Source organism: Marmota flaviventris, chromosome 18 (assembly GCF_047511675.1).
Source record: "Marmota flaviventris isolate mMarFla1 chromosome 18, mMarFla1.hap1, whole genome shotgun sequence".
NCBI classification, from domain to species: domain Eukaryota; kingdom Metazoa; phylum Chordata; class Mammalia; order Rodentia; family Sciuridae; genus Marmota; species Marmota flaviventris.
Window position 1 is genome coordinate 2,580,426 of NC_092515.1, and position 59,893 is coordinate 2,640,318.

The window sequence follows — 59,893 nt, forward strand, 5'->3', positions numbered from 1 at the left end:
TCTCCTGCTGGTCTTAGTGACTCTCTCTCCGTCTCTCTCCCTCTCCCAATCTGCACACAGGCACTCCCCCACCAGCTGCAATCTGGAAGAAATTACTCTAAATTACTGCTAAACAGCCAGACTTCCCCAGTGTCAGGAAATTCCAAGCTGGGCAGGGGGAGGGCCCAGCGCATCCACCCCCAGCCCTCTGCGTGTAGAGCACACCCAGGCCTGGCCTCCTGCCCCAGAGCCAGCGGAGGGGCCTCAGCTCTTGCACCACTGCTTCCTCGTCCTTTAAATCCTGGAGGCAAACTTTTTGGGGATAAGGAACGCTGGGAGGGGCTTGTGGCTTAACCCTCTCTGCCCAGGAACGAGGAACAGAGCCAGACGGAGAACTAGGTGTGACTTGGCTCCTGCTTGGACTCCTTCCATGGCCCCCGAGAGGGGCTGACGGTTCTCCTGCAGGTAAAGAAGAAAGCCTATGCCAGGGCTTGCTAGGGTGGGCTAGGACTGGGCCTGGACCCTGGGTCTGAGGGAGGAGGCTGGGCCTGGACCCTGGGTCTGAGGGGAGGAGGCTGGGCCTGGACCCTGGGTCTGAGGGGAGGAGGCTGGGCCTGGACCCTGGGACTGAGGGAGGAGGCTGGGGCTGGACCCTGGGTCTGAGAGAGGAGGTTGGGCCTGGACCCCTGGGTCTGGGGGAGGAGGCTGGGCCTGGACCCTGGGTCTGGGGGAGGAGGCTGGGCCTGGACCCTGGGTCTGGGGGAGGAGGCTGGGCCTGGACCCTGGGTCTGGGGGAGGAGGCTGGGCCTGGACCCTGGGTCCGAGGGAGGAGTGCCCCCTCCCCTACAGGAGAAATAAGAAAGCCAGGGGCTGGGTCTCCTGGACCTGGGACTGCGGGGGCGGGGGCGGGGGGCTTAGGAGGTGGGAGCCGACACCGAGGTCCTGAGTCCTCTCCAGGTTCAGTGTGACACTTCCTCCACCAGGTGAAATCCCGCCCCGAGGAAGAAGGAAGAAAGCGCGGGCGGGGGACTAGGAGGCGAGGCGGAGGCGGACTCTGATACAGGGAGGGTCCCAGCCCGAGCCCCGCTGTCGCCTGCCCCGCTCAGAAAGAACCACGAGGTAAGGGGCGATGGTGGGCAGGGGTCCCGGGTCCCGACTAGAGGGAAGAGGGTCAGCCCGCCAGAGGCTGCTGTGGCTGAAGTCCCGGCAGCAGCCACGTGGCCTCGGAGGCCCGGGAGGCCCGCAGAAATCCCGGAGTGCGGGGTCTCGGCTCCGTCCCCCACCGGCCGCACCCCTGTTCCCGCCTCTCCCTCGGGTCTGAGAACCAGTCCGGCGGGATCCGGAGCCGGTGGTTTCCGCCCTGTTGGGCAGAGGTGAGCCGGCGGTGCCCTCCACCCCTGCAGCTGGGTCGGGCCCTGCGGGGGGCAGGAAAGAGGGGGCGGCCGGTGGAGGGCCTGCAGCCTGGGAAGCCTGCTCTGGGCCTGTTTGGTGTGTCCCAAACAACAGCCCCTCTGTACGAGATGTGGCCAGTGACGAACTTTTTCCAAGCATGACCTCATCGCCCGAAGCCCTACAACCCTGCTAGGGGGCGATTAGAGCCCTTGATCTAGAGGACACCCAGGCTGGGAGGAGGGAGTGACTTGCCCAGGGTCTCCGGGGCTAGCTAGGAGAATAGGTGGCATTGGAAAACTCTTTCCTCATCTAAAATGAAAAAGAGAAAAGAAAACCACATACATCTAACGGTGCAAGGGCATGCTTGGCGTTTGTATCAGACTGAACCCGGGCAATTGCACAACCCCGTGGCTATAAGCATATGATATCATCCTTAGACTCGGGAGTTCATCTGCCTGGGCGCCAAATCTGCCCTGCAACATTTAGTCCTGTGTGACCTAGGGCAAGATACCCAGCCTCTCTGTATTGCAGCCATCACACTTCTGTAAAATGGACGTTAGAATCTCAGTCTCCCCCTAGTTGGTTGTTTTGAGGATTAAATGAATTAGTTCATCCTGTGAAACACTTAGACCAGTGCTTGATCTAGAATAAGTGCCTTGGAAATAAAAGGCAAGTGTGGCCAGTGTGCTTCATGATGTGCCTGGTTTTCAGAGGGTAAACCCAGGGCTAGGCTGAGGAACTTGTTCAGGATGCCACCAAAAGGAAATGACAATCTGAGCCAAGCATGCATGATGTCAGAAACCACCATCTTAAAGCGCTACCCGGTGCTGGAAGGCAGCTACCTTGCCCCCGTGTGGCACTAGGACAACGGGCGCCCTGAAAAGGGGGCAGAGGGAGCTGCAGGGGAGTGGTGAGTTCAAGAGGAGCAGGCAGTGGAAGGAGCCCTAGCAGGACTCTGGAGTCCCACAGAGCTGGCTTTGTGAGCTTAGGCAAGTCAGGGGTCCTCTTCTGGCTGGCTTCCTTCTCTGGGACCTGGGGGAATGACCCGAGGTGGACTCCCTTCAGCCTTTCTTAAACATTTCACTGAGTGCTGCTACTACGCTCAGATTGGGATTGGCAGCATCTCACCAATCCTTGCCAAAAGACTCTGAAGTATTATATTCGTATCATTCCATTTCCCAGATGAGGAAACGATGTGGGAAAGGCTAAGCAGTTTACCCAGGGCTTCACAGCCCTGGGCACAGCCACAGCCTACCCCGGGTGGCTGGCTTCCTGATCCACCTTTCACCCCCAACTCATGCAGAGCCAAGTGCTGAGATAAAGGGCACTGCTTGGCACCTAGAGAGGACCTTTAAATTATGGACGGAGATCCTTTAATGAGTTGATCATTTAAAAATAAAATGTTAAAAGAGAATGGATCAGAGTAGTTACCATGATGTAAGGACTGCCTTATTTCATAAAGATTTTGTTTCTTTTCTAGGGGAGGAGGGAAGAGTGGTTGCGTGCTGGGTTACAATAAAGGTGTATTTATTCATGTAGGTTAAGGTTGGAGAAATGTGATAAATACTGGGGAGATGGCAAATCAAGACCGGTTTCCCCAGAGGGAAAAAAATGCAAAGTGTGTGTGTGTGTGCGTGTGTGTGTGTGTGTGTGTGTAGGGCAGTACTTAGAATACATCCATCTAAACTATTTTAAGTTCTTTCTGCTGTGCTTTTTTCCACACTATTGCTGATATACCCCAGAATCCTGGTCACTAAAAACAATGTTGGCTGCATTGTTTGGTCATTCGGTTTTACCAAGTCTTATCTTTGTTCTACACTCTGTTTCACACTTGTTTGGGGAAACATTTTCCCCCAATACTAGCCTACTAGCTCTGCCAACTGGCTAACATCTCCCCCCGCCCCCCCCCCCCCCCAGTACTGGAGATTGAACCAGTGGATGCACTACTGCTGAGCTCTCATTTTTATTTATTTATTTTGAGGTGAGGGTCTGACTAAGTTGCTAAGGCTGGCCTTAAACTTGGGGTCCTCTGCCTCAGCCTCTGTCATTGCTGCACCCAGTTACAGCTGGCACAATTATAAATATTGTTTTATTTAATGGAGCTTTGCTATGTGCTCTGTAAGGAAAGCAGTATTATTTCATCCACTTTATAGATAGGAAAACAGAAAGATTAATAGATCTCAATTCATATAGTTGGCAAAGGGCAGGGCTTCGATTGAAACAACAACAAAGGCTTTTCATCGTAATAACTGTGACTGTGAAAACAAAGTCCTTCCCAGGAGTTCCATAAAAAACTGCCCAGTTCCAGGACATGGCGGAGGCTGGCTGCACTTCCGTTTGCTGTCCAATCCCAAAGAGCAAGAGTGCACCTAGTCTACAGTTCTCAAGCAGCTGGCTTCAAATATGTGTCGTGCTGCCATTTTTAACCCAAGAGGGGTTCGCATTATTAGTTTCTTACAAAGTATGAGGATTGTATTGTTAGGTTATGGTCTCTCAAACCACATCATTTAAATTACAAAACGCTGTGCGAATATTAGCATCCCCCAACCCCCAAACCTCCCCAGTTAGAACTTGCTATGGCTTTTGTGCCTCTTCGTGTGTCGTGTGTGTGTGTGTGTGTGTGTGTGTGTGTGTGTGTGTACACTAAACCTGCCTTCCCTAGTGGACAAAGTAGGGCCTGTCTGCAAGGATGGGTCCTGGGGAATCTCCAGACTCATCTAGCTGGAGTTTCTACCTGTCAGGTTGGGAAGCGTTGTGCAGGGAATGTGGAGGAGCTTCTTTCTGCCTGACCTACAGGAAAGTTCTAATATCAGTTCTCAGGACAATCAGCAGAGCGCCTTGCGCGTTTTGGAGTAAGGCAGGCCTAAATCTGAATCTGAGATTTGAGTCCAGGTATCTCTGACCTTGGACCTCTCAGAGCCTCAGTTTCCCCACCTGTAAAATCTGAATCATCACCCCCCCACCACCCTGTCCTAGCGAAGAGCATCCTTCGCGAGGACCGCACGGCTGCGGGGCAGGGCTGGGCAGGGCTCCCAGAGATGCGGCGCTGACCGCCTGTGACCCCACAGATGCCGGTGCTGAAGCAGGTGGGCCCCGCACAGCCCAAGAAGAGGACCGAGCGCGGCGCGCTGTCCATCTCGGCGCCGCTCGGCGACTTCCGGCACACACTGCACGTGGGGCGTGGCGGCGACGCTTTCGGGGACACCTCCTTCCTGAGCCGCCACGGCGGCGGACCACCCTCCGAACCCTGCGCTCCGCCCGCGGGGAGCCCACGTAGCGCGACGCCGGCCGCAGTGCCGCAGCCCGCAGCGCCCGCCCCCCGCCCATCGGCTCCCGCCGACCCGCTGCTGTCCTTCCACCTGGACCTGGGCCCCTCCATGCTGGACGCCGTGCTGGGAGTCATGGACGCGGAGCGCGCCGCGGCCGCCAAGCCCGACGTGGACGCGCGTCTCGAGGCGCAGCACCCCAGGGCCCGCTGCCGCCCCAACGCCGACCTCGAGCTGGACGATGTCATTGGTCTGTAGCCGTCAGGTTCCCCGCGCCCTCCCTACCGGCACCCCACTTCTGCGCACATAAAACGGCTAAGGTTTGCGCCCGGGCTCTGTCTGTTCACTTTGGCGGGTAAGGGGAGAGGAGAAGAAAAGACTGTGGGGCCCCAGTACTTGAGAGTTGTGCTTGTCATCCAGACTAGGTCGATGATTGGCAAGTAAGGGTGAGATGCGGCTCCTTTAAGGGCCCCCGAGGCGTGGCCAGGCCGTTCCTGGCCTTAGGGAGCCGGGCGCGAACCGGCCGCTCCTACTGCCTCTTTCATTCATCAAATGTTGACCGAGAAACACTGCCCCCGGGTCTAGGTGCCGGGCCTCAGACGCAGCCCCGGCGAGGCTGCAGAATACCGAGGCCTGGCAGCCACTGCGGCCTTGCCCCGAGCGTCTCAGGTGGCCCCTACAGGGTGGGGCCACCATTTATTCTGGGAGTGGTCGCAGAGGGAAACAACTGGGAACCCCTTTGGAGCCTCAAGGGGCGTGGTTCCGGTGCAGAGGGCCAAGTCCTCAAATGATGGGTCGCCCAAGTCTGGGCACAAAGTTCAGCCTGAGCCTGTAGGCGTCTGGGGACCTTTGAGTTCCCAGAGGCGCAAGACTGCACCTGCGAATGCTGAACTGCGGGTGGGGCCAGGCTCCCTCCGGCCGGCTCTGAGGCACAGGGGGTCGGAGTAGGGGTGTCCACCGCTGGCCTAGGGGCGGGGCCGGGAGGCTTAGGGAACCCCAGACGGGAGGCAAGTGTAAATCACCCTGGGGGCGGGGCCAGTCCCTCCAAAACCTCCCAGGGGGCGGGGACATGCTGATCAACCAACTGGGGGCGGAGCTCTGTAAATCAGAAGGACTAGGTGCCCGGGACAACGGGGGCTAAGGTACCAGGTGTGGTGCGGTCGCCAGCGGCTAGAGCCAAACTCCAGCGCGGCGCCGTGCCAGCAGGGATCCCTTGAGACCTCAGCACCCACAGTGATGGCCGGGCAGCCAGGACTGCTGCCGGAGGGCGCCAGCGAGGACCCCGCATCCCCGCCAGCTTGCCGCTTCTTCCTGGAGGGCCGCTGTCGCTTCGGCGCCCGCTGCCGCCAGCCGCACCCCGGCGCCCAGGCGCCGCCTGGCCGCGGGGCAGAGCCGGAGACGGGGACCAAGAAGCCGCCGCTACGCACTGCCGCGGCCGTCATCCAGCGCATCCGCTGGGACCCGCGCCTCGACCCCGCCGACTTCTCGGTGGGCTACGTCGACCGCTTCCTGGGTGTGCGCGAGGAGCCCTTCAGCGCCTTCTGCTGGGACGAGCCGCTGGCGGCGCTGGGGCCGGGCGTGCTGGCCGTGCCGCAGCACCGCGTGCGCTACTTCCGCTTCCGCGGCCGCCTGGTGTGGGACCGCGCCTCGCGCACCGACCTCGTCTTCGGCTCGGGATCAGCGGCCGGCCGGGGCCCCACCATCCTGGACGCACTTGATGGCGAGGACGCACAGGAGACCCCGGACCACGAGAGAACCTGCGAGGCCCCAGCGGGGCGGGAGAGCCAGGCTGCTCCCGAGGGAGCGAGCAGAAACCCGGACTGGACGGAGCTCCGGGAATCCGACCTGGAGGAACCCGGAAGAGAGTGCGAGACAGCCACGGAGCCGCGGCCGAGCGGGACCACCGACGCGGGACCATCAGTCCCGAGGAGGCATCTCGCAGAAACAGAGAGGGCAATAGGGGCGTTGAAGGCAATAGCGCCCCTCGGAGCCACAATGCTACCAAGCAGGGAGGTGCAGTCGCCGGCAGCCCCAGGAATGTCTGTTGGGGAGATGGATATGGAGTGGGGTGTAGAGGACTGGCCAGAGGACGGTGAAAGGGACTGGCCAGCTAGAGCTGTGGCCCCTCGCCAACCCCGCCCTACACATTTCGTGGCCCTCATGATGAGCGATCTGGGGCTACAGGCAGAAGTAGCCAAAGCCCAGGAGCGCCTGGTCCAAGTCGACCCGTCCTGTGCTGCCTTCCTGGTGCCCACACATGCCCTGCACCTGACACTGGCCCTTCTGCGGCTGGCAGGCCCAGGGGAGGAGGCAGCCGCAGTCGGGGCTCTGAGACGGGCCCTCTTGGCCCCAGGGCTTCAAGCGCCCCGGCAGCTTCAGTTTAAAGACTTACTGCTCCTGAGCCACCATGTACTTTGTGCCCCACCGTCCCCCACACTGGAAGGCATGGCCCACGTGCTCAGCCAGAGGCTGGAGGCAGAGGGGCTGAGAGTGCTGTGGCCCCGAGGGGGATTACATCCCCACCTCACCCTGGCCAAGGTGCCCCATGGCTCCCAAGTCCACCTCCCAGAGCCCAGGTTCAGCCTGGACCAAGAGCTGCAGAGCCAGCCCCTGGGGCGAGTCTGGCTGTGCCGCATGGGGAAGGCAGGTAGCACCTACCAGTCCCTAGCTGACATACCCCTGGGGCCACACAGTGAAGGGGGACACAGGCCAGGCAGAAAGGACAGTGCTTGTGGGGTTGTGCTCTCTCTCTCTGTTTAATTTTGGTATCTCTCAAGCTTCCAAATGGTGCTCAGTGCTCCAAGGAAAGAATGAAGGAGGGGAAGGGAAGGGAAGGAGGGGAGGGAGGCAGAGGAGGGACATCTGGAAAAAAAGCAGCCTGACAGTCCAGCTGTTTGCAAACTCATAGCACATCCTCCAGTTACATGGCAGAAGAGGAAGGGAGGACCGAAAAGAAAAGGGGAGGAAGAAGAAAAAATAACTTAAATAAACACACACACAAAGAAAAGAGAAGGAAACATGACGTGAGCTGGTGATCCATGAAGGCGGGAGGGAGGGAGGGTGACCGGTTTACCTGTGCTGAGCCAGGGAGGACTGGGAGCAGGAGGGGAGGGAAAGGGAAAAAAAAATCAGAAGAAACATTGGGGGCGAGGAAGGAGGGGACACGGAGACAACTTAATACAACTTGAGACGAGGCGGCCCGGCCGGCAGGTCCCGCGATGGCCTCCGGAGTCCTCAGTGCGGTGTGGTGGCGCTGGTCTGGTGGTGGTGGTGGAGGAGATGATGGCGTTGGCATTTCTGGGGTGAGGGGCCAAGGGCGGGGCATAGTCTCTAAGCAGCTCCCCTCACCCCAAAACACTGAGGCCCCAGAGGGCTGGGCAACAAGAGTCTGTGAAGAGGCAGACGAGGCAGCGGGCGTGGGCTGGTATGCTGGTGACCCCACTGCAGGCGGGCGCGGGCTGGACGGCCTGTCTTCTTTCCGCTGGCCCCCCGGCATGGGATGGGCCAGCGCGCCAGGTCGGGTACCGGAGTAGAAGCTCGAAAGAGAGAGAGAAAAAACACTGAGACAGCATTAGTGGAGGTGAAAAGGGGACAGACAAGCCTGCAGACCATGTCCCCAACCTCCATGGCCCCCCCTCCCCAACCCGTCCCTCTGAGGCAAAAAATAAAAATGTAGAAAAATCTCTGTACAGACTCCCCGGTGGGAAACGGGGGCAGGGACGGCGGCTCTTCCTGGAGCCCACTCCCCACAAATTAATTTACAACCCAAGTCCATGGCTCAAAAACAAAATCCGCAAAGGTGGCACTGGGGGCCCCAGCCCCTGCCCCCGCCCCATCCTCGCTGGGTGCTCAGAAGGCTGGCAGCTGCGCCAGGCTGAGGCGACAGTCGATGCTGGAGTTGTCCGGGCCCGTGTAGGCCAGGCCCAGGGGCTCTAGGAAGGCCCGGCAGGCGGCCTCGCCCTCGAAGGCCAGCTCGGCCTGCAGGTAGGAGACTGGCAGCGCAGGGCGGAAGCTACGAGACAAGAGGAGAGAGTGATGAGGCCGCGGGCGAGTGGGCAGGGAGGGCCCCACAGGCAGGGAGCGGGTGCCCCCAGCCGGGCACCCAGAGTGTTGTTCCTCGGCACAATCCCTGCTGGCTCCCCCTGCACCTCCCAGCCTCCCCCCCCCCACTGGGGCTTGGGGGAACCTGGGGTGAGGCTGGTGACCCCAGTCCCCAGTGTGCCCCCCCTTGCCCTCACTTACCTGTCCAGGAAGGAGAGGGGACAGGAGGGGAAGGGCCCAGCTGGCTCCTCCACTGGCTGAGGGGCAAGAGCCAGACAGGGAGTAGTGCGTGGGCATGGGAGGGCCAACAGTGCTACCTGGGGAGCCCTTGCTGCTGCCCTATGGGTCAGAGTGCCCCCGGAAGCTGGGCACAGGTGCTTGGCCAACACTCATCCACAGACCCCTAACATAATGACTTTTGGTTCCAATTATGCTACACTACTCATTGTACATGTGTTACAGTGCCAGGAAACAGCTGTCCAGAGCTGCCTGTGAGCTCTACAGACTGTCACTCTGCCTGACAGGCACAGGAAGCAGCACCAAGTGAGCCAGAGGCACTACATATTGGAAAAGGGTCTGCCTGCAAAGCCCTGCTTCCTGTGGCCCTAGGACAGGACAGCCTGCTCATCTGCCACCTGAGCTGACCTCCCAGTCCCTGCAGGGACATGGCTCTGAGGTCTGCCTGCCAGGAAGAGCTGTGCCAACTTCACAGGGGGAAGGCGCTGAGAGAATAAGGTCAACCATAGGCCAGAGCCCCACCTACAAGGGCCATTCCTGGTTATGCTGCCATGGCCATGGCTGAGTATCTATAAATTAATAAGGAAACAATCACTTGCCAATCACACCCCGTGTGCAGCAGTACAGCTCAAGGGCTGCCCACCAAGGGGCCCATCAGGCCACACGGGGCTGAGCAGCCCACTGCCCCCTGACTCCCTCCCCAGCTAGTGACCACATCCCTGGCATGGTGCCCACAGTCCCTATTGTGGCTCAGCCTCTCCCTTACGCAGGCTTGACTGGAACTAGATCCCAGAATGGGTTTCCTGAACTTCAAGCTGATGGTGCGCCCCTTACTCCGAGCCATCCTAGTTGCCACCCTGTTGCCTTCGTGAGGAAGGCCAGACTACCTTGCCTGGTGTTCAGGCTGCCAGACCAGGACTCCTCAACCTGAGGCAAGACTGACACTGGGCCTGGATGACTGCAGGGTATCCTGTACACCAAAATGCGGAGCATCCTCCCCTGGCCTCTGTTCCCCCAGATGCCAGGTGCATCCTCCTTAGTGTGACAATCAGAAATGTCTCCTGATGGTGCCCAATGTCCCCTGGGGGCATCTCAACTCCAACTGAGAACAGGGAGTCTACACATGAGTCAAACATGGCTTCCCCAGGCCAAAAGAGTAAGGCACACACTCTGTCAGCAAGACCTGCCCAACCGAGGCCTTTCGGCAGCACCCCAGTGTGGCTGGCCCTCACCACACCTATCCTCCAACACGTCTGGCATTCCCAAAGAAGCTGAGTAGAAGCAGGACCTGTCTCAGTGGAAGAGAGGCCCCCAGCACCCCCCCCCCCCCCGCCCCAGTTCATCTCTAGGCCAGGAGCAAGTAAGGAGTACAATGGGTGGGCAGAGGCCCTGGAAGGGGTGCCAAGAACCCGGAGAGAAGTGAGGATGACCAGGTCCATGGTGACATGAACAGGAGAGAAAGAAAGACACAGAGAGTGGGAAAGAGAGCTGGGAGTATTGAGGTAAGAGGTGGAGAAGAGACAGAAGAGGGCCAAGGACTGCGGTGTGAGGAGGAAAGCAATGAGGTGAGTACAGGAGGGTGGGGAGATGAGTAGCAGATGGGAGTGGAAGGCCAGGGGCGAGTGGAGGGCATTGGCCTGGCAAGGCCACAGTACAGAGGGCAGGAGAGCACAGCGCCACGTACGTTTTGATCATTGCCTTGAGGGCAGCCCTGCGCTCCCGGTCTGCAAACTTGTCCACGAGGTAGCCAGACATGCAGGGTGCATGGCAGTAGAGCCGGAAGAAGCGGTGGTAGTTGCCCAGGGCCCATGCTGCCCGCAACGCCAACGCGTGGGCCACACAAGGGTCTGCCTTCAGCTCCCGTGTGAGGTACGCCAGCTCTGTGGTGATGTCTGGGCCGAAGACACACATGTCAGGTGGCAGGGCACCACCTGCGCGCGGTGTCCTCCCACCTGGGGCTGCGCTCCCACCTCCAGAGTTCTTGGTGAAGATGTAGTAGAGGATCCTGTAGGCAGTAAACTCGCCCACGTTGCCTGGCAAGTTCTCAGCATACAACGACTTGAGCTGTGTCTGGCACTGGTTAAACTCTTCGTGGTCACCCTGAGGGCAGGGGCATGGAGGAGCATGGTAAGGCCCAGGCAGGTGCAAACAGCTAGCTGCTAGGGAGGAAGCGGTAGGCCTTCACCAATCACCCACCTTCTCCAAGGCAATGCGGGCATGGGTCTCATATACCTCCACCGTGAACTCTGTGCGGATGCCTTGCACCTGGGCCAGGGGGAGAGCAGGAGTTGCACGGGGCAGGGAGAATCGGCAGGGCAGCCTACACAGGGTCCCTCCCAGTGTCCACCTCACCGTCAAGTCCTGCCGGATGGACTTCATCTGCTCACAGGCAAAGGCGTAATCCTGCTTCTCCTTCCAGTGGGACTTCACCATGCACAGCGACTTTTTCAAAACCTAGCAGGGAATCGAATCCAAACTCAAGAAGGGATGGCGCAGACATGTCCAGGCCATCCCCCTTCCACTTGTGCGACAGAACATCAAACCCATGCTAGTGACTCCACTGCACCGCAAATGAGCAAAGACGTACACACGCCAACACAGACCACCCCTCGGCTCCTGCACACACAGGGCCTAAGTGCCTTCTCCTGTGGCCACCCAGCTCCACTACGTGCATGGGACAGACTGTACTCTCTGACGCACAGGGAGGGGGCCAAGGCGCAGGGAGGCCAAGTAGTCCTCTGGCAAGGCTGTGAGTCCTCAACGGCAGGAGCCCAGGCACAGGTCTGCCGTGAGTTCTCCTGGACAACAATCTGCCAGTGTGGCGACCCGCAGGGCCTGGGCCACACCCACACAGCCCGGCCCACGTCCTCTGCCACCCTCCTGGGGTTGGCCCCCCAGGCCTGGTGCCAGCACTTCATGGGGCAGACCTGCCCTGCTGGGGACTTACTGCCACAGGGCGCACGGTGGAAGGGTCAGGGGCGCAGGTGAGACGCAGGTAGTGCTTGGTGATATCAGGGCAGGTGCCCACGATCTGCAGCTCCTGCCAGTCAGGGTCAGCCCCGCTGCTCTCCAGGCTGCTCATCTGCAGCACCAGGGGCTCAAGGCGCAGGCGGCGGGAGTGGCCGTGCTGAAAGCGGGCTGCCCGCTTCTGCTTCTTCAGCTCGCGCTCTGGGTCCTCGCACTCCGGCGCTGCCATCTTTTTGCGGCTTCGCTTGCTAGGAGCCAGATCATGCCTGGGAAGAGACCAGGCGGGTGAAGGAGCCAGGCACCCCTGGCCACCTGGAAGCCCAGGCCTGGGACATAGCCCCACCACCCAAAGCCTTACCTCTTCCCACGCTGCGCCCTGCCTCGGCCCCGGTCCATGTGGGCCCCCCGACCTCCCCGGCCCTTGGGGGGTGGGTTCCTGCGGCCCACAGGGTGACACTCATTGCCCGAATAGGAGCTGTCAGAGTCCGAGTGGGAGTCACTGCACAAGGAAGCAGGCGGGTCACGCCTCGAACAGTCCTTCCCAGCCACCCTCCAACCCAAGGCTGCGCACCTTCTCCGGAAGTGGCGGGTGGGGGACCTAGAGGAGGAGCGGGAGCGGGAGTCCGTGCTGGAGGAAGAGCTGTTGTCCTTCATGAAGACATTACGGTTGCCGAACTTGGCGAAGCTGCTGCCCCGGGCTCGGCCAGCACCCCCGGCCCCTGGCGTCCCTCGCTGGGACTGGGCACCCCCGCCCCTGGTCACTGATCCTGCCCCCCTGGGAGGGTGAAGGCTGCTAGGGGCCTCCCACCGCTTCTTCTTGGGGCTCTCAGGCACAGGCTCCCTGGTCAGCCTGAGGATACAGCAGGGCAGGGCATCACCAACCTGGCAGCCAACCAGCACATCACAGACCGCTCCCCCAGCCCAGGGCACCACCTCACAGGAAAGGCACTTACCCAGGCCATGTGGATGCCGTGGTGCAGGAAAGGGAGCAAGCCCAAGGTTCTTTGTGTCCAGGCTGTGCTCTTAACCACCAAGCAGTGCATGTCACCCCAGCCCACAGCTCTCCCCACCCTGGGACCCCGACCGTGGCCTCCTGGCCACTACCACACTACACCCTCCAACCCAGGACTTCATGCCCCGGGCTGCAGCTTTCTGGCTCATTTCTCTCTGGAGCTGCTGGCTCCTGGGCCCAGGTCTCCAGCCCAGTACTTGGGAGCTCTGCCCCTGCAGTACCACCCTCCCACCCAGACTGACCCAGGCAGCGGCTCCCGGCTCCAGTCAATGGTGTAGGCTGAGCCATCCTGCAACCGGGCCTGCAGCACCTCCTTGAGCAGCTTTTCTGTCCGGTCTTTGTCCTCCTCGGACTCGCAAGCAGTGAAGCATCGCTCCACATACTCCTTCATGTCCTGGGGCCAATCGTCAGGCTTCCCAGATAGGTTCCCACGGGTGGAAGGCCCGCTATGGGGAAGGCAGACCAGGACCCTCAGCCAGGAGGACCCGAAACCCAAGCAGACCCTCATGTGGCCACTCAGCTGGCAAGTGAGCCAGATACAACCTGAGTATTCCTTCCCTGCCTCACTTAGTGCTTGGGGCAACCCCAGGAATGAAGCTTCCCCCCTCTGGAGGAGCAAACGGCCTCTGGGAGGGAGCTTGCCAGAGCACAGACTGCATACAGCACAGAGGCAGGCATGGGAAAGAGGTGACCGTCACCTGTGGTTCTGGGCCTTCTCCGGATTGGGCTGGGGCCCAAAGCTGCTGTGCTGGCCCTCTGTGCTGGAGCCAAAGCTTTGGCTGGTGACAGCAAAGGGCCGCTTCTGAATGTTGAACTTGAGACCTCCAGTCCCAGGGGCTGCTGTGAAGGTGGCAGACACTAGGGTTAGGCCCTTCCTCCCAGACACTCCTGGGGCTCCCCCGGAATGCAGAAGTGTCAACAGCAAAAGGAACCAGGCATTCGGGAACTGGAGAGGTCACACTCCAGAGAAAGGCCCAGGAAAAGCACACACACCTAGTTGTGGAGCAGCTCCCCCCAGCCTCAGGACCACCCTGACACCCAGACAAGGGGCACCCTATGCATCTCACACCCAGGAGCTCAGAGCTCTAGGAGGGTCCCTACCCGCCACCCTCAGACTTCCCACAGCTTTGCCAACTTACGCTTCATGCGGTTCCATAGCTGCTGGCCCTTCTTGGGCTTAGTAGGCTCACTGTAGGTATGTGGCCCATAGGCCTGGCCTGCAGGGGGCCCCGCCTGGCTGTGCTGTGTGGCTGGAGCTGTTCCAGGCTGAGGCCCACTACTCAGAGAATGGGCCCCATGTGGGGGGTTGGAGGGCTGAGGGGGCTGGGCTGCAGGCAGCTGCTGTGGAGAGGCCTGATAAGCCATGCTTTCGTCCATGCCAGGGACTGGGGGCTGCAGAAGGAAGCAGGAACTGAAGGTGAGGGCACTCTGGGGCCCTCGCTGAACTCAGCGCTCAGTCCGCATCCCCAGTGACTCCTGGGGTGAGTGCTCTGACTAACCACCCTTGGTGCGGCTGGGAGACTGAGAAGAGGGAGAGCCTGAGCAAGTGTCTAGGGCCCCAGCTGTTGGGTGGCAGCTGTCAGCGTTCCTACTCTGAAGAGCGAGTCCCCAGCATTAACAGCCACTGGAAGCCCCCATTCTCCTGGTCTCTGACCTCGCACAACTAAGACCCATTTGACTACCAGTATTCCCAGGAACCCTCCCTACCTCAAACAGCTGACTGAGACATGAGAGTCACAAGGCTTCTAAGAAATCATATGGGGGTGAGAGAGCCAGAGTCAAACCAAGGTTTATCTGGCTCCCATGCACCATCCCTCCAAGCTGCACATTAAATGCAAAGCCAGAATGCAGATCTGTGTGTGCAGGCGTGTGCACGCATGTTGGGAAAAAGGGAAGACAGGCGCCACATGACAAATAGCTCCCACCCTCTTCCAATGCTGCAGCCCCTGGCCTTGCCCAAGCCCTACACCCACCCTAATTTCAAAATTATGCTTTGCTCTCCTCCTTCTTAGATCAGGAGTTGAGTGGCAGCAAAAAAAAAAAAAAAGAGAAATGGTGAACAGCCTAAATAGCAGAAGACTCTTTACTGCTGGCCCCTCAAAACTGACATCCCTCCTCTAGCCGGCCTGGCAGCTGGCCAGGCATGGTGTTACCTGGTTCAGAGTCCCTTGGTGCTGGGGTGCCGATGGCTGCTGGGGCGTGGCTGAGCCATAGGAGCTGGCCATCCCATACTGAGAGGGGGAGCCGTAGCTCTGGTACATGCTCTGCCAAAGGCACAGGAGGAAGGGTTAATGGCAAGCTGTCCTTGTCCGCCTGTCTGCTGGGAACTGTGCACAATCTAAGCCTCTCTACTCATCTCTCACCCTTGTTCTATCCACTATACAAACACACCAAATCCTTCCTCATACGTCAAAGAAACAAAGGAAAAGTTAAACCTCTTTTGATCCCACGTCCCACTTATGACAGTTCTTACAAGCTCCATTCAACAAACACCACTGCCAACTCAATCCTAAATCCCGTGACAAAGAAATAAAAAGCAAAAACCCATGCTTTATAACAAACCCTGTGCTAAACACATGCACAGCGATAGGTGCAGACACGAAGCATGTTCTGTGTAGTATCACGAAGGAAAACAGAGTAAAGAAAAGCAACCCAGGTGCGAACCCTGCTCTAGGTAATGGTCTGGCAGGGAGCAGCTCTCTGAGGACACTTCCCAAGCAGAGACCTCCTCAGGAAAAGCACAGAGGAGAGAGCTACAGCAAAGCAAAGCATGGGTGGACTTGGTGTGTGCTCGTGTCAAGGTCTCACAGCAATAAGCAGAACTCGAAGAGGGGAGAGGTCAGAACCAGGCACGCAGGAGCCTGCAGGCCTTGAGGGCCATACAGGGCTTGCCTCATGGGCTGTGAGCTAGTGGGTTTCGGGCAGCATGCCTGTTCTCTCCACTCTATCAACCCCCCCTTGCCCACAACGAGGTGCCCTGCCCTGCAGAGGGCACTCACCATGGGATAGTAGTAGCTGTAGGGGTAGGCATAGTTGTATTGCTGGTACCACTGGTAGTACTGCTGTTGCTGCAAAGCCGAGGCTTCTGCCTGAGACACGTACTGCAAAACAGGAGCACCATGCCGTGAGCACTGGGCAGCAGGAGCCCATAGGCACCATGGCTCCCAGGAAGCCGGGCCTCTTTACTGATGGGTGTATGCCAAGGAGGGAACTAAGCCCATCTCTGTAAAGAGAACTTATCTCTGCTCTCAGACTTGGCACCTTTGAACCAGGAGCAGGACTTCCCTCTTCAGGGCAACATCAGGCTCTGGCTGCCTCAAGGAAATAGACCTTTCCCCCCTCAGCTGATGTGGATAACAGAAAAACACCTGTTTTGCCCCCTCAGGGTACCCCATCCAAGTGCTACAGGTGGAAACCAGGCAGAGGCCCTCCCACAGCAAACCCCACGGGGTTCCCAGGCATGTGGCTTCTCACTTGTGCACTGGCCACAGGCCCATTGCTGCTGGCCTTGGAGCTGCCGGCAGCTCCTGCTTTGCTGATGCTAGCCAGGGCCTGGCGGGCCTTCTCCCACTCTGGGTTCTCATGCATGGGGGTGTCCATGCCATTCTCTCTGTTGGCGCCAGCCACCATGCTGTATTGAGAGGACCTACAGAGAGAGGACATTGAATCAGTTTGTTTTCCCACTGCACACAACTGGACAAGATGACAGGGGGCAAACAACAGGCCCTGGATCCCATATCTAAGCTCCCTAAATTTTCTAATTACATTATGAGTATAACCAGCTTTTGCTTCAGGGATCTCTGTGAAGGATGAAAGGCAATCATCTGCTTAAGGTGCCTAATCTGGGTCTTGCACACAGCTTTTTAAACAAAAGGGTAGCCAGTATCATAGAATTTAACATAGGCCTTGTACCTAGTAGGCCTCAGTGTTTTATGAATCGATGGATTCTGTCTAACACTACTCATGATCAGCAGGTTATAAGGCTTTTTGGAAAACAAACAACAACAAAAAAAAAAACAAGCAATTAACAGAAGGTCAATGACTGCGTACTAAGTGTCAGAGGCTGCCTCCTCCCTACAGTTACTTGGAAGAATTAACAGTTCTCTGAAATGAAGGCGCAGAGGGGAAGACTTGCCTTGCCACACTACAACCCAGAGTGTAGTGTCCCTTTGTGTTTGGGGCTAGAAGTGCCCTACCCCAACCCCAGGAACTGCTATACCACTTTCCTCAGGCTGTATAAGATCCCACCCAAGGAGACACCCCTGAGCCTTGCTTCCATTGTCCCTCCCCGCTGGCCTCTGTCCCTCTACCCCACTAACCAATCCGTGCTACGTTGATCACCCACGTTGGCCGCCATCTGGACCTTGGGGTATAAGGGGTGGACCTCGGGAGCCAGACTGCTTTTTCACTATCTATGAGAGAAAGAATGAATTGGGAGATTCAAGAAACAGCAAGAAACATGTCATAAAATGAGCAAGAAAAGTAGGTGAACCCCGTGAGAAATCACGCAGAAAAGGGGAATCTGAGAAAGAAGGAACCACTGGGGTAAAGAATGTGAGGGGGACTCTGGGTATGGAATGGAGGAGCTAGAGTATGAGCGGAAGGCTCTGGCCTCTCTGGAGTGCTCCAGGTGGAAAACAAGGAAGTTCCCCCCAAGGAAAAAGGCCTGAAGTCCACATTAGGAAAGGGGGATGTGAGGGAAACCCTGAGACAGGCAGGGGGAAGCCCAAAGGAGGGATGGGGGACCTCAGCCAAGGGTAGGGGATCTGAAAAGAATTCCAGAGAATACATGTTCTGAGAGGAAACAGGAGGAGGAGAATACTCCAACAAGCAAAGCTTGAGAGACCCTAAGGCTCAGAAGGTTGGAAAGAGGGAAGCCTTTCAGGGCACTGCAAAGAGGGAGCACCTGGACCTGGGAGAACACAGGAGAATGGAGGAAATTTCTAAAGGAGAAGATGATTCCTGGAAGTTCCCCTGAAAAGCGTGCAGAGACTAAGGATGCCATAGGGGACCGACCGCAACGTAAGGAAACAGATTGTCAGGAAGCACCTAAAGGCTGATCTCTGAAGGTGCCCTGAGGGCAGAGAAGAGACCAGCACTGGAGGTTTCTAGAAGCAGGAGTAGGCGTGGGCCGGAAGGGGTGATCCCCTTGGTTGGGATCTGGACATGCTTTGAGAACACTAAAGAGGCCCCAAACATATTAAGAAAATCGTTAAGAGTCGGGTGGGAAATACCGGGAGAAAAGTAAAGAAACAAGGACTAAGGGGCCTGAACTCCTGGAGGGGTTAACTGACTACTAAGATGAATCCCATCAGACACCCCGTCTTACAAGAAGTTGAAGGATCGGAAACAGGAGCCTGGAGCTGAGTAAAGTCCTACAAAGGCGAAGCCATTAAAAAAACCCAGAACCTGCGTGGAAGCAGGTGGGACACTGCAGAGGAGGTAGATCGGGGTGAGGGCTGGGGTCTGGAGACGGGCTACAGTGCGGGGCAGACGCGAGGCCGGCGATGACGCTGGTGGCACCTGGCGGTCCCGCAAGCTGCGAGGGCGAAGGACGCCGCCTTTGCCCGGGAAACGTCGCCCGCAGCGCGGCAGCCGTCAAAGGGCCTGGGGCCGCCGCATTCGACGCGCACGCGCCCGGGGCCTCCGCGAGTCCCCACCCCCGCGGCGCGCAAGCGCAGTGCCCGCCGCCGCCACACCCTGCCGACGCTCGCGCGGCGTCCGTTGGCCCGACGGCCAAGAAGGCCGCAGGGGCGCGGGGCGCAGAGCCAAAGGGAAAACGTCCCCGCCCTCCCACCGCTCCCCACACCAACCAGGACCGTTCGCTCCCGGGACTCGTCAGCAGCGGCCCAAGGCGGTAGCACTACGGCCGCGACAACGCTCGGCCACCCGGCTGGCTTCTGTCTTCTTTGGCTTCGACGTCTTGACCGTGGCGTCCTGACGTCATGCGGCGGCTTCGCCCCGCCCCCTTCCCTGAATAGCCAATGGCCACCACCAGTGGGCTTGAGCCCGCCCTCCCGCCTACGCAAGCACGAGGGGGCTGGGACCGGCAGGCCGGAAGTCTGGGCGGGGACGGTGGCCCCGAGGGAACAATCGCGGCCGAGTTTCCCGGCCCGTCACTCTGGCACGCAGCCTTTTTTTTTTTTTGACTCCGCCTGTGGTAGCCATTGTTTTCCCTGAGGAGTAGACCGGAGTGACGAGGTCTGTGAGACTATTCACAGCACAGTGACGTGGGAGCCCGGGAGACGGGGATGGGCTCGGGGGAAGGGTGCGAGGGCAGCCTCCACCCGGAAGGGGGCGCGGGACGGCGCTCCGGGGGAGTCGGCCGCCGGGCGTCGGGGCTGGGTCCCCGGCGGCCGGGCAGCCCCCCGGTCGAGGGCGCCCCGCGGCGGCCCGCCATCCCGTTTCGAGGCTTCGCGTCCTGTCGTTAGCATTAGCACGGCAGATGCCACCCCGACTTTACCGGACTTCTTGCGTCGGAATAATTATTCAGATTTATGGGGAAAGTGGCAGAGCTCCTACTGAGTCGTGCGTCCTCCGCCCGCGTCCCCCCTGCGGTCCCCGCACCGAGAGCCGGACTCCGTGCGTTGAGCGCCTTTCCCGCTCCCTGTGTGCGGGTCTAACCCAGAGCACCTGTCAGACCCGAGGTGAGTGTCTCGGCTTTGTGAGACCCTTTTGCTTGAAGAGGCCACTGAGGTCCCTGCGGGGGGTGAGTAGCAAGACAGGAAGGTCCTGGCCAGCCAGGCCCTTGATCCTGGACCCCCCTTGCCTTTGGGCCCTCTGCTGTGGTTGTCCGACACCAGCTTCCCCTGAAGCGCTTTCTTCAGAGAGCCTTGCTGTGCAGGTCAAAGTAGTGTCGCCGCCAGCAGCTGCTGATGCACATCCTTAGGTGCGCGTGCTGCTTTTTCTGGAAATTGATTCCCCAAAGCAGGATTGCGGGGGGGGGGGGGGTCTACACAGTTTTGATTTTCTCCTGTATCAGTGGGTACGTTTTTTCAAAGGATGTGGTTCTAGCCTCTGGACTGTGTGTTGGATGCTCTTCCTGCAGCTCCTGGGCAGCCCAGGACAGGACCCGTTTCTAATTTCATAGCTAGTAGTGGAGCTGCTGGTTGCTTCACGTGTCTCCTGTTTATGGTGTTGGGAGTTCTGTTTCATGAATGTTCGTCTCAGTTACTAATTTTGTTTTAACTTTTTTATTCTTTTTGGTACCAGGGATTGAACTCAAGGCGCTCAACCGCTGACCCACATCCCCAGCTCTATTTTGTATTTTATTTAGAGACAGGGTCTCACCGAGCTGCTTAGCACTTCACTTTTGCTGAGGCTGGCTTTGAACTTTTGATCCTCCTGCCTCAGCTTCCTGAGCCACTGGGATTATAGGCTCCACCGCGCCCTGCTTCAGTCGCTAATTTTTAAATCGAGCTTTTTGTTGTCTATAGAAGTTTTTGCAGATGATATTCATGTGTTGAGAATAATGTATTTCTTTGCTGTATGTATCACACAGAGTTTCCCAGATTAAAAACTTGGTTTTTGACTGCATTTTGTTTTCATACTATGATTTGTCAAATAGGGTGTCTTTTCCCTTCTGGGCTTCTGTTATCTTGATTAAAGTTTTTCTCCCAACACCACCACCTGGATATACAACATAAAAATAATCGGATTTCTCTCAAAATACTTCTGTCCCTTCACACATGTAGGATCCCCACCCTGGTCTGTCTGGGTAGGAAGTTTTGCCTGGATGCAGAGCAAGCTGGCTGGGCACTGTTAATTGTGCTTGCACATGGACTTGGAGTTGGTCTTCCGTTGTGTGTACACACGTACACTTAATCTACTTCTAGCTGTGTTCTCTTTTCCTGTCAGGATGTGGTTATGGCTTTTAGAGGTGGAACCGCTGCTGAACTTGGACAGGAACACCACCTGGCAGCCACAGGGAAGGGTCCTCCCCGGCCCAATGAGGAGCAGAATCTGGGACCGGGAGACATAAGGACCCTGCTGCTTGTAAAATAAAGTCTTCCTTTTTATTTCAAATCAGTCCTTTCCAAGTTAGTGTCACAAGTTGAGACCAGAGCCCTGGAGCTCCCTGGGGTAGGGAGGGGCAGGAAGACTGTGGTCCCTGCACCCGTTCCAGTCCCTTTGTGAATGGGACTGGCAGCAGAGATGAGGCCTGGGTGTCTGCCTGCCTCCTCCCCTGCCAGCTCTGGCTCCTGCTCTGCCCCCTCAGCTACCACAGAGGTGAGGACAGATGGGGGCACTGGGGCCAGAGCAGGAGACAGTCCTGTGGAGGGTGTCCGTGGCCATCAGTGTTAGTGGTCAGAGCCCAGTCAGGCAGGTTAATGGGGTCTCCTCCTGCGGCCAGGGAAGGAGCTGCAGAGAGGCAGAGACCAGGCGCTGAGGGCCACAGGCCACTCTGGTGCACGCCCACCCAGCATGTGGACACCTTGGGGAGCACCAAGGCCAGGCTGCAGATCCCCTGGCATTGGGAAGCTCACCGTCGAGGGGAGGCAGGCTCCAGGCCAGCGGGGAGGAGGGGTTCAGATAGAGGACTGCCACTGCACAAAGCGCTTGGATTCCTGCCGGGTGGGGAAAGGACAGGAGGTGGGAACCTGGCTTGTACTGTGGGTCCCCAGGGTCGCCTCCCTCAGACCCAGGAGCCCAGGTCCCAGTCCTCCTCCCTCAGACCTTGCAGACCAGACCCAGCCTCCTCCCTCAGGCTAGAGTCTGTACCTGAGGGTTAAAAGGGTCGTCGTCATCAGTGTCCTCATAGTCGTCACTGGGGTATGAGGTGGGGAGTGGCAGAGAAGCAGGATGGGGACCCATCAGGAGGCCACACCCTCCCCAGCAGTGGCCCTGGGTGCTGCCTCCTGTCCCCTCCCCCAGGACCCTGCCCTCTCTCCCCTGCTGACCTGGGTGGGAAGAGGGCCCAGGCTCGGGGTAGGCTGCAGAGAGTGGTGGCCAGGGCCCCAGCAGACAGGAGGGAGAAGAGCAGCAGGAAGAGCAGGCCCTCCAGTGCGTCTTCACACAGGCCGCGCAGCGCCACACCGTAGTCCTGGGACGAGAGCCCAGGTGAGCGTGAGCACACTGGGCACGCATGCACCCTGCATTTCTGGTCAGTCTGCCTGGCCATATACTCTGCGCACATCACCCAGGATCTGTGACTGTTTCCTCCTCTGTTAGAGGGCTGCAGAGGATGGTCTTTCATGCTCACAGGCCTCTTCCCAGCCTGAGCCTTGGCCAAGCACGAGCCCTGCACCCCATCCCATTTCCCCACAGAACCCCTGCACCCAGCCAGCCCAGTATATCCACTGGCACCCCAAGAGCTGCCCTTCCCTCCTGCCTTAGCAGGCAGGCCCTGCGTGGCTACCTCCCTGCCACCCAGAGCTCAGGACATCAGCTGTGCCTAGGATTGCTCAACCTGGGCACTGTTGGCATTTTGGGCCAGATAGTTCTCTAACGTGGGGCTGTCCTGTGCACTGTGGGATGTTGAGTAGTGTCCCCAACTTCTACTCCCTTCCTGCAATTGTACAGGCAGACTCGTCTCCTCACATTGTCAAATGTCCCCTGGGTCTGCAGTCACTACCTTAGAAGAACACCTGGGGAACACCTGGAGTGACACTCTGAATCACACCTGGTGTGACAGCGCCCACTAGCTACCGGGCCCTGAACGTCCAGCAGCACAGCCCAGGTTCCTCCGCAGGGGCAGACTGAGTGCTCTGGGCTACCCCTCCTCCGAGTATTGGGGACCCCCAGGAAACAGGACAAAGAAGGTCACTTAGACGGTGGTGAGCTGTTTAAGCAGTCCTGGGTGGAGGCCACAAGGGAGCGGTCAGGCCTGCAGAGGGGCCAGGAGTGAACCAGGCAGATGATGGGCAGCTGGGCTGATGTGGGCAGAGGCCAGAGAGTTGTGGCCAAGGCTGCCACGAAGGCCCTCATAGGCCAGGGCAAGGAGCCCAGCTTTTAATCCTTGTGCAGAGGGGATCACGGGAGGCTTTAAGCGGAGGAAGGCCTTGATCGGATTGTGTGTTGAAAGCATCGCCAGCTGTTGGCTGCTGTTGGACAGATGGAGTGGGCAAGAGGGGACAGGAAGGAGGTGCCCGTGGTCACTGGGCAGGAGGTGAGGAGACCAGAACCTGGTGGCAGTGGCAGCTGAATGGAATGGTGGCTGGAGTCCAGATGGGTTCAGAAGCAGGGTGGCAGGACTTGGGAGAGGGAGGCAGAGGTGAGGACAGTCAGCAAGAGCGTGTGCCTGAGCTGCCTTGCACACCTGCAGTGGGCGTGCCCGTCAGGGTCAAGGGCAGCACTGCCTGGACCTGTCAGGTGCGAGGACATCCTTTCCCCTTTACATTAAACAGCCCTGCCCAGCAGGGCCCACACTCATTATGCTGCTGCCTTTGGCAGTATAGGAAACAGTGGAAACCCACAGGGGACAAGCCACTTGCCCAGAGCCATACAGCCTGGAAGGGGCAAACATGGGCTCCAGAGCCACCCTCCTTCCTCCTCATCCCTGATGTCCCTTGTCCCTGATTTTAGTGTGTGAGGAACCAGGGCCCCAGGGTCACATGGCACATCAGTGGAGGGCAGTGGCTCTGACCATCCTCCTCCCTCCCTTCACAAAGGAGCAAGCATGTTGCAGCCCTGTTCCCACCTCCCTGAGAGCAGTGCAGGGGCTCAGTGGCCACCCTGCCGCCTGTCTCAGCTCAGCTATTTAGCAATGTTGCACATGGACTCAGCACCCTGGGCCTGTTTTTTGGTGCGAAGGTGTCAGGTGCCTAGCACGTCCTGGTTTCATGTAAGCACCTCCCAGAATTGCATGGCACACTCCTGGGAAGGCCGTGCCTGTTCCCTGAGCTTGGCGTCCCTGCTCAGGGGAAGGTCAGGAGTGGGAGAAGGTGGCCAAGGAGGATGTGTCTTCTGGGGTGGGGGCTAGGTCTACTGCAGTGGAAACTGTGGTGGATGGATGAGGACAGCCCAGCAGCAGAAGGGTAGAGAGCTGCACTCAGGGGCAGTGGGAAGTGTGCAAGGAGAGGAATGAGGGCTGAGAGACCTCCCCTGGGGAGGAGGGCCTGGGAGGGGCGGAGTCACCTTGTGCAGGCCACGGCAGTGTAGCAGTGCCACCAGCTGGTGGAAGTTTCCCTCTGTCACATTCAGGGTCTCCTCCAAGGACAGCAGAGGCTTCTACCATGGGAATGGAGGTAGTTATCCCACCTACTCATCAGGACGTCTGCCCAGCTCCACAGGCTCCGCCCATAGCACATGAACCCGCCCCTAGAGGCCGGTTCAGGCCACACCCTTCACATAGGCTCCTCCCACAACTCATGCTTTCAATCCCCAAAGAGACCTACCCAGCTCTGCATTCTGGGTCCCCCCATGTATCCAACCTGTCCTTTCTGCTGCTCAGGCCCCTCCCACCCTGCCCTCCTTCTCTTTGGTCTGCAGACCTGTGCAGATGGGAACTGGGGAACCGCTTCTCGCTCCAGGCCCTGCAGCTGGGAGTGGATATTGGCCAGAGCTCTCTGGGACAGAGTCAGCCTCTGCAGGAAGACAGGAGGAAGGAGGACCCTGTGGGTGATACCCCTGTCCCTCTCTCTACTCTTGGGACACAGGACCCTGGGCCCCAGCACCCTGCTCCACCCCTTAAACTCAGGAATCCAGTCCCCAGCCCTGCCCTCCTCCCTTGGGGGTCCACGTTCAGGGTTCCTCCATGCCCATTTCCCTTGTCCTCAGCCCTCACCTGTTGGAAGGGGTTGGTGATGGCCTGGTTGCACAGGAAGTAATAGTTCAGGATGTCTAAAGGGAGGGGCAAGGGGAGCAGGCGGTGAGCCTGGCCCCAGAACCCTCCTTGGGGAAGCCGAAGGTCCACCCCCACCTCAGGGACCCTCAGAAGACTAAGCTGACTGGACTGCAGGAGCCAGGTCCTTACCTGAGCCCAGGTCCATGCCCCTGACCCCCTGTCCCCTCCTGATCTCCCTTCTCCTCCTGATCCTAACATCTTTATCCAGCCTTCACAGCATCCTGGACAGATGCTCAGCTTCCCTAGGACAGGCTGACGGCCATCACCCATCCCAGGCAGGCCTGGGCAAAGGGAGGCCTAGTAAAGCAGGGACCATAGGAATCACCTGAGCTGAGCCCAGTCTCCTCCTGGGTCAGGTTCAGAACATAGGTGTCTGGATTGGAGCAGAAGTCACTGAGGCCCTGAGCGAGAGAGCAGGGGGCACTCAGGCCAGAAACAGCCACTTTCACAGTCCACAGAGCTTAGCCCCCAGCCCCCAGCCCCCAGCCCTCCTCCCTCGGACACAGGGGTCCAGGCCCAGCCCATTTCCCTCAGACACGGGGTCCAAATCCTAACCCTTTCATTCTATTCTCTCAGGACCCTGGAAACCACCCCCAAATCTCAGAACTGTGATGGTGTCTTCCACGCCCTTTCTCTCAGGGCCGAATGCATTAAGCTTCCCCTGCCCCAGGACTCGGGGTCCTACCCCACTGAACGTAGAGCCCTCAGAACTCACCACCGCCGTGGCTGCCTCGAGGCCCATGGAGCCCCAGCTCAGGACAAGCACCAGGAGGCTCATAGCAGTCATCCTAGTGGGGAAGGGCGTTGGTTTCAGGGTTCACAACCGCTCCACCCTGCCCTTCCCCTCCACACCAGATCCCACTGCTGCCCACCCCTCCCCCCACCAGGCTCTGGATCCTGGGGTGGAGGAGCAGGGGTGGTGGGGACAGTGTTTGCTGATTTAACAGCTGGCACCTGCCAGTGTGGTAGAGACGGCCAGCAGTCTGGGCTGGCGGGTCAGCAACCTGCCTCCTAGAGTTTCTGCCTACCTTACCTGGGACCCTGGAAGCCACTGCTCACTGTTGAGCTCAACTGCCTGGGCTTTGAATTTTGCAAGGTCCAGTATCCCTGCTGACCAGGCCTGCGCCCAGGTCACCCACAGCCCCGTCAGCTGCCCTTCAGCCCTGTCTCTCCAGAGGAGTGGAGATTGTTCCTGGATTGAAATGTGAACCTGGCTGCTCCCTGAGTGGGCTCAGGCCAGTCAGTGGAGGGTCAGCAGCAAGAAGAGCACTACAGTGTGTGGAACTGAAGGCCTGCCTTGCCTCACCGTGTCTCACCCATCTCCAAGCTCAGTGGGGGCCTGAGTGGTAGCAGGACTCTCCGCCATGGTGGTATGCAGAAGGCAGCTGCAGCCCCGGCCTCTCTCCCACTCCTGCTGGGGCAGGAAGGATGAAGAGCCCTTCTAATGATAGGTGGACTGGGTTTGAAGGCCAGCGGTAGCACACCCTGGCTGTGTGGCTCTGAGCAAGCTGCCCAGCCTCTCTGAGCTTCACTCTCCCTGGTTAAACAAGGAGCGCAGCCTGCCTCAGTGACGAGGGTGAGGGTTCCATGAAGTGCCAAGAAGAGCTAGGTGTTAACTAAGAGCAGGGTGCTGCGGCTCCCCTTGGCAGCCTTCTGCCTCAGGTTCCTGGAGCCCACTGGTACCTCCTTCCTGGGGCCACTGTGGCCATGGAGGACTCAGTGTGTGGCCCTCCATAGAAGTCAATGGCCATCCTCATCTGTACTGTTGGTGTGATCAAGGTGCCCGATGGTGTGGCACATTGCAAGGCTGTTCTAGGTGTCACCTCTGTCTGCATGTCTAGCTGTGGAAGGACCCTGGTCCCTGACATTAGAGCCATGAGACTGAGTTCCCACGGCCAGGGAAATGCGGGGCACCCCCCATGCCCACTGTGGGAAGTGCCAGCAGCCAGGGCTGCCCAACTCACACGACCACCAGCCACTTGCTCTGCTTCGCCAGGCCCACGAGGGTGAAGAGGCAGACCAGCAGCTCCAGGAGCAGCAGGAGGACATAGGCCAGCCACCTGGGGGCCGAAGGGCAGAGGCGGTGGACCCAGGGAGGCCCGCCGCATCCCCGCAGCACCCCAGCCCAGCCCTGCCTGGGAGGAGGCCCAAGTGCCCTCCCTGCTCCCAGTGCCCGTGAGCCACCACCAGCTCATCTGTGAAGGGGGTGCTTGGGTAGACAGGACACTGGAGCACGGGTGGGTCCCAGGGTGTGAACACCTGGCACCCAACCCTGACTGGCCCACACTCAAGGTCTGTGACTATGGACTTGATTTGGCTTCTCTGAGCCTGCAAACCCAGCCCTGCAGAACCAGAACCAGCACCAAGGATCTCACCACAGAACTTGGGGGTGTGGTGCATAGATGGGGGGCTACCTGGGCCTCAACCCCGGCCCGCCTCCTAACCGGCTGTGTAACTCCTGGGACTTCACCTCCTGGCCTCAGTTTCCCTGCCGTGCTGGGAGACAACGGCATGGCTTGCTTGCAAAGGTTGTTGGTCTAAGAGAGGGACATGCTCGTGGACCCACCTGAATAGTAGCCTGGGTGCCAAGGAGGGAGCTTTCAGTGTGTTCAAGGATCGCTAAACATTAGTAATTCACCGGACTTGCCTGGGTGGGGCCTGGGAGGCCACAGATGGGCCACACACAGGAAGCACCAGATGATTAAGTGGTTTCCTCCTCGCGTCCCACAGAGCCGCAGGCTGCCCTCCCAGCCCTTGCCCCTGACTCTCCCTCCAGGGCCCTGCCTTGTTGTCGAGGGACTCTCGAATGCTGGGCACTTTGCTACTTCCACAAGGGTCCAACCCAAGATGTTCCCTGGAAACAATCCCAGCCACGTCCTCATAGCTACCCTCTCCAACAGCCCAGGCCCAGCTCACGGGCCCTGAGCCTGGTGAGATGCTAACCTGGTCTGCAGCCCACGCCAGCCTGCCTCCTGCCCTCTGCTGCTCAGCATTCCCTGCTCACCCTGTTCAGCCCCCACGTGTCTGCACCCAGGACCCAGAGCCCAGGGCCTCATTCCCACCTCAGCCCCCTCCCCCCGAATGAAGGAAATAATCCTAGTGAACAAAGCAATAGAACTCATCCTCCTTGCTGCTGGGAAGGGCGGCTGCCCCCGGGGTCTGCACAGCTGGTCCCTGCCTCCTCAGCATCACCTACTCCACGTGGCCTTCCCAGGCCCTCTGGTGCTGACCACCAGCCTGTCCCCACCCCAACCTCTTTCCCATCTACTTTTCTCAGAGCCCTCCCCAGCCAGCACCTTACAGTGCTTGGCCTGTGCAATTGTTTCTTACTGGTCTAGACGAGGACAGGGCAGGCCTTCCTCTGACTTCCTGTCTGTCCAGCTCCAGGGGTGTTGGCACTGTACTGACCCGCTGCCAGTGCTCTCTGTGTGCCAGTGACCGTCCCCAGCACCCAGCAGATACTAACTCAGTCCGGTGAGGGGGCACCGCAGGAGGTTCCCTGCACAGGGGCAAGCGAGTGGCCCTGGGGACCAGTGGCCCTCAGGATGGCAGAGGTGGGCCGCCTCCCTCATCACGGTGCTGAAGAAACGTGCTGGCTGAACTCCGAGCCATACGGAGATCGAGGGAGTGGGCTCCTAACCAGGTTGCGAGAGTGACTTATTGAGAGTGAATAAATGACGATGTGGTTGAGGGGGTGGTGGCCAATGGGGGAATAGTGAGTGCGAGGGTGGGACCCAGTCACCCAATCCCCTCCACGCACTGAGGCTCCTCAGCCTTGTCAAATTGACATTTGGGGCTGGATGTTTCTGGGGAGCCTGTGCCTGGCAGGATGGTGAACAGCTCCCTGGCCTCCACCCACTGGGTGGCCGGAGCACCCCTTCCCTCAGTTGTGACAACCCAAAATGACTCCAGAAACTGCCTGGTGTTCCCTGGGGTCCCAGCTTGAGAACTCCTGCTGCACAGGGGGTCCTGCCTCTTACCTGTACTCCTCCACAAAGGACACATCTTCAGCCACCTGCAGGGGGCTCAAGGGCACTCCCTGCCAGAAGGCCAGCCCCTGCAATTGCTGGGCCACAGCCTCTGCCTGCCGCCGAGCTCCCCGGGTGGCCGCCACCAGCTCTGTGCGCTGTGCCAGCACCTCCTCTAGGGTGGTCAGCTCTGTCCTCACCGCCTCGCCCAGCTTCTCCACTGTCTCTACCACCTGGGGAGGGAGGGGCTCGGGTCTGGGGAGGAAGTCCTCCAGGGCTGGATCAAGGGGTGGGGCTCTGGGGGGTGGGCAGGAGAAAGCAGTGGCAGGGGTCTGGGGCACCTGAGGACTGAGCACAGAGGTCTGGGAGGGCTTCTGTGGCTTAGGGGAGCTCTGGGTGGTCAGTCACTGGAGCTGGAGTAAATTCCAGGACTGGACTGAAGTTGGGGGTCTTAGATCTGAGGTGCTCATTTGCCTTCCTGAGTCTGGGATCTCTAGTCTAAGTGCCCTTGTCTTTAAGTTTGGAGGTGGGGCTGCAGGGCTGGGTCCCTGGGCTTGCGTTTGGGCCAAGGATCAGGTCTGGGGTCCTGGATCTGACTCCAGGGTTTGGCCTCTGGTGTGGGCTGCAAGATGGATCTGGGCCTGGAACAGGACATGAATCTGGGGAATCTGGGGTCTAGTCCTGGCCAGCTCTGGATCTGGCACAAGGTTTGCAGCAGGGAGGGCTGAGTGATGGCCTGAGGCCCCCTGTCTGCGGTACCGTCTGAGCCCAAGTCTCAGGTAGGGGTCTGTGTTTGGGTCCCTCTGACCCTGAGTGCAGGGTCCCATGTTCCTGTGTGGGGGACCAGTCTGGGTGTGAGTCAGGGATCTGGCCAGTCACTGGCCCCCTCACCAGGTGGTCAATGGTGCTGAGCGTGTGGTTGGCGTGCAGCAGTGCCGAGCTGAGCTGGGACACCCCATCACTGGTCTCGCTGTTGCCATAGAAACCAATGCCAATGCCAGCACTGAGAGGGGGAGGAGGGAGAGGAAATCTCAACCGGTCTGGGACCCCACTCGGGGCCACTGTCTCCCCACATGTACCCCCTCTGCCCCACCTCTTCATCCACCTATCCCGTCTCCTCGCCCACCCCATTGGTCCAGCCAGCCGTGGGAAAGAATGTCTCCGGCTGGGCCCCCACCGGTTGCCAAGGTAACGAGAAGACCTCACTCCCCCAGCTGGAGGGACGTCATTGTGATGCTAATGGTGGGTGGAGTGGTGGAGGGGAGGGAGCCCCCAGATTTAACTCACACCTCCCCAGAGCAGAACCCTGGGCACACCCAGCACTGTGGGAGATCTTCTCCTCCCAATGACCACCTGCCCCACGCCCATCTCCATCCTCCTCAAGAGTCCAGCTTTCTCAGCTCGTCCTGGAGTCCATAGAGCCCAGACATCCTCTGCCCCTGCCCCCTGGGGGTTCCTGGGATTGCAGGATTCCCCCAGCACCATCCTCTCCCAGGGACACGGAGGAGCTCTGGCCTTCCCCTACCCCACCCAATAACCCTAGCATCTGGCCTGCTGGCAGGGGAGGAGAGGAATGTGGGAGGAGGGGCTGGAGGACGGGCCAGGAGCTGGGGTGTCCCTGCCCGGTGCCCCCAGGCCAACACACGGAGCTCCATTGTGGAGTCTGAGTCTGGAGACCCATTCCCTGCCCCCAGTCAGTGTCCCACAGTGGAGGGGCGAGAGCCTGGGCCCTCCCAGTTCCCACCCGTCCCTGGGATGGGCGCCCAGTGCCCCCGCCCCATTGTTCAGAGCCCTACAAAGCCCTTCTTGTTCCCAGGCCTGGGGGCTGAGGCCGTGTCTCTCCCCCACTGGGCCTTTGTCTGCCTCCCCCATCCACCCCCATCTGGAGAGCCTGCTGAGGAGCTGTCTTGGATATAGGACACCCAGCCTCCCCACACCCCCAATCAGACACCCTCTTCTCCCTGAAGTAAGCCAGCAGAGCCAGGGCTGGGGGACCAGCTCTCAGCCACGCCCTCGTGAGCTGTGGGAGCCGCCCTAGCAGCCTCCTCCGCTGGCTACCTCTGGGGTGCAGGACGCTGTCCCTGCCTAGTGGGTTCCACCCTGCCAGGGAGGGGGCTGGCTGGCTCTTGGTAAAGGACTTGTTCTCAGAAGAAGCCCCTGGGTCCCTCCTGGAGGTTGGGAGGTCATCTCCGCCCTGCCCCTACATGTGGCACTGAAATATGGCCTTCTCTCCCTGCTCGACCCTTCCTCTTTCCAAACTGGACATGACAACCCCAGATCCAGCAGCCACCTTGAGAGGGAATTAGAGCTGGCTGGGATCACGTGGCCTGTGTCCCTGCGGGCAGGCCAGGGCTCTGGGCTGCTTCCATCACAGGAGATAGGCCACAGCAGCTGTCGGATGCTAATGAGTCAGGAATGGCATCGCTAGTGCCAGTTAGCACTTACTGAGGACAGCAGTGGGCGGCCTGTGCACTCTCCCATCTCTTACCATCCCCAGAAGGTGGGTGGTACTGTAAAACCCATTTCACAGATGCAGAAACTGAGCCACAGGGAGATCATATCACTTCACTCAGCTCCCGGATGGGAGGGCCACTGAAACCAGGCACCTGACCAGCCCCAAGCCCTTAACCTACACTTCCTGCCAGGCTGGCTGCCTGGGGAAAGTCATTCCCCTTCTAAGCTGCACTCCTCCATCCGCTGCATAGGGAAGTTCTCCCTGCGGAGGGTGAGGGGGCAGGGTCTCACCTGTCTCCTGCCCTGTGCTCTGATGAAGACCTGCCATCATGGGGAAGCCCTGCCCCTCTCCCACCTGCCCTGGGTCCCCGTTACCAGCCGACGAGGAGGGCAGCCACGCAGCTCCAGGTGACACAGCCTCCGCCTGGTGGGGTACTCTTGGCCCCGGGGGGCTCTGGGGGGCGGCAACAGCAGAAGCGGATGAGGTAGACAGCAATGAAGACGAGGCTCAGGCCCAAGCCCAGGCCTGCCACGGCCGCCACCAGCAACAGGGCCTGGGAGGGGTACATGAAGCCTTGGAGGGCACCGGCGTGTCCTGGACTGGGAGCCCCTCCCTGTCAGGCATTTAGGTTTGAAGTGAAAGGTGGGGTCCCCAGCCACCCCCCAGGCTGGCAGCTGGGGCTCCGAGACCTAGGACTGGGTTGCTTTCAGCTGGACGTCCAGCTCTGCTTTGTCCTCCATGGCTGCGTGACCTTCAGAAGGGCCCTCCCCTCTCTGAGCCTCTGTGTCCTGAGGACCTGCTGAGGTTGCCCTGGAACGGTGGGAGCAGGGCGGGTGGGTGCCTAGTCCTGTGCCAGGGCAGTCGCCTCCCTCCCCCCTCTCTCTGCTCTCTCCCCTGCTGCCGAGCTCACACACCCACCGCAGCACGAGTCTGTCACCCAGGGACTGCAGGATGGGGTGCTCTGTGACAGCATGAGTGCACACAAGACTCAGAGGTGGAGACTGGGAGAGGAAGGCAGAGCAGAGCAGAGATGGGGGCAGACACAGCCAGACAAGATGGGAGATGCAGAGATGAGGCCGAAGAAGACAGACCAAGGGTCCAGTCTGAGACAGGACAGAGAATGCGGGGGCGGGGGCAGGGAGGGAGGCAGAATCACAGAGAACAGCAGAGAGATGGGGCAGAGATGCAGCAAGACCCAGAGGCAGGCAGGCCAGAGGCAGGCAGAGACGGTGGACACAGCGGGAGCCACCTTGCAGAATAGCAGGGCTGTTGGCACAGTGGGCAGGGCTTCCAGCAACCTGTGCCGTCCCACCTGCCTGGAGGTGCAGGGTGGGGCGGGGTGTGCCTTGAGCCACACAGCACATGGGACAGCACCAGGATCAGGAGCAACCCCTGCTCTTGAGGCTGTCCCCTAAACTGGAGGTGTGTATGTCTGTGAGGGAGAGCAGCATGTGCAGTGTGTGTTGCTGGCTGAGTCTGGCTGCTTGTTTTTGAGTTGGACTGCCACAAGACAGATCCTGGAGCATGCCTGTGTGTGAAGTGTGTGCACACTGAGGTGCCCTGGCCTGCAGGTGAGAAGATACCTGTGGGCATTCACACTGAGTCTGGAGGCTCAATGTCATCTGTGTGTGTGTGTGTGTGTGTGTGTATGTGTGTATGTGAATGAGTGGCACAGTCAACATTTGTGTGTGTGTGTATGAGGATGTATGTGAGGGTGTCAGTTCGTAAGCAAGTGTGCATGTGAGTGTGTTGAGTGTGAACTAGTACATGTGTGCATGTAGGTGTGTGCATATGTGAATGTGTTTGTGTATATACACAGGAGGGTATGTGTGAGTATGGATGTGTATGGATGTAAGTGTGATTCAAGTGCGCATGTTGAGCTAGTGTTTGTGTGCATGGGTGTGCATATATCCATGTGTGTTTAGTGTGTACATGAGTGTGTATATGTGCATGTGTCTGTACATGTGTACATGTGTATATGTGTTAATGTGCACATGCGTGTGTGTGTCTACATCTGGGGGTGTGTGTATATGATGTGTGTCTCTGAGTCCCTGATGGTATGCCCACCTGTGCCCCAGGTGGTCTTCTCTAGGGAGGAGAATGTCCTGGGGGGTTGTGCCAGCATGTCCCAGCAGTGACCTGACTCACAGGATGGGGTGAAGAGAACCCCTCTGAGCCCTCAGGGAGGTGCCTGAGGCCCCAGAGCCCCGGGTCGGTGTGGATGGGGAGGTCCAGGTGTGGGTGGAGGGGCTGGAGGTTGTGATTGTGTAATGTAGCTGTGGGCGAGGGGATGGCGGTCCCTTTCGGTGGGGAGAGGGGGCGGCGTGGAGTAGGCAAGGAGGAGCCGCTCAGGGCTGTGCCAGCCGTGACCCAAATAGCTACACACAGCTCCCATCCTCTCTCTGAGGTTCCGGAAACCCCACTCCTCCTAAGCTCTCCCAACCCCAGACCCACTTCCCAGAAGCAACCAGGGCAGAGGGAGTGGTCAGGACCCTACAGGCAGGGCCTGGGACCCATGCTGGGGCACCAGGACCCCCAGCCCCCCACCCGGTCCCCAGCTCAGACAGCCTTTCTCCTCATTAATCTCAAAGTCAAGCACTTGAAGCAAACTGGGTCAGGGGATAGTTCTTTTTCCCTTCCGGAGGGACCTGGCCTCAGTGAGGTTCCCACACCAGCCCCACCCTCCAGGACCAAGTCTATCAGCCCCTGGGTTCCCCAAACCCAACCTCGTCCCTGCCCGCACCTTGTCCGCGTCCCCCGCCCGCCCCTCCTGTCCCGGGCAGACTGGAAACGTCCTCTCCCGACACCGCCTCATTTCCCTGCCCCGGCCCTGAAAGCCCCCTTCCCTGTCTAAGGGTCTCAGTCCCACCCCAGAACAGGCACCCCCCCCCCACCCCGCCCCGCGACCTTCCTCCTCTCTACCGGTATCGGGTCCGCTCTCTCGGGTCCCCCCTTATCTGGGACACAGTCACCTGCTGTGATCCTATGGGGGCGGGGTCCTCTTTTAGGACCCAAAGAGTGGACCTCCCCTCCGCTGACCCTGGAGGCCGGCTGCCCAGGCAGGTCTCCGGAACCAGGAATCCAGGCTGCCCCATCCCGCTCCCTTTCGGGACTTGGGGTCCAGGCCCGGGTCCCCGGCCCGCCCTCCCTCCCTCCCTCCCAGGGGGCTGATCCCAGCACCCGCGCCGGGAGCCTCCAGGTATGGGCGCCCTCGCTCCTCCTCCCTCAGGTACCCCAAGTCCGGACCGCCCCAGCCCCGGAGACGCAGGACCTTGACCCAGCCTCCTCCTCTGCTCCCTGGGGACCCAGGAGCTCGGGCCGCCGGGCCGCGCCGGGTCCCACCTGCTGGTATTCCTGCTCCCGGGGCGCGAAGCCGCTGGGCACCGGGCGGAGCTGGAAGTCGGCGCGGGGCAGCTGGTGGAGGAGATGCACCCAGGCGGAGGGCCGGTAGCCCGGGGGCGCCCCCATGGCCCCGGGAGGGGCAGCGGGCGACGGCGGGAGCCGCGGAGCCGAGCGGGGCGCGGGCGGAGCGGGGTCTGCGGCCCCGGGGAGCCGAGCGGGAGGGCGGGGGGCGGAGATTGGGGGAGGGCGGCTCGGCGCTGCCCCTGGCGGCCGCGGGGCGCACTGCGGCGCGGGAGGCCGCCGCGCTCCGCCCTCCCCGGCGCCCACCTGCCGCCGCGAGCAGGTGCGGCGCTGCTCAAGTCTGGGCCTCGGGAGAGCTGGACTGTGCCAGACTCGAGCTCTTCGCCGTCCTCGCTCGTGGAGGGGCCCTGGTACTGATATCACCCTAGAGGACAGCGATCCCTTTATCTTTATGAAGGACCGCGTCCCTGTAAAGGCCACTAGTGTGTGCGCAGCGTTGTACAGGTCATGTCCAGCTTTCGTCGTGAAGACCCCCACTTCTCGGTAAAGGTCGCCTGTGCTGGGTAAAAGCTGCACAAGGACACAGCTTCTGCACGCAAACCTCCCTGGGTATGGACCACTCCAGAAGGTACTGGAAACCTGCACAGGGACAAGGACTCGGCATCCACTTGAGGACCCTGCCCACCTGCCTAAAGACCCCACCTGTCTCTGCAGACACCTTTCCTGTCCTTATAAGAATGCGGCCCATGAATTTAAGGATTCCTTCAGACCAACTGAGGGTTCCCTCCCTGGCTGCAGGACTCCACCCTAGCTGTTCCCTTGGTATTCTCAGCTGTTGTGCAGCCACTACGGACATGGAGCCTCCCAGGAACCCACTAGTGCTGCGTGGATATTGGGGAAATAGAGATCCTGGGGAGGACCTTGGCACCCTGGCATCATTAACCAAGTGTCACTGTTGAAGCTAAAGCAAAGATTCCCAGAGTCTTACCCAGGGTCCTCCCTTGCTGTGGAGCAGGTCCCTATAGAGGTCCCTATAGAGACAAGCAGGGTGCCTAGACAGGTGGACAGGATCCTTATGCATACAGCAGGAGTCCTTGCACCATGTGCAGGTTTTAAATATATCCTGGAGTGTTCCATACACACAGGGAGGTTTGTGTGTAGAATATGTGTCCTTATGCAGGTTAGGAAAAGTGGGAGGGGGCTTTACCCAAACACCTGTGTCCCTTACAGATGAGGGCACACTTAACACATGCTGTGTGAAGGGTTTTCATGATGAAGGAGACTTATTTGAGATCCCCACATCTGTCTTTACTTGAGGTGGCTGAGATGGGCAGGAGGAAGAGAGGAGGTTGGTGATCTACCTACCCTATATTTTGCCTCAGCTTGGTAAGACAGGGCTAGGGAGAAAATAATGGTAATGGGAAGGTGATGGTGATAAGAGATGGTGATGACAGTGACTGTCCCGTCACTGTCATCACACATGTCAGAGGCTCATGTGTGGAGGGACTGGTCCTCAGGGCAGCAGTGCTCAGAGGTGGGGCTTTGGGAAACAACTGAATCATGGGGGCTCTCACTTCATCAGTGGGTTAACCACTGGCAGCAGAATGGACTACTGGGAGGAGGTGGAGACTGTAGGCGGTGGGGCACCGTGGGCAGAAGCAGGTCACTGGGAGTTCACATTGAAAGGGTGCTTCTTGTCCCTGGCCTGATTCCTTGCTCTCTCTCTCCTCCCTGGCTGCTATGGCTTGAGCAGTTTTCCTCTGATTTACCCTTCCACCATGATGTTCTGCCTTACCTGAGGCCCAGAGCAATGGAGTGGACTGACCATGGACTAGAACCTTTGAGACCATGAGCCAAAGCAAGTTTGTCTTCCTTTAAGTTGTTTGTCAGATATTTTGATCACAGCAATAAAGAGCATACTGATGGTGATGGTGGTGATGGTGATGGTGGTGATGATGGTGGTGATAGTGATGGTGATGATGGTGGTAATGGTGATGATGATGGTGATGCTGATGATATCGATAGTGATGGTGATGATGGTGATTATGGTGATGGTGGTGATGGTAGTGGTGGTGATGGTCATGATGATGATAATGGTGGTGGTAATGGTGGTGGTGGTGATGGTGATGATGGTGGTAGTGGTGATGGTGGTGATGGTGGTGGTGGTGATGATGGTGATGTGGTGATGGTGGTGGTGGTGATGGTCATGATGATGATAATGGTGGTGATGATGGTGGTGGTGGTGATGGTCATGATGATGGTGATGATGGTGATGATGGTGATGATGGTGGTGATGGTGGTGATGGTGGTGATGGTGATGATGATGATGGTGATGATGGTGGTGATGGTGATGATGGTGGTGATGGTGATGGTCTTGATGATGATGGTGGTGGTGATGGTGATGGTCATGATGATGATGGTGATGATTTGTGGTGATGGTGATGATGGTGGTGATGGTGGTGATGGTGATGGTGGTGATGGTGATGATGGTGTTGATGAGTATCATGGTCATAATGACAAAGCTGAGAAGGCGGATGATACTGATGGAGGTGGTGATGGTGATGGTCATGATGATGATGGTGATGATGGTGATGATGGTGGTGATGGTGATGATGGTGGTGATGGTGGTGATGGCAGTGATGGTGATGGTGGTGATGGCGATGATGGTGGTGATGGGTATCATGGTCATAATGACAAAGCTGAGAAGGCAGATGATACTGATGGAGGTGGTGATGGTGAAGGAGACAGGGAGGTGCAGGTCTTCCACATGCACTCATTGTCACTACCTTGGATTTTCTCCTCAGCCACCTACGGTGCTGGCTTGAGTCATGTTCTCACCCATCCCAACCAGATGGTCTACACAGGGCGTGGTGCTGAAAGATGATTCTGAGCTCAGCAGCTGGTGGCACCTTAAGTGACCCCAGGCACTTGATCTCCAAACTTGGAGTCTCTGTTTTCCCATCTCTAAAATGAGAGGAATAAACCTGTTAATGTTTGGTGTAAACTTTTGTACCCGAGGGGGAGGAGGTAAGACTAGCCTGTTCTACAAGCTGCAGCGGGGACAAGATCCTGCATCGTGTCCACAGAGGAGGATCTTGGTCAGCAGGTCTGCCAAGGCAGCGGAATCCCGAATGCCCTGATGGGAGCACCTGGGAACCATCCAGGTGCGTATGGAGACTGCAGCTGCAGAACACTCAGTGCTCCCCATTGCTTCTGGGCTCCATTGCACTTCGGCCCCATGTCTGTGCAGCCACCATCTGCCCTGCACCCGCCTTCTCCAAGTGGATCGTATCCACTGGTGGCCCTTCAAGTTGTAGGACAAGCCACAGTGAGAAACAATTTTACTTCACGATTTGGCATGTGTGTGTGCATGCACGTGTGTAAACACACACTCACCACTCCTCTCCATTCCCCCCCAAAAGTTTGGGTTGATTGGATCTCCCTTCCTCCCCCTCCCCCCGCTTCCCCCTTTCTCTCTCTCTCTCTCTCTCTCTCTCTCTCTCTCTCTCTCTCTCCCCCCTTCACTCTGGCCTGCTGTCACAAGTCATTTGGCAAGATGCTAAAGAATTTCTCTAACAATTAATTAATATTGATTAGCCCCAAGGTATCCATCCTAATGCATGAGAGACCTGAAGTGCTGTCTGACCAGATTTGCTCCGGCCTGTTTCTCCTGGGGAGAGCAGGTGGTTATCCAGAGTGTCCTTGGGTGTTCCTAGGTCATGGCTGGATACCAATCCCACACCTTCTCAGGGTCCACAGGTGTTGGTGGAGTGCATGAGAACCCCGGGTGGGGGTGGCTCCGACCACACAGCTGATGCTCTTAGTGTCAACCAGCCCTTGCCATATGGGAAGAGGGACCAGAATCGCCAGATGTTCCAAATTTCCAAGACAGAAATCTGGATATTTTTAAAAGCAAAATCCCTCAGCTTTTAAATGTTAAAACTAATTCAAATACAAAAAATAAACTGTGTGGGCCAAATCAAGCCTGTCCGTGGGTTGGAGCTGGCTGGTCTGTAGCCTTGGTCTAGCCAGACGCTGAGTGGCACCACCGTGCAGGGGGCAAGCAGACGGAGAGGTGCCCACAAGAAAGCTGAGAGGCAGCAGCCAGAGGAGGGGGAGGGGAGCAGGGAGTGCCATGAAGGCCTCCTGCTCCGGTGTGACCCCCATGGCTGAGATTCTGGGAGGCTCCAGGTTCAGTGGCATGATGGTGAGAGTTCCAAAGAGATGGCCAAGTGCTGGGTCCTGGGCCCAGCACACAGTAGGTCATCAATACAGGCAATCAGTAGTACATGCAATCAGCTGTGATTTGTCGGCTGTTTGTCTCACAACCATTTGTGGAGTGTCTGCTGCATCCTAGGCTCTGCTCTAGGACCTGGGGAAGTGGAAACAAGAAAGGAGACAGTCTCCAGTTAAAGGAATCGGCACTTCTGGACTCAGAGGGCAGAGAGTAAACCAGAGGCCAGCACTGTGTGCAGTTTCAGGAAGAGGAAAGGACGGCAAGCTCTGGGTGTGGTGCCGAGGGGGTGTTGCTACTACAGAAGATGCCCAGGACGTGGGTATCCTCCTTGTGGGCAGCGCCTGAGCAGGGGCCAAGTGGAGGCTTGTTCATGATAGCGTGGCCCAGAGCCTGGACCTCACAGCCAGGTGCCTGGCCTGAGTCCCGGCTCTGACGCTGACCTCCACCCTCTATGCCTCAGCCTCCACGTCTGTGGGATGCAACGGGCCTCCCCTGGCCTGCTGAAGGGAACAGCTGGAGCCAGCCCTCAGCTGGAGTTAGCTACTGTCCACAGTGACCATGGTGTAATCACTGCAGCGAAGCACGCACCTAGCAGGGGACAGTAAGTTGGAAGTGCAGGTGGGGTTCATCCTGATAAACCCACTGGGAGCTGAAGATATTGTCAGTGGAAAGCTTCTAGTCCACCCGACCTCCCGAACACCCTACTGCCTAACGTGGGCGCGGAACACTGCCTCGGCCGGCACCTGGGCAAAACCCAACGCAAAACCCACCTTACAACCAAGTGCTGGTATATCATGGAACCACTGAGGGCTGTACTCAAAGTGAGAGGCAGTGAGTGGCTCTGTGGATAGGCATTCACACCATCACGAAGCACAAATGTAAAGTCCCCACCGTAAGTTGGGGACAATTTATAAATAATAGCCCTGAGGCTGTGGGGGGGGCACAAATAGATCAAGGGGCTTCAGGTGTGCAGTCACCCCCACATCTCTCTGCCTGCCCCTGTTTCCTCTCCTCCTCCTCCCTCCCTCCCTCCCACTTCTCTTCCTTAGTAAAGTTCTTACTCAGTACCAAATAGCTTTCCGACTCTATGTAAACCCATCGAGTCCCACACTTTCAATTCTGTGAATATTTCAATAAAATCAAAGCAGGGGCCAAGTATGGTGGCATGTGCCTGTAATCCCAGTGGCTCGGGAGGCTGAGGCAGGAGGATCACAAGTTCAAGGTCAGCCTCAGCAACTTAGTGTGACCCTGAGCAACTTAGCAAGACCCTGTCTATAAATAAAAACATAAAGAGGGCTAGGGATGTGGCTCAGTGGTTAAGCGCCCCCTGGGTTCAATCCCTGATAACCCTCCCCCACAAAAAAAAAAAAAAGAAAAAGAAAAGAAAAATGAACCAGGTACATTAAAATAGACTGAAAATATTAATCTAGAGCTTATATATCCTTTACCCATGTTTTCATATATATATGTCTCATATATATAGAAAATATATGTATGTCTTCAAACATTCTAATCACTCATCTATTACTTTTTTTGGGAGGGGTACCAGCGATTGAACTCAGGGCACTCGACCACTGATCCCCACGCCCACACCTATTTTGTATTTTATTAGAGACAGGGTCTCACTGAGTTGCTTAGTGCCTTGCTAAATTGCTGAGGCCGGCTTTGAACTTGTGATCCTCCTGCCTCCACAAGCCCCTAGGATTACAGGCGTGCGCCGCTGCACCCAGCCTCACCTCTTACTTTTTTAAAAATATTTTTAGTTGTAGATGGACACAATACCTTCATTTTATTGATTTATATGTGGTGCTGAGGGTCGAACCCAGGTCCCTGCATCTGCTGGGCTCTACCGCTCAGCCCCAGCCCCAGCCCTCCACTCTTGACTCTGTACACTAAGGACCGAGGATCCCCTGCCAGGGTGCCTGGGCGTCAGGCTGTCTGTTGAGGCCCTGATGGGACAAGAGGCCCAGGAAGGGCGAGTTCATTCCCTGGTCTCGACCTGGGACGTCCATCTTCTCCTCAGGCCAGCAGAGCTCCTGCTTCTCCCGCCTTTGGACTGAACGGTACCACTGCTTCCCTGGTCTCCAGCCCAAAGAGAGCATGTGGCGGGACTTCCCAGCCTCCACAACCGCGTGAGCCAGTTCTCATCAGCCTCTTCCCATCTGTGGTCCATCGGCCTGTCATTTACCTACCTGCCCATCATCTGTCTATCCATCATGTAGCTTCACCTGCTGATCACATATCACCTCTCACCCACCTACCCACCCCTACCTACCCACCCCTGTCTACCTACCTACCCCTACCTACCCACCCCTGTCTACCTACCTACCCCTACCTACCCACCCCTGTCTACCTACCCACCCCTGTCTACCTACCCACCCCTACCTACCCACCCCTGTCTACCTACTTACCCCTACCTACCCACCCCTACCTACCTACCATGTCTACCTACCTACCCACCCCTACCTACCCACCCCTGTCTACCTACTTACCCCTACCTACCCACCCCTACCTACCCACCCCTGTCTACCTACTTACCCCTACCTACCCACCCCTACCTACCCACCCCTGTCTACCTACCTACCCCTACCTACCCACCCCTGTCTACCCACCCCTACCTACCTACCCACCCCTGTCTACCTACCTACCATGTCTACCTACCCCTGTCTACCTACTTACCATTGTCTACCTACCCACCCCTGTCTACCTACCCACCCCTACCTACCCACCCCTGTCTACCTACCTACCCCTACCTACCTACCCACCCCTGTCTACCTACCCACCCCTACCTACCCACCCCTGTCTACCTACTTACCCCTACCTACCCACCCCTATCTACCTACCTACCCCTACCTACCCACCCCATCTACCTACCTACCCCTGTCTACCTACCTACCATTGTCTACCTACCCACCCCTGTCTACCTACCTACCCCTACCTACCCACCCCTATCTACCTACCTACCCCTACCTACCCACCCCTGTCTACCTACCCACCCCTACCTACCCACCCCTGTCTACCCACCCACCCCTACCTACCTACCCACCCCTGTCTACCCACCCACCCCTACCTACCCACCCCTATCTACCTACCCACCCCTACCTACCCACCCCTGTCTACCTACCTACCCCTGTCTACCTACCTACCATGTCTACCTACCCACCTGGCTTCTGTCTATTCTGCTGGTTCTGATTCTTTGGGGGACCCTGATGAATACAGCGGGGTTCAACCTGAATCAGACCCCACATCCCTAAACACCTGAAATACAACGATGGGGAAGGAACTTCAGAGAGACGCTCACTAGGGCACCTAATGGCGCGGGTGTGAAGGTCACAAAGACTTCAGACAAAGGCCTGGCATCTCCCCCAGACCCAAACCTCCCCCGCCCGCGGCCCACAGGTCTACTGTCAGGCCTTCCCTCGGAACCATCACTCGGGCGCCCGCTCCCCATGCCCAAGGCCCTGCAGGAGTGTTCAGGGCAGCTCCGTCCAGGTCACCTCAGGAAACCGCCAGTGTCCAGGGGTAGGAGGAGGGGGTGGGAAGCCGCGGCCTGTCCAGGCAGCAGTAAGAAGGGACAAACAAAATCACGCGAGAACCAGGGTCTAGGGTCATCCTTCTGAGTGCGAAAAGCCAGTCGCAAGAGTTCCACTGCCTGTGGCCATTTGGCTGCCGTCGCAGAAGAGGTGAAGCCACTCTGCCGTGTCGAAGCCGTGGGAGCAGGAGTGGCCTCTGGGCAGGCAGGACCCGGCTGCTGGGAAGGTGCTGAGGGCACTTCTGGACCCGTCCAGGGCACGGGGCGTGGGGTGCACATTCACGGGTCCCACTAAGGATGAGCCACTTGAGCGCTGAGGGACCTGTGCGCCATGTGCCATCCTCAGCTGGGACCAGGGAAGACAGTGGTGCCACCCAGCCCAAGTCCTAAGGCTGGAGAGCCAGGAGCTCTGCCGTCCCACAGGAAGACAGATGTCCTGGGATGTGCCTGCATTTCTTCTCCAGTGAGTCAGAGAAGGAAATGACGCGGGTCCCAGGAGGAGAGCCAGGTGCTAAGGCAAGCAAAGAGGGACCCAGCGGGGGACCCAGCGGGAGGCCACCAGGTGTTCACTGCAGCCGTCCGTGGTTTTTATGCTCCAAATTTTTCATGATAAAAATGTTGAAAAAATTTTAAAAATAAAAATAAATGTTGAGGAGAAAAGGGCAGGATCTCATTTGAGTGATAAAATATTTTGGGATTATAACCCAGGTACAAAATAAATATTAATGAGTCCATCATGATATTAACAAAGGAGTGGAGAAAGCAATAAGCCTGGGAGAAAAGAGACCTCTCAGCAGAATAATGTCAAGTAGTCTATGCGGACGTTCTGCCCCCCACAGGGACAGCTCCCCACAACTCAAGGATGGGCAGGGCACAGCGGTGACTTCCCGGGTACAGCCTGACAAGGGAAGAGAGGGACCGCGGAGGTGGGAAACCTAGCCAGGGGCTGTGGTGCACACCTGCAGTCCCCATGACTCGGGAGGCTGAGGCAGGAGGATCTCAACTTCAAAGCCAGCCTTAGCAACTCAGAGAACCTGTCTCAAAATATAAAGAGGACTGGGGATGTGGCTCAGTAGTTGAGCACCCCTGGGTTCAACCCCCAGTACAAAAAAAAAAAAAAAGGCTGAAGTTGGGAAGCCTGACAATTCCTCAGCCAGGTGACCGAGGTCCAGGTCATGTCCTGACGTCACATTGACTAAGTGCAAACTTAAAATTATTCTAAAATTAAAATGTTACTTTAAAAATATGAATAAAAAAGATCGGAGAGCTAGTTGAAATGCATTCTGCGGTCATGAATAACTAATTGGAACAAAACAAAACAAAATAAAAAAACGGCCAGGGCTCCCTAGTGGAGAGGGACTCAGCTCTGCCCGTCCCTGCCCTGCCACAGCCTGGCCAGCCCGAGCCCCTTTCTGCACGTGCTGCGGTGGGAGGGTCAGGAGATCCTCCAGATGGTCTTGCCATTTTGGGGTTTTCCCACTGTTGCAATTTCAAGTAGTCCAGCCTGACCCGCCATCAATTTGTCTCTCTGTTGTACAGGTCAAAGCCACTGTCCCTACCGGGGTGGAGGCCTGAGCCAGGACCCCAGGGAGGGCACCGGGGCACAGGCCGCCGTCCTCTCTCCTTGCTGTCTCCCTGTGCTGCTGCCCAGTTCCTGTGGGCGTGGGGGCGGGGAGGTGCACCCACCCTGCTGCTTCCCCCTGGCTACTGCTCCCCCAGTTTGTGCCAGGTGGGCAGCTGACCTCTCTTGGTCTCATAGTCCCCGTCCCCTTTTGCTTGATCCTCCAAGAACCCTGCCTTCTGTAGTTACTGTCAAACTTGTTGGTTGATGCCCTTTGGCCACGCCCCCGGGAGTAGCCTGGGGTGGGACAAGCAGGTGTGCCTGGTGGCCGCGAGAGCACAGCTGGGGTAGCGGGGCGCTGCACTGGATTGGTCTCCACCTCCCAGATGGTCCCCTCCTGGGACCTCAGACCTGACTGTATCTGATGGACCAAGTCTCCAAAGAGGTGACCCAGGTAAGACGGGGTCGGGGGGTGGGTCCTAATCTAGCAACTGGAGTCAGAAGAAGAGGCGGTGGCCGGTGTGGTGGTGCATGCCCAGGCACTCAGCAAGGCTGAGCCAGGATAGTGAGTTCAAAACCAGCCTCAGCAACTTGGTGAGAGCCTGTCTCAAAAAGCAAAAAGGGCTGGGGTGTGGCTCAGTGGTAGAGCACCCCTGGGCTCAATCCTGGGTGCCAGAGAAGAAGAAGGAGAAGGAGAAGGAGAGGAAGAGGCGGTAAGGACGCAGACACACAGAGGGACGGCATGTGAGGTCACAGGGAGAAGACGACGTTCACAGGCCCAGGGGAAAGGGTCAGAAGAAACCAGCCCCCAGCAAGGTAGGACACGCTCTGTCCTCCAGATCTGGGAGAAGCCGACTTCTTCTGTGGACTTTTCCTGGAGGCCCCGCAGTGGGAGTTAGAAAGAGCCTCTTCAGGGGGTTGGACACTTGGGTCATTTGAGTTGGGTCGAAGCTGGTTCTGGACGGGTGTCGTCAGGAGGCAGTAGGAGGTAAGGCCTGCAGGAGGGCAGAGAGGGTGGGCAGAAGCCTGTGCTGGGCAGATGTGCAGCGTCACCATCAGCCAGGCCTGGGGCATAGTGGGGCGCACAGTGCCACTGTCCCAGGAGAGGTCCCGGGGGTGTTCCCCTGGAGCCCGTCCTGGGGCGTCCTGGTGGTGCACCGTTCTGGGCTCCTGCTCTCCTTACTGGGGAGAGGCCTCCTGCCAGGTGCCACACATGTCCTCCCTGTTCACGTGGCCTTCCGACCACTCCTGGTGGCTGGAAGACCTGCAGAGCTGAGGGGCGTCACTCCAGGCTTGGCCAAGGGACCCTCGTCGGACACTCCCTCCATCAGCCATCTGCAGGACACTCCTGAATGGCCCACCCTGCAGGCGCCTGCAGCAGACCCCGGGGTGAGGAGAGAGAAGCAGATTGTTACCCTCTGACCAGCGGAGTCACCTAGCTTCCTGATGCCCAAGCGCATCTTGTCCCCTGGGAGATGGGCGCTCTCTCGCCCTGCAGACCCCTGGGCTCCTGTCTTCCAGGACCTTCCCCGTCTCTCTCCCCTCAGGTGGCCCTCTGGGCTATTCTGTCTCCAGGCAGTTTCCCGGTGTCACAGGCCACTGTGCCAGAGAGGGCAGCTCAGCCCACGCTCCCCTCCCCTCCACTGTGCCCCAAACCTCAGGGACACAGTCCTTGTGTCCTGCCGTGCTGAGCCACCAAGATGTTTTAAAGCACATCAGGAGATGTGGCCTTTGAAAGAAGGTTTGTTACTCATGAGACAAGGGGACAGGCCACTCCACACAGGCCATGGGGAAGCCGGTGGGCAGAGCCCACCAGGGGAGGTGGGCAGGAAGGATTGTTGCTTTTTTCAGGAGGGGACCTGTGGGTCAGGTTTAGGATCAGCTAGTTAGAATAGTGTCAGTGGCTCGGCCACAGGGCTGTCCAGGTCTGACTCCTGTCCTGGGGCGGTAGGCACAGAGGCTCAGGGTGAGAGCCCAGCAGGAGGGCCTGGGTGCGGGCTGGGCTCCGTATGCGCTGATCTGTGAGGTTTTCGTCTCTAGGAATGAGCTAGTCCCCGGAGGGGTCCCTCTGGGCTGAGAAAAGAGCAAAACACTAAAGAGACGTGTTGAGCCCCAAGCCCTTCTGCTGGCCCTGGTCAGGAGGGAGCTGCTCAGTGGGGAGGTGAGGACTTCAAGGCAGGAGCCTGCAGTTCATTTTCAGGAACAGAAGCGCTGGGGAGCGTGAGGCAACCGGGCCCAGCGCGAGGCCTGAGGGGAGCTTGCAGGAAACGGTGTGGGCCCCTCGCTGCAGGTGCGTGTGCTCCGGCAGGTAAGATCAAAACGGAACTGTCACATTTACAGCACGACAGGCACGTAGGGATTGCACCCACCAAGGAAGAGCCGGGAAGCCCTCCAGCCCTGCAGTGGCCTCTGGGCAGCCCCCGGTGCACCTCACCTGGGCTAGTGGGAAAAGGAGCATCCAGGCACTTGAGCCTTGTTTTCTGTCCTTCTTCTTTCTTGTTCTCAATTCCTACTGGCTGAAGAGTGTGAGGAGATCCTTACTTTATTTAAAAAAAAAAAAAATGCTTAGAAATGTGGGCAGAAAGAGGCAGCAGACCAGAGCCCGTTCCTGCAGGCCGGACGGGAACCCCTGGGCCCCACAGCAATCCACCCTGCAGGGAAATGTTTGTGAGGAGGGCCCCGTGCCCGACACGCAGCCTGGGTCCCATTCCAGACCTGGCTTCCGCTTGGATACCTGCCTCCACAAATGTTGGTAGCAGTCCTCCCTCCTCGGAGGTCAGAATTGGTAGATTGGTTCCTGGGAAGGGGCCGGGTGGTTAGAGGCGGTCAGAGCCCGAACACTAACACCATTAATCATTTTCAAGAGATAATTCAATGACAGCATCATCCCGACCTTGTGCCACCCCCACCTCTCCCTCTACCAGAGGAATGTCTGTGCCCTAGGGCAGCTGCCCCGGCTGCTGTCCCTATGGGCAGCGCCGATCTGCTTCCTGCACCTGTGGATTGGCTTCCTCTGGGTATTTCCCTTCGGGGATCACACAGTCCCTGGCCCCTTGTGTGCCTCCTTCAGTGCAGCAGAGGCTCCTCCACAGTGGGGGTGTCCACTCCGTCCCAGCTGGGTGGTGATCCCGCACACAGAGGACCGGCTCCATCTCTTCCATCTTCTTACTACCGGCCACCCTGCTGCTGCCCCGAATTGCTACACCCGCCGCTGTTCCTGAGAAGGGACATATGGGACACTGGAGTGTGCGTGCCAGGGTGGGGTGGAGTGTCCCCCCAGCGAGGCCATGGTGTCCTGCACAGCCCCTGGTCAGGCTTCAGCTTCCTTAGCAGTAAAGGACTCTGCGATTCGCTTTGTAAAGTTGTTTCTAAATTTAAATAATTGACATCGAGGTGAACTATTTGTAACATAGAACTTGCTGCTGTGACCGTCTCCAAGTGTCCAGTGGGTGGGCGTTGTGTCCATTCACACTATTGGCGACCGTGGCCCCACCATCTCGGGGGCCTTTTTCATGTTCTGAACTTCATCTCCCGTCCATCAGCCGCCCCCTTCCCAGCCCTCTCCAGCTGTGGGCACCTGCTGGTTGACTCTCCCTCCATGAATCTGACTCCTGGGTCACATTTTATCTGCTACCCGTCACCTCCCTCTCCTGGGCTCCTCGCAGTGGGAGGAGGAGATTGGTTACTATGTAGAGAGAGGCTGCTTTGCCCCGAGGCACCTTGCATACATCTTGTCCAGAAGGGATCAGCACCGAGTCTGACAGTGTTACCAGCTCAGGCAAAAAATCAGAGGTCCAGCGCCAGGGAGGAGCCCAGCAGCTGGGGGTGGGGATGGGTGTGTGTGGGGACCCCAGGGTATTGAAGGTGGGGACCTGGCCAGGGGGGCGCCCAGTGCATTGAAGTGGGGACCTGGCTCCAGAGAACTTTTCCCTCCACCTTAGAAGGAACACTTCTTGGGCTCCTGCAGCCTGACTCTGTTGTAAGCAGCCACCATGCATCAGCTCTCCTGACCTTCACCCTGGATCTGTGAATTGGACACTGTCCTTTGGGCCCTTCTGTGACGGCGAGAGCAGAAGTACAGAGAAGGTGAGCCAGCTGATCAAGATCACACAGCCAAGGGTGAGCCGGGCTGGGATCTGAGAGCAGCACTCGGGGCCCCACAGCCAAATGCGGTCCCTCCTGCACTCCACATGGGGCTGTAAGACCTCTTCAAACAACCCCCAGCAGACGCACAGCTGAACAAAATGTGACCTGTCCATCTGATGCAAAGTCACTCAGCCGCAGAGTGGAATGAAGGAGTGACACACTGAATGTGAAAATACCGTGGTATCGGACACTTTGAAATGGTCAATGCTCAGTGTTATGCCGATTTTACCTCAACCACACAAAAACAACGGCAACAAGCAACAGCCCTACTGGACATGAACTTCACATCCAGAAAGCCAAGGTTTAAATCCTCCCAGTGACCCAGTGGGTCTGCTCCTCCTCGTGCCCAAGGGAAGTGCAAACACGTGTCACATGAAGACTCACGGAAGGGTGTACACAGCAGATCTGCTCACCTGAGCCCCAAGCCACAGCAGCCCAGGTGTCTGTCTGCGCTCCTTCTGCACGCGGGGTCCCATGTGGAAGCCCGAGCAGCAGGGACAACCTTGGAAATTCTGAGCCGAGTGTAGGGCACCAGAAAGCAGGGCTTGCTCTCTCTCAGCTCTTGATTCTGTCTGCATGAAGTTCCGGAACAGCCCAAATCAATTCATAGTGGAAAAAATCCAAAGAGTGTTCGCCCCTTGGAGAGAAGGACCAGGATTTGAGAAGCAGGGGCATGTGGGAGCTTGCTGGAAAAATGGCTACGTTCTGTCTTGATGGGGTTTAGGTCCACAGTGGTCTCCACAGTGTATTTCAGAGTTGAGAATTTCCTTCCTTCCTTCCTTCCTTCCTTCCTTCCTTCCTTCCTTCCTTCCTTCCTTCCTTCCTTCCTTCCCTTTCCCAGGGGTTGAACTCGGGGGCACTCAATCACCCAGCCACACTCCAGCCCTTTTTTGTATTTTACTTAGAGACAGGGTCTCACTGATTGCTTAGTGCCTCACTTTTGCTGAGGCTGGCTTTGAACTCTCAATCCTCCTGCCTCAGCCCCCTGAGCCACTGGGATTGCAGGCGTGCACCACTGCACCCAGCTATCTGCCGAGCTTAACACAAAGAGAAAGCAGAAACCCTAAGCACAAGTTGCTGGAGTGTGTGTGTGTGGGGGAGCGGGCTGCTGTCTGCACCACAGAGACCCCAGGGGGACTGAGGACAGGTGGAGGAGGGGGACACGCTCAGCACATGCAGGGTGACATCAGGGGTGGAACCCGGCGGTGAGCACTGGTAGGTCTTTCAGCTCTTCTTCGTGTTTGAAGAGCCTAAGGAAATGCCAGAAGGAGCCTGAGCCCACAACCACCTTCTCACCCAAAAGTCCCTCATCTCTCAGTTAAAAAAAAAATCTCTGAGCACCTGGCGGGAGGCGAGTGGGAAGGCGGTTATCTAAGGCCTCACCGTGGCTGCTGGGCACAGGGGCAACTGCACAGGGAGACCCTTTTCCTATTTGGAAAGAAGTTCCGACCCGGGAATCTGGTTTGGCCTCCTTGCCCCACCCTTTGCCGTAGAGTGGGCCAGGTCCTGGACGATGCTGGTCACCTGGCCCCTGCAGGGGCTTCTCTGGGGGATGTTAAGGCAGAGACGCCGGGCCTGGTGCTGTGGCCGGCCGCCTCTCTGACCCGTGGCCCCACGGGCCTGAACCTGGCTCCTGACCTGCGTCCTCCCCTCGGGTGACCCCTTCTCAGGGTTGGGGTTTCCAGCCTCCTGTTGGTTTCCACGAGCTGCTGGTGACTGTGCCATCCATCCCTTTGCTGCCACAGCCAGCCAGCCACTTTAAATCTGTCATACATGTGTGTGTGTGCTTGTGTGTGCGTGCGTGCATGTGTGCGCGCGCGCGCGTGTGTGTGCATGTGCATGTGTGTGTGTGTGTGTGTGTATTTATACTTATTTATTTTTTTGTGCTTCAACCCAGGGTTCCTGTACCACAGAGCCACATCCCCAGCCCTTTTTATGTTTTAATTTTTTGAGATGGGGGTCTTGCCAAGTTGCCCAGGCTGGACTTGAACTTGCCATCCTCCTGCTCAGCCATCAGAGTATATGGGTACCTGCCACGGCTCCCGGCCTGAACAGGTTTATGGGGACGTCCTTGGCCTGTGGTGCAGCTCACCCACTGAAAGGGGACAATCCGGGTTCTTAGCCTGTTTGTGGAGTTGTGCAACCGCCACACAAGCAGACTGAGCGGCTAACAGGAAGCTGACACCGCGGCCACACCCCCCCCCCCCCCCCCCCGTCCCAGGCGGCCCCTTCTCTGCTCCCTCTGTGTATCTGCCTATGCCCCCGTCCTTATTGTCCTTTGACGACGCCTGCCACCTCCTTCTCACCACCCAGCGGTCGACAGCCTCCTTCCACACAGGGTAAGCCTCTGTGGAGTCACATGGCACAGAACTCGTCCCATAACACAAGGTCCACCCATGTTGGTACCAGCGACAGAGCTGTCATCTCTTCATGGCTGAATAACGTCCCTCTGTGTGCACCGGTCTCCGCTGGTCTGGGGGTGGACCTGCCGACTCCACTTCCTGGCCTTGGGGCAGGGCTGCAGGTGCGGCTGTCCCCTCCACAGACCGGTTTCCTTTCCTTCGGGAGCGTGTACCCCGCAGCGGGGATCATGGCGTGGGGGGCTCCTGGGGCGTCAGCAGGTCATGGGGTGTGACTGGGTTTCCACAAACCTGCACGGGGCCTGGCGGGAACCGAGGCTGCGGCTCTGCAACAGTTATCACAGGGTCCTGGCGGCAGCTCCTGCGTGCCCTCCACCCCCCCCCCCCCGCCCTGCAGCCACCTCACATGGTGAGGGCTGCTGTGTTTGAGCCCCTGTGCAAGCTCAGGGGGCAGAAACCATGGCCTGCAGCGTCGCCTTGCCCCCGCCTACCCTGGCACCCAAGGAACCCAGTGTTCATACTGTCAACCCACACCTCCTGCTGCCAGCCGGAGCCCGAGGACTCTGGGGACAGTAGACGGCTCTGCACGCCACCATAATGTGAGAACATGTCACTGTTGGTCCAAACCCAGAGTGAGCAACACCTAGAGTGAGCCCTCACTGCCCTGGACACCGGGATTGCGATGCGCCAGCGTGGCCCTGGGTCCCAACCCATGTGCCGCTCTGGTGGGGAGGCCGGAGGGGGCAGGGGGCGTGGGAAGTCTGTGCCTTCCTCTCAGTTCTACTGAGAACCACAAAAATGCTCTTTAAAAAGTCTATTAAAAGAGTTTCCCCAGCCCAGCAGGTGCCTGGGGCTGGCCACCCTGGGCAGGGCTGTGACCCTCCAGGTGCGGTCTCTGGGTTGTGAAAATCACAGATGTCTCCAGGCGCAGCCTGGTGTGTGTATGGGGGCCCTGGTCATCTCTGCCGACCCTGTGACTGCATGGTGATTGCCTGGAGGGTTCCGGGGATTCTGCTGTAATTTCCTGCTGGTTCTGGGCATCCTGGTATCTGGACCTGGCTGCACACAATCCTTCGCTGATTCTGGGGACTCTGAACAATGTAGGCCAATTTCCTGAGCCTGCCACAGTGATCCGGCCTTGTGTAGAGACCCGACCACGACAGCCCGTCCCGTTCATGCATTTATTAGGTAGAGTGCTGGTGAGGCCCTGTGTTTCAGCCCGTCCTCTGGGAACCGGGGCCATAGGTGGAACTCTGATCCTATGAATCCTTAAAGAACTGGCCGGGAAGGGAGGAGGGAGGTGAAGACATCGTTTCACCCAGTGACGCAGAACCGGCCTGGAACTAGGGAAGGAGCACAGAGGAGGCCACAGGCCCTCCATGTACAGCTCTGTGGTCACCGTCACGTAGACTGGGTGCGAGGAACCTTGAGACTTCTAGGACAGGTGTCCAGGAGCCTTAAGGTGCAGGTCTAGAGCAGGAGCCCAACCTCTATAAAGAAGGGGAGGAGGATTGCTGGGGTTGTTCGGGGGCTCATGGGAAGGGTCTCCTGTTATGAGAAGCATTTCCACTTCTTCTTCTCTATTTTCTTTCTTTTGTACTGGGGATTGAACCCAGAGACACTCTATTACTATATATCCCCCGACCTGTTTATTTTATTTTATTTTTTAAATTTTAAGGCAGAATCTTGCTAACTTGCTAAGGCTGGCCTCAAACTTGCGATCCTCCTGCCTCAGCCTCTGGATCCTCTGGGATTACAGGGGTGCCACATTGATCCTGGCCACAGCTCAGCTTTCTAATGGGATTCCAGGAGATGTATCACTGCAGGTGTGTTCATCTGAGGTCATTCCTGTCTCTTTCCATTTCATTCAGGGTAATCTCAGTGACCTACAGGGCCCCATGTGTTCTGGGTCCCCAGTGCTCTCCTCTCCCTGCACCTGGCTCTGCACCAGGCACTCTGTTATGCAGAATGTCATACTCTGTGTCCCCTGGACTGCCACTCCACTCTCTCATCTCTCTAAAGTACATATCAGCTTCTGGTGCACCGTGGTCCGCTGCCCACGGGGGACACGTTCCAAGATGCCCAGCAGGGCCACAGGGAGTTCTGAGTGCTGTGTAGCCCTGTTCTGCCATGCACACACACGATGCTACAGTCCAGCTGGTAAACTGGGCATAGAGACTAGACCACAGTAACTAATAAAGCAGAACAATCATAGGAATACGCTGTAGTAACAGCATGTGGACGAGGTCTCCCTCCCTCAAGCTGTCCTCTGGGGTCGCACTGGAAGGAGCAGGAGGGTCTGGGGTCATCATCCCTGCAGAAGGGCACGTCATTGGAAACCTGCCACCTGCCCATTTCTGGAACTACCTGCTAGCGTTTCCCCACCGTGGTGGCTGGTGGGTAAGCGAGGCTGGGGCAGCGAGGCTGTGGGTGGGAGGCTGCTGGAAGGTGTCCGTCATCCGCTGCCCGCCTCTGTCTGCAAGAGCACATGCCCACCCAGGGGACGACACATCGATTTTGTATGTGGATAGATCTCAGGAACCTCGAAGGTGCATGGCACACAGTAGAGGGCCAACAAGCACTTTTTTGGTGAGCTCATTTTATTCGTACCCAATGTGTGGTGCATTTTGACGTAATTATACAAGCACGGGATATAATTTGCTCTAATTCAGTCCCCAGTGCTGTTTCTCCCCCACCTCCCCCTCCCCTGTTCCCTTTCCTCTACTCACTGATCTTTCTTCTATCTATTTACAGTGTTTTAACAAGTCAGTGCCCGTGGGGAGACACACAGGTGAGAGCCACTGTGGCGTATGTGCCTGTGTACACAAGCAAGTTCGGACCACCGCTACGGTCCCCCCTTTCCCTGCCCTCCTTCCTCCCCCCCACCCCTTCCTGATTCCACTGACCTATCTTCTATTTATCAAGACTCGATAAGAATTTTCTTCCCCTCAGCATGCTCTGCTATAAATATCTCCAACATCCACGTTGATCCTATGTGTGTGTGTGTAATTCCTCACCCTGATTTGATCAGTTGTTACCCTAGTAGCCAATGTTGTGCCCTCAACCCTTTTCACTGCATTTATTCTTGCATTTTAGAGCATAACATATCTATCTCTGCTTTCCTAGCACAGGTCAACAGGACTTTTTGAATTAAAAAAAAATTGTCAGATGAAAAAAAAAAAACGACTTCAGAAGGGTATTTCTGCGCTGTGGTCACAAGAGGGAGCCCAAGATACACGTCAAGCTCCCGCGGCCTCTAGAGGGTGGTCTCCGGACCTCATCGCTGCCCACCTGGACCTCAACCTCCTCCCGGGGCCTCCCTACCTCATCTGGAGCACGGAAGGGAAAGTGCCTGAGATGAGTCCCCTGAGCAGCCCAGGAGACAGCGCCTGCGCCCACCTACATGGAGAAGGGGAAAAGTGTGGGATAACTGGGAACCCTGGAACCAGCCCTGAGGAGGGAAAGGAGATGGAAGGTTCAGGAGGGAGCCAGTGGCAGGAGAAGCTGGTGGGGACTGCAGTTAGCGGTGCGTGTTCAGGTGGTTATCGCTGCTTGTGTGGGGGTGGGGGCCGGGTGAGATGGTGGACGTGTTAACCTGATCCACTGTAGCCATTTATATCCACACACACACAACAAAACTTCTTTTTTAAAAAGTATGTGGCACACCTTAAATATATACAGTAAAAGAAGTTAAAGAAAGATTACTGTGAATGTCCAAACTCATCAGCTTGTGTACATTAGAATGCAGTTCTTTGTCATCGATTGTATCTCAGTAAAACTTTTAAAAACATTTATTTTTTAGTTGTAGGTGGACACGATTCCTTTCTTTATTTTGTTTTTACGTGGCTCGAACCCAGTGCCTCATGCAGGCGAGGAGAGTGCTCTTCCTCTGAGCCACAACCCCAGCCCCTCATAAAGCTTTTCTAAAAAATAAATAAAAATCTGTTGAAGGAGTCATTAGGCTAAAAGCTACGGGACAAGTCATTAGGCCAGCACAGAAGTCTGAGAAAGAACCAGTCCATTCCAATGGATGCGACCCACCGCACAGTCAGCGTGTGAAATCGTCCTTTAAGACAATTAAGTGGCAATTCTAGGAGGGGCCGGTGCTGCCAGGAGCCACGGGATGTGCTGTGCAGACTGGAGGCCGCCGGGGAGGGCGCAGGACAGGAAGGAGGCTGTCCAGACGAGGAGGGGCCGGGAGTGGGCTTTGTGCCAAGTGCCACCCCGGGGAGAAGGGCCTCCCAGAGGGTGCTGGAAGCCCAAGTGGCAGGGTGGGAGGGGGGAAGCTCCCCCAGTTCTGCGCTGAGGGCTGGGGGCTGGGTGCAGGGGATGAGCTGCCCTGGGGCGAGCAGTCAGGTGGGACTGGCCGCTGGGCTGGGGCGAGTCCAGAACCCTGAGCCCAGGTTTCTCTGACCCAGGAAGCTAGAGGCTCTTCTCTCTCCTTCCGGTCGTGAATGACCCCCACCCTGCCGGCTCCCTGGTCCTCCTCCTTTCCACCTGTTTCCACGAGTGTCAGGCTCCGCCCTTAATTCCCACTTTTCATGTTTTCTTTAAACAAAAAGTGTGTTTGAGACTCTGCGACGTCCCTCCAAACGGCCTCTGATGCACCCAGCGAGTTCTGTAAGGACCACTCTGCTCGCTCCTTCTCATACCCCGGCTAAGGGCTCTGCCTCCGGGGTCTCTAGGCTCATTTTCAAACATTTGTAACGGAGTGTTTTGTAACTTCTGCGACTTTTGTAACTTTTGTGACTCGTAAGCTATGCTGACATTTTCTGTTTTAGTTTTGAAATGTGTATTTCAATCTTCTCACTTTTGGTTTCTGATACCATTTTGCAGTCAGAGGATTATGGTTTGTATTAGACCAACCCTAGAGCACTTGAGACCTCCTTAGTGGATTTTAGTAAGTGGCTGGTTTTTGTAAATGCCTCAGACATTCTGGAAAAGGATGTGGCTTTTCTACCAGTTGTGCTGTGCATGTGACAATGATCATATTAATAACCAGTGTCCGAGCCTCTGATAAGTCAGGCTCTATCTGATTGCTTTTAACCTGTTAACTTCAGAATAATAATAATAATAGTGATTTAGGTACTATTACCTTTTATTTAGCAATGTAAATTATTTTTGGTTCATCCAGGTTTTTTTAATTCTTTTTTTTGGTCCTGGGGAATGAACTCAGGGGAGCTTTACCACAGGGCCACATCCCCAGACCTTTCTATTTTAGTTTTAGTTGGATACAATACCTTTATTTATTTTTATGTGGTGCTGAGGATCAAACCCAGGGCCTCGCATGTGCTAGGCAAGCACTCTACCACTGAGCCACAACCTCAGCCCCAGACCTTTCTATTTTAAGACAGGTTCTCACTAAGTTGCTTTGAGCCTCACTAAGTTGCCAAGGCTGGCCTTGAGCCTGTGATCCTCCTGCCTCAGCCTCCAGAGCCACTGGGATTACAGGCATGTGCCATGGTTCCTGCCTGTTTTTTTTTTTTTTTTTTTAAATCCTTAGCCTTTTTAACTGATGCATACAAATTGCACACGTTTATGGGAAACCAGTCGGTTCAATTTGATCCACTCATGGCACAACGTCCGGGGTGGTGGGGGGGAGAGCGTATTGATTCATTTGAGATCCTTCCTTCTCGCTTTCTGAAATGGGCAGTGGATGATCATTATCTACAGTCACTCTGCTGCACAGTAGCACCGGGGCTTCCTCCTCCTTCCCGCTGTGACTGTCCCCAGCCTCCCCAGCCTCTGATCACCCCGTTCCACTCCTGACACTGGGAGTGAGGCTGTGAGGTTCCTGTCCTCCTGCACCTGGCTGAGGTCACGTAACCATATCCAGTCCGTGCCTGCCGTCCCAGGTCTGTGCTGCCGTGGTGACGGTACCAGTTTGCCTGGCCCTCTCCTTGGCGGATGGGCACCCCGCTGCGTGAACTTGGCGCGCAGCTGTCCTTTGCGTCTACGCCCAGTGCTGGGGTTGCCTCGTGGGTTCTATTTTTACATTTTGAGGAAGCTCCATGCTGTTTTTCGGGGCGTCTGTCCTAATCTACTTTCCCGCTGCAGAGTTCCCGATTCCGTTCTTCCAGCTCCGTTGGCCCCTCTTCTGAGCCTCAGCCTCCTGTCTGGAGCGAGGAGGCAGCTCAGGGTGGTTTTGATTTGCATCTCCCTGATGAGCAGTGACACGGGGAATTTCTTCATGTACCCCCAGTCCTGTGCGTGTACCCTATGGCCATTTGCACGTCTTCTTTGGAAAAGTCCACACTCAGACCTGGTGACGGTTTCTGACTGGGCCGCGAGGCGGTTCTGGCTGGTGCCTGGGTGTTCTCGTCAGACTGTAAACGCACCCCCCGTCCCTCAGAGGTTCTGCTTTTTCTGTTCCACGAAGCTGTCGAGGTGCACAAAGGTCAGTGACCTGGGCCACAGAGGTGGTCCCTGGCACAGCTGGGACTCAGATTGGGAACCTGGCCCCGGGGCCTGTGCTCGGTGACCGCGCCCTGGTTCACGCTGCCTGTGTGCCATGTGTGTCTGCGCTGGCTCACTCGGGGACGCTGACTGACCGTCGGCTGTGCTCCAGGGGCCAGTCCAGGCGCAGCAGCCGAGCAGGGACCACTTCAGAAAAAACACCTGTGGCCTCACAGGGGCCAGGTGGAGTCTGTGGGGAACAGGCGGTAAAGAGTTCCAATCAGCGAAACACACCAAGGTTGGCACTGGACCCTGGAGGAGGAGGGAGAGGGCAGGGAAAGGCCGTGCAGCCTGGAGGGGGGCAGCAGCTCTGCCCGGGAGGCCCAGGAAGGTCAGCACCCAGCGGGAGGAGAGCCCCCACACCCCCGGGCAGGAGCACCCCAGGCAGAGGTCGCAAGGCGGACGCAGGCGGGCACATTCTGGGCACACCCACCCAGGGAGACAGGAGGCTGCTCCAGAGCCAGCAAGGGGGGACTCAGTCAGCACTGACCTAGTGCTGACCCCGTGAGTAGGACCCACGGGGAAGCCCTGGGTGTTCGTGAGCAGAGTGACCACAGCGGCTTGCATGTTTACTGTGTTCTATTGCCACTTTATTACCATTTACCTATCTATCCACACACACACACACACACACACGTGCACATATGTATATATGTCTATATGTGTTTTCTTCCAGGGAGAGAACCCAGGGGTGCCTTACCAGTGAGCCACATCCCCAACCCTTTCTATTTTTTATTTGGAGACAGCATCTGTCACTCAGTTGCTTAGGGCCTTGCTACGTTGCTGAGACTGGCCTTGAACTTGTGATCCTCCTGCCGGCCTCCAGAGCCGCTGGGCGGACAGGTGTGGGCCACTGCACCTGGCCTTATTTTTCTTTAAGCCTGAAAAACTGGAAGAGTAGAGTTGTCTTGAGCTGAAGTGTGGACAGTGCAGGAGGAGCGCAGCGTGGGCGGGGACCGGAAGGTCCGCCACGGCAGGGGGCTCCGAGCCGCCTGGCCCCAGGCCTCCTTAGTTTCAGGAAACGCTGGCCACAACGCTCTGGAGGATGCTTCTGGCTCTCATCCTCCTCGGTCCTGCCTCCTCTCCCACGCCCTGGACCTCCTGGCCACGTCCCTGCAGGCCCTCCGTGTGCAGCGTCCCCACCAGGCACGTCCCCTCCTTCCTCGGGAGCCTTCGACTCCCCTGCCTTGGGGCTGGTCCAAGGCTGCAAACACATGTTCTTTATTTTTTGGTTCATCTTCTTGATTCTTTTCTCTTTTTTTACAGTGAGAAGTTAAGTCTAAAATAACCCAGTGAAGAGATTCCCAGAGCCAACATTCCATCTGCACCCCTCGGGAGCCTGTCCCCCCGCCCGAGGTCTACCCACCCATCCAAGCACCTCCTTGTCTCCTGGACGCGGGGACCTCCCAGCCGCTCTGTCCACACCGGTGTTCCCCCTCTAACGAAGGCTATGGTGCCGCAGTCCAGGTGGCACAGAGCGTTGGCCCTGGGTCGAAATGCAGCTCCATTCAAGCCCAGCGCCACTCGGACTCATTAACCCCAGAGCCTCGGTGTGCTCATCTAGAAACGGGTCTGACAATGACACCCTCACAGACACCTTCACGGAGCTGTGAGAGTTGGGGGACCGGAGCAGTGCTGGGCGCACAGTACCGGCTCAGAACGTGTGAGCTGCTGTTCCCCTCCCTTCCCGCTATACCCCTTCTCCACTGCTCCTTCCTTGCAGAGCTGGGGGTGAACCCAGGCCCTGCGCGTGCGGGTCCTGCGCGGGGCCACTCAGCGACGCCCCCAGCCTGCTGTTCTTTCCTGCCTTCTGCAAGTCTGTCTCCACGAAGGGTTCCTGCAGATATATTTAGACAAAAATATGATTATGCCTGCTTATGCTCAAAACCCTCCCCACATTCCTAAAGATAGCATCCCAAATCTCCAGCAGCCTCCCAGGTGGCCCGCTCAGCCGTCACTGCCCCACTTGTGTTGACTCTCCTTCTTGGAACAGGTGAAATCGTTTCCTGATGGCAGAGCCATCTCCTGTCCTCAGCCCTGGGCCCTGGGCCCTGTGCCCTGCTCCTGGGCCGACTCCCCACCCCGGGCTCCTGCTTGCCTGGCGTCCTTCCCTGCAGTCTGCCACGAGGCGAGTTCCCGTTTCACCAGGGTCACGGGGTTCCCTTTCCTTTGGGGCTGTGTTGGCACCAGCAGCTGTGGTTGTGACACCAGGTCTCTCTGCTGCAGGTCCTCACTGCTGTCCCCTGCTCCCTGGCTGACTGGCACCACCAGAACATGGGCAGCAGGAATGGATGCCACAGGATGCCCACTGCCACCCTCCCTCCAGGACTCTAGGGCACGTTGGCGCCAAGAGCTGGAGGAATCCCAGCAGCCTGGCCACCGCCCAGAAGGACCCAGCTGCCAGGCGCCCACCTGTAGAGACAGTGAGCCCCTGATGGGCCGCTGACAGCCCAGGTGGCCTTCTGGGAAGCTGCTGGTCCCCACGGGCCTGTGAGCCCTGTAACTTGTGCATCCCCCTAGGCCTTCTGTGGACACTCCAAGAGTGAGCGCTGGTTCCCGTGGGGCAGGGGACGTTGCTCAGCCTCCTGGGGTGACCTGTGGAAGGTTCCCATGTGTTGAGATGCTCATGTCCCACTTCCCAGCCTGCTCCCAGCCTCCTCCAGGACCCGGTGGCCGACACTGCCCATTTAGACCTGGCGTTGGGTCAGGGATGGCGTCCAGGCTGGACACAGGTGTGGCCGGGGATGTCTGAGGACGATGGTTCTCCTTTTCCCAAGCAAGGGAAGAGGAACCAGACCTCGGGAGGACCTTTCTATGAGACACTTGCTAGAAACCCACAAACGTCTGTGCTGGGGCTCTGACCACATCCTGAGCCTGTGTGCGCATCGCGGGTGTGGGGCAGCACCATGCCAGCATGTCTGCTTCCTGGGCCCCTGACCAGGCGTGAGCTGGCAGAAGGACGCCTGTGGGCTGGAGGCCAGGGGGCTGGGAGGCCAGGAGGCCCCGACACCGGGAAGGCGGGTCTCTCCCTACACTCGAGTCCTGCTTGGTCCCGTGCTGCGGGGCCAGGGCAATTCAGAGAAGCAGGGACAGTGACAGGAGGGCATTATCCACCCAAGCCCCAGGCCTCCCTGCC

The 59,893-nt window shown here is 57.8% G+C and overlaps 4 protein-coding genes and 1 long non-coding RNA gene across 13 annotated transcripts; 3 read left to right on the plus strand and 2 right to left on the minus strand.

Moving 5' to 3' along the window:
* The first annotated feature begins 242 nt into the window (after positions 1-242).
* Positions 243-4,963, plus strand: Cdc42ep5 (CDC42 effector protein 5). Its single transcript, XM_027921283.2, has 3 exons — positions 243-444; positions 963-1,098; positions 4,440-4,963. The coding sequence occupies exon 3, from the start codon at positions 4,440-4,442 to the stop codon at positions 4,893-4,895; it is 456 nt and encodes a 151-aa protein (XP_027777084.1). The 5' UTR covers positions 243-444; positions 963-1,098; the 3' UTR covers positions 4,896-4,963.
* A 743-nt stretch (positions 4,964-5,706) lies between these two features.
* On the plus strand, positions 5,707-7,654 carry Leng9 (leukocyte receptor cluster member 9). The gene has a single exon (XM_027921280.2). The coding sequence runs from the start codon at positions 5,874-5,876 to the stop codon at positions 7,395-7,397; it is 1,524 nt and encodes a 507-aa protein (XP_027777081.2). The 5' UTR covers positions 5,707-5,873; the 3' UTR covers positions 7,398-7,654.
* Positions 7,375-18,816, minus strand: Leng8 (leukocyte receptor cluster member 8). 9 transcript variants are annotated; one of them, XM_071604717.1, is made up of 17 exons: positions 18,708-18,816; positions 17,214-17,306; positions 16,369-16,540; positions 15,894-15,995; positions 15,048-15,158; positions 14,034-14,286; positions 13,593-13,734; positions 13,137-13,340; positions 12,836-12,904; positions 12,454-12,732; positions 12,241-12,381; positions 11,863-12,148; positions 11,268-11,369; positions 11,112-11,180; positions 10,886-11,015; positions 10,600-10,807; positions 7,375-8,649 (listed from the first exon to the last, which is right to left on the minus strand). In XM_071604717.1, the coding sequence occupies exons 2-17, from the start codon at positions 17,249-17,251 to the stop codon at positions 8,487-8,489; spliced, it is 2,469 nt and encodes an 822-aa protein (XP_071460818.1). In that variant the 5' UTR covers positions 17,252-17,306; positions 18,708-18,816; the 3' UTR covers positions 7,375-8,486. The 9 variants fall into 9 exon arrangements, with proteins under 9 accessions (XP_071460818.1, XP_027777080.1, XP_071460819.1 ...); XM_027921279.3 differs by lacking the exon at positions 12,836-12,904; XM_071604714.1 differs by having other exon boundaries at positions 8,610-10,807; positions 13,593-13,731.
* Positions 18,817-18,883: 67 nt separating this feature from the next.
* On the plus strand, positions 18,884-20,430 carry LOC114079835 (uncharacterized). Its single transcript, XR_011705314.1, has 2 exons — positions 18,884-19,541; positions 20,107-20,430. It is a non-coding gene; the product is annotated as an uncharacterized lncRNA (long non-coding RNA).
* A 499-nt stretch (positions 20,431-20,929) lies between these two features.
* Ttyh1 (tweety family member 1) lies at positions 20,930-34,570 on the minus strand. The gene is made up of 14 exons (XM_071604913.1): positions 34,336-34,570; positions 31,477-31,675; positions 29,539-29,650; positions 28,660-28,880; positions 26,644-26,739; positions 25,395-25,467; positions 25,005-25,080; positions 24,620-24,675; positions 24,327-24,419; positions 23,971-24,063; positions 21,795-21,937; positions 21,616-21,661; positions 21,381-21,461; positions 20,930-21,255 (listed from the first exon to the last, which is right to left on the minus strand). The coding sequence occupies exons 1-13, from the start codon at positions 34,568-34,570 to the stop codon at positions 21,423-21,425; spliced, it is 1,482 nt and encodes a 493-aa protein (XP_071461014.1). The 3' UTR covers positions 20,930-21,255; positions 21,381-21,422.
* Positions 34,571-59,893: the final 25,323 nt, after the last annotated feature.

Coding starts and splice junctions, on each gene's coding strand:
- Leng9 (XM_027921280.2), top strand. CDS start 5,874: ATGGCCGGGCAGCCAGGACTGCTGCCGGAGGGCGCCAGCGAGGACCCC.
- Leng8 (XM_071604713.1), bottom strand. CDS start 17,251: ATGGCGGCCAACGTGGGTGATCAACGTAGCACGGATTG. Junction 12,382..12,453: donor ACCCGCCACTTCCGGAGAAG/GTGCGCAGCCTT, acceptor TTCCTTGTGCAG/TGACTCCCACTCGGACTCTG. Junction 11,016..11,111: donor CCCGCATTGCCTTGGAGAAG/GTGGGTGATTGG, acceptor CCCTGCCCTCAG/GGTGACCACGAAGAGTTTAA.
- Cdc42ep5 (XM_027921283.2), top strand. CDS start 4,440: ATGCCGGTGCTGAAGCAGGTGGGCCCCGCACAGCCCAAGAAGAGGACC.
- Ttyh1 (XM_071604913.1), bottom strand. CDS start 34,570: ATGGGGGCGCCCCCGGGCTACCGGCCCTCCGCCTGGGTGCATCTCCTC. Junction 31,676..34,335: donor TGGGGCGGTCCGGACTTGGG/GTACCTGAGGGA, acceptor GTGCCCTCCAAG/GCTTCATGTACCCCTCCCAG. Junction 24,676..25,004: donor GGAGACTGGGCTCAGCTCAG/GTGATTCCTATG, acceptor CCCTCCCTTTAG/ACATCCTGAACTATTACTTC.